This window comes from Moschus berezovskii, chromosome 9, assembly GCF_049115385.1.
Source record: "Moschus berezovskii isolate FMDL1 chromosome 9, NW_MosBer_1.0, whole genome shotgun sequence".
Classification (NCBI taxonomy): Eukaryota; Metazoa; Chordata; class Mammalia; order Artiodactyla; family Moschidae; genus Moschus; species Moschus berezovskii.
In genome coordinates, this window is record NC_142468.1 from 96,047,093 (window position 1) to 96,110,880 (window position 63,788).

The following is a 63,788-nucleotide window of genomic DNA, read 5'->3' on the forward strand; positions in this document are numbered from 1 at the left end:
CAGAAGCAGAAGATATTAAGAAGAGGTGGCAAGAATACACGGAAGAATTGTACAGAAAAGATCTTCACGACGAAGATAATCACGATGGCGTGATCACTCTCCTGGAGCCAGACATCTTGGAATGTGAAGTCAAGTGGGCCTTAGAGAGCATCACTACGAACAAAGCTAGTGGAGGTGATGGAATTCCAGTTGAGCTATTTCAAATCCTGAAAGATGATGCTGTGAAAGTGCTGCACTCAATATGCCAGCAAATTTGGAAAACTCAGCAGTGGCCACAGGGCTGGAAAAGGTCAGTCTTCATTCCAATCCCAAAGAAAGGCAATGCCAAAGAATGCTCAAACTACCGCACAATTGCACTCATCTCACACGCTAGTAAAGTCATGCTCAAAATTCTCCAAGCCAGGCTTCAGCAGTATGTGAACCGTGAACTTCCAGATGTTCAAGCAGGTTTTAGAAAAGGCAGAGGCACCAGAGATCAAATTGCCAACATCCGCTGGATCATGGAGAAAGCAAAAGAGTTCCAGAAAAATATCTATTTATGCTTCATTGACTATGCCAAAGCCTTTGACTGTGTGGATCACAATAAACTGTGGAACATTCTGAAAGAGATGGGAATACCAGACGACCTGACCTGCCTCTTGAGAAACCTGTATGCAGGTCAGGAAGCAACAGTTAGAACTGGACATGGAACAACAGACTGGTTCCAAATAGGAAAAGGAGTGCGTCAAGGTTGTATATTGTCACCCTGCTTATTTAACTTATATGCAGAGTACATCATGAGGAATGCTGAACTGGAGGAAGCACAAGCTGGAATCAAGATTGCCGGGAGAAATATCAATAACCTCAGATATGCAGATGACACCACCCTTATGGCAGAGAGTGAAGAGGAACTCAAAAGCCTCTTGATGAAAGTGAAAGAGGAGAGTGAAAAGGTTGGCTTGAAGCTCAACATTCAGAAAATGAAGATCATGGCATCTGGTCCCATCACTTCATGGGAAATAGATGGGGAAACAGTGGAAACAGTGTCAGACTTTATTTTTTTGGGTTCCAAAATCACTGCAGATGCTGATTGCAGCCAGGAAATTAAAAGACGCTTACTCCTTGGAAGGAAAGTAATGACCAACCTAGGTAGCATATTAAAAAGCAGAGACATTACTTTGCCAACCAAGGTCCATATAGTCAAGGCTATGGTTTTTCCTGTGGTCATGTATGAATGTGAGAGTTGGACTGTGAAGAAAGCTGAGGGCCAAAGAATTGATGCTTTTGAACTGTGGTGCTGGAGAAGACTCTTGAGAGTCCCTTGGACTGCAAGGAGATCCAACCAGTCCATTCTAAAGGAGATCTGTTCTGGGTGTTCATTGGAAGGACTGATGCTAAAGCTGAAACTCCAATGCTTTGGCCACCTCATGCGACGAGTTGACTCACTGGAAAAGACTCTGATGCTGGGAGGGCTTGGGGGTGGGAGGAGATGAGGACGACGGAGAATGAGATGGCTGGATGGCATCACCAACTCGATAGACATGAGTTTGAGTGAACTTCGGGAGTTGGTAATGGACAGGGAGGCCTGGCGTGCTGTGACTCAAGGGGTCGCAAAGAGTCAGACACGACTGAGTGACTGAACTGAACTGAACTGAACACAGTCAAAGGCTTTGGCATAGTCAATGAAGCAGAAATAGATGTTTTTCTGGAACTCTCTTGCTTTCTCCATGATCCAGTGGATGTTGGCAATTTGATCTCTGGTGCCTCTGCCTTTTCTAAAACCTGCTTGTACATCTGGAAGTTCACAGTTCGCATATTGCTGAAGCCTGGCTTGGAGAATTTTGAGCATGAGTTTACTAGCATGTGAGATGAGTGCAATTGTGCAGTAGTTTGAGCATTCTTTGGCATTGCCTTTCTTTGGGATTGGAATGAAGACTGACCTTTTCCAGTCCTGTGGCCACTGCTGAGTTTTCCAAATTTGCTGGCATATTGAGTGCAGCACTTTCACAGCATCATCTTTCAGGATTTGAAATAGCTCAACTGGAATTCCATCACCTCCACTAGCTTTGTTCGTAGTGATGCTTTCTAAGGCCCACTTGACTTCACATTCCAAGATGTCTGGCTCTAGGTCAGTGATCACGCCATCGTGATTATCTTGGTCATGAAGATCTTTTTGTACAGTTCTTCTGTGTATTCTTGCCACCTCTTCTTAATATCTTCTGCTTCTGTTAGGTCCATACCATTTCTGTCCTTTATCTAGCCCATCTTTGCATGAAATGTTCCCTTGGAATCTCTGATTTTCTTGAAGAGATCTCTTTTTTTTTCTATTCTGTTGTTTTCCTCTATTTCTTAGCACTGATCGCTGAGGAAGGCTTTCTTATCTCTCCTTGCTATTCTTTGGAACTCTGCATTCAGATGCTTATATCTTTCCTTTTCGTCTTTGCTTTTCGCTTCTCTTCTTTTCACAGCTATTTGTCATCTGCATATCTGAGGTTATTGATATTTCTCCCAGAAACCTTGATTCCAGCTTGTGCTTCCTCCAGCCCAGGGTTTCTCATGATGTACTCTGCAGTTCAGTTCAGTTCAGTTCAGTCACTCAGTCGTGTCCAACTCTCCGCGACCCCATGAATCACAGCACGCCAGGCCTCCCTGTCCACCACCAACCCCCGGAGTACACTCAAACTCATGCCCACAGAGTCGGTGATGCCATCCAGCCATCTCATCCTCGGTCTTCCCCTTCTCCTCCCGCCCCCAACCCTTCCCAGCATCAGAGTCTTTTCCAGTGAGTCAACTCGTCGCATGAGGTGGCCAAAGTATTGCAGTTTCAGCTTTAGCATCAGTCCCTCCAATGAACATCCAGGACTGATCTCCTTTAGAATGGACTGGTTGGATCTCCTTGCAGTATAAGGGACTCTCAAGAGTCTTCTCCAACACCACAGTTCAAAAGCATCGATTCTTTGGCGATCAGCCTTCTTCACAGTCCAACTCTCACATCCATATATGACCACGGGAAAAACCATTGCCTTGACTAGACGGACCTTGGTTGGCAAAGTAATGTCTCTGCTTTTTAATATACTATCAAGGTTGGTCATAACTTTCCTTCCAAGGAGCAAGCGTCTTTTAATTTCATGGCTGCCATCAGCATCTGCAGTGATTTTGAAGCCCAAAAAAATAAAGTCTGACACTCTTTCCACTGTACTCTGCATAAAAGTTAAATAAGCAGGGTGACAATATACAGCCTTGACGTACTCCTTTTCCTATTTAGAACCAGTCTGTTGTTCTATATCCAGTTCTAACTGTTGCTTCCTGACCAGCATACAGGTTTCTCAAGAGGCAGGTCAGGTGGTTTGGTATTCCCATCTCTTTCAGAATTTTCCACAGTTTATTGTGATCCACACAGTCAAAGGCTTTGGCATAGTCAATAAAGCAGAAATAGAGTGATAAAGGGGGTGTAAACTGAGTCAACCACTTTGACAGCCTCAGTTGGGAAACTGAAAACTTTCATATCCCCTCACTGAACAATTTCCCTCCTAGAAATGTGCCCTAAAGAAATATCTGCATCATAAAGCATAAACAAGTATGCTCAAAACAACAGCTTATTTGAAAACAGCCCAAAAGACCATCAACAGTAGGAGGAAAAAGGAAGAGTGAAAAGGTTGGCTTGAAGCTCAACATTCAGAAAACAAAGATCATGGCATCTGGTCCCATCACTTCATGGGAAATAGATGGAAAAACAGTGGAAACAGTGTCAAGACTTTATTTTTTGGGGCTCCAAAATCACTGCAGATGCTGACTGCAGCCAGGAAATTAAAAGACGCTTACTCCTTGGAAGGAAAGTTATGACCAACCTTGATAATATATTAAAAAGCAGAGACATTACTTTGCCAACCAAGGGCCGTCTAGTCAAGGCTATGGTTTTTCCCATGGTCATGTATGGATGTGAGAGTTGGACTGTGAAGAAAGCTGAGGGCCAAAGAATTGATGCTTTTGAACTGTGGTGTTGGAGAAGACTCTTGAGAGTCCCTTGGACTGCAAGGAGATCCAACCAGTCCATTCTAAGGGAGATCGATCCTGGGTGTTCATTGGAAGAACTGATGCTAAAGCTGAAACTCCAATACTTTGGCCACCTCATGCGACGAGTTGACTCACTGGAAAAGACTCTGATGCTGGGAAGGGTTGGGGGCGGGAGGAGAAGGGGACGACCGAGAATGAGATGGCTGGATGGCATCACCGACTCTGTGGACATGAGTTTGAGTGAACTCCGGGAGTTGGTGATGGACAGGGAGGCCTGGCGTGCTGTGATTCATGGGGTCGCGGAGAGTCGGACACGACTGAGTAACTGAACTGAACTGAACTGAACTGAATATCACATGGGATACTACCAATAAAAATTAACCACGGGTATGTACAATAAACTGGATGAATCTCACAAACATAATGTTGAGGGGAGGAAAAGAGACATTTAAAAGAAGACCTATTGTCAGTCCATCTCTATAAAACTCAGAAACTAATAAAAGTAACCTATGGTATTAAAGTCATGCTCAAAATTCTCCAAGCCAGGCTTCAGCAGTATGTAAACCGTGAACTCCCAGATGTTCAAGCAGGTTTTAGAAAAGGCAGAGGCACCAGAGAGCAAATTGCCAACATCCGCTGGATCATGGAGAAAGCAAGAGAGTTTCAGAAAAACATCTATTTCTGCTTCATTGACTATGCCAAAGCCTTTGACTGTGTGGATCACAATAAACTGTGGAACATTCTGAAAGAGATGGGAATCCCAGACCACCTGACCTGCCTCTTGAGAAACCTGTATGCAGGTCAGGAAGCAACAGTTAGAACCGGTCATGGAACAACAGACTGGTTCCAAATAGGAAAAGGAGTGCGTCAAGGTTGTATATTGTCACCTTGCTTATTTAACTTATATGCAGAGTACATCATGAGGAACGCTGGGCTGGAAGAAGCACAAGCTGGAATCAAGATTGCTGGGAGACATATCAATAACCTCAGATATGCAGATGACACTACCCTTATGGCAGAAAGTGAAGAGGAACTCAAAAGCCTCTTGATGAAAGTGAAAGAGGAGAGTGAAAAGGTTGGCTTGAAGCTCAACATTCAGAAAACAAAGATCATGGCATCTGGTCCCATCACTTCATGGGAAATAGATGGAAAAACAGTGGAAACAGTGTCAGACTTTGTTTTTCTGGGCTCCAAAATCACTGCAGATGCTGATTGCAGCCATGAAATTAAAAGACGCTTGCTCCTTGGAAGGAAAGTTATGACCAACCTTGATAGTATATTAAAAAGCAGAGACATTACTTTGCCGACCAAGGTCCGTCTAGTCAAGGCAATGGTTTTTCCCGTGGTCATGTATGGATGTGAGAGTTGGACTGTGAAGAAAGCTGATCGCCGAAGAATCGATGCTTTTGAACTGTGGTGTTGGAGAAGACTCTTGAGAGTCCCTTATACTGCAAGGAGATCCAACCAGTCCATTCTAAAGGAGATCAATCCTGGATATTCATTGGAGGGACTGATGCTAAAGCTGAAACTCCAATACTTTGGCCACCTCATGAGACGAGTTGACTCACTGGAAAAGACTCTGATGCTGGGAAAGGTTGGGGGCGGGAGGAGAAGGGGACGACGGAGAATGAGATGGCTGGATGGCATCACCGACTCTGTGGACATGAGTTTGAGTGAACTCCGGGAGTTGGTGATGGACAGGGAGGCCTGGCGTGCTGTGATTCATGGGGTCGCAGAGAGTCGGACACGACTGAGCGACTGAACTGAACTGAACTGAACTGATGGTATTAAAAGTCAAAATAGACACCTACCTTTGGTGAAGATCAACGAGGCAGGATTCAAGACAGTGGCCGAGGCTTGAGAATAGGGGAGCTTCTGCGGGCGGGTGGGGGATTGGTGTGGATGTGCTCGTCCTGACTAGGGTAGTGGTTACATGGATGTGTTCACACTGAGTTATGTCAGTGTTAGACTGTAATTAAAGGTTTAGGAGGGTTTTTTGTTAAGTCGGTTTTGAGTCCAAGTTTTTTGGTTGCCTTATTTCCAGTTACCATCTAATTCTTACTATTCAGTGACTTCTCTTTTTCCCCAACCAGCCAATTTCACCATATTTTAAAAAGTGGTATTTTTTACCAATAGCAGCCTTTTTGACTAGGCTGGTTCAGTTCAGTTCAGTCGCTCAGTCGTGTCCGACTCTCCGCGACCCCATGAATCACAGCACACCAGGCCTCCCTGTCCATCACCAACTCCCGGAGTTCACTCAAACTCATGTCCATCGAGTTGGTGATGCCATCCAGCCATCTCATTCTCGGTCGTCCCTTTCTCCTCCCGCCCCCAATCCTTCCCAGCATCAGAGTCTTTTTTAGTGAGTCAAATCATCGCATGAGGTGGCCAAAGTATTGGAGTTTCAGCTTTAGCATCAGTCCTTCCAATGAACACCCAGGATTGATCTCCTCTAGAATGGACTGGTTGGATCTCCTTGCAGTCCAAGGGACTCTCAAGAGTCTTCTCCAACACCACAGTTCAAAAGCATCAATTCTTCCGCGATCACCTTTCTTCACAGTCCAACTCTCACATCCATACATGACCACTGGAAAAACCATTGCCTTGACTAGACGGACCTTGGTTGGCAAAGTAATGTCTCTGCTTTTTGATATACTATCTAGGTTGGTCATAACTTTCCTTCTAAGGAGTAAGCGTCTTTTAATTTCATGGCTGCAATCCGCATCCACAGTGATCTTGGAGCCCAAAAAAATAAAGTCTGACATCTATTTCCCATGAAGTGATGGGACGAGATGCCATGATCTTTGTTTTCTGAATGTTGAGCTTCAAGCCAACCTTTTCACTCTCCTCTTTCACTTTCATCAAGAGGCTTTTGAGTTCCTCTTCACTTTCTGCCATAAGGATGGTAGCATCTGCATATCTGAGGTTATTGATATTTCTCCTGTCAATCTTGACTCCAGCTTGTGCTTCTTCCAGCCCAGCGTTCCTCATGATGTACTCTGCATATAAGTTAAAAAAGCAGGGTGACAATATACAACCTTGACGTACTCCTTTTCCTATTTGGAACCAGTCTGTTGTTCCATGTACAGTTCTGACTGTTGCTTCCGGACCTGCATACAGGTTCCTCAAGAGGCAGGTCACCAAGGAAAACTTAAGTGCCTGAAAACAGTAACCCATAAATTTATTTATCAATTTGTAGGGTTCTTATGGGTTGTTGCCTTTTGATATTGTATCTTCCAACTTTTCACTAACTAACCTTCCTATTGTATCTCAGTTACCTCCCTTCTCCCACAAGGATGTTGGACTTAACTGAGTGTAAACACCATTACCTTGTCTGGTTTATATTGCAGTCTATTTCTAAAACCTAAAATCTTGTGTAAAAACATCACCTCTAATTTCCACCCTAAAAAGGCATTTTCCATCCTTTGTTTCCTCAAATAGTCCAGTCTGTATTAAATCAACAGCTTCTCTAATCTCACTTTGCACTCTCCAGTCTGGTTAGGGGACCCACAATAGAGGGGTCTGCCTCTCACCACCTCACCCACTCATTCCAGAGTTCCTAAAAAGGATGCCAAAGAGTTCTAGCAGGCCAATGAATACACAAAGTTTTATTCATCTGGCAATGATTTGTCTTCTAAAGTAACTTCTAAAACTATATTGTGTCACACAATCAGCAGACATTACAAGCAAGTGTGATTTTGAGAATCACATTAGAATGTTATTTCCTCCCACAGACATTTGGTAAGTTTTCACTTCAAGATCATCTATGCCTTCCTCACATACAGAGCCACTACACTCTTACATGCCTACCCATGTCCTTTACTCTAGAATTTTGTCCCGGTAAATCAGATAAGCCCTCTTATGCTGTTCATTTGCCACAGAGGGTTTCAAACCTCCGTTTTTAATCCGTGACCCACCCCGCAGCCCGGGCGGGGAAGCGGGGCGTTTCCTCAGGATTTGAGCTCTTGCTGCGGCTTGCTCCCACTTCGCCATGTTCCTGGCCGGCCGGGCACCTCTGGCCCGGACACCAATGAAAGGCCGCCTGCGGAGGGAGGCGTGAATGCTGCATCCCCTTTAAATACAGAAAGTGGGCTGCCTGCCCGGGCGTGCGGACTAGAGTGGCGGAGGGAGAGGACGAGGCCTTGGTGCCCAGCAAGAGCTTGGCACGCGACCAAGCACACAACGAGCAGGCCTGCTGGGCTCAGGCGTGCGCTCTGCTGGTAGCTGAGCTCGAGCTCGAGGAACACCTGCCGGGCAGTGCGCAGGCGCGGCTCTGGCCCCAGGGGCGGGGCTGCCAGGCCGCAGAGGGTGGCTTTTTGCTCGGGTTTGGTTAACCCCATCCTGTGTTCTCGCCTGGAGAATCCCAGGGATGGGGGAGCCTGGTGGGCTTCCATCTATGGGGTCACACAGAGTCGGACACGACTGAAGTGACTTAGCAGCAGCAGCAGCAGGAGTGGAGAAGGAAATGGCAACCCATTCCAGTGTTCTTGCCTGGAGAATCCCAAGGACGGGGAAGCCTGGTGGGCTGCCGTCTATGGGGTCGCACAGAGTTGGACACGACTGAAGTGACTTAGCAGCAGCAGGGATGCCCAGAATTAAGGACCATCGCCCCGAAGATTATTTACTTAGGACCATGGCGGGCAGTAGGACCCATGAAGGAACTGTGGTGCTGGAGAAGACGCCTCAGAGTCCATTGGCCAGCAAGGAGGTCAAACCAGTCAATCTTAAGGAAAATCAACCCTGAATACTCCCCTTGGAAGGACTGATGCTGAAGCTGAAACTTAAGATTTTGGTCATCTTATGGGCTTCCCTGGTGGCTCAGAGGTTAAAGTGTCTGCCTCCAATGCGGGAGACCCGGATTCGATCCCTGGGTCGGGAAGATCCCCTGGAGAAGGAAATGGTAACCCACTCCAGTATTCTTGCCTGGAGAATCCCATGGATGGAGAAGCCTGGTAGGCTACAGTCCACGGGGTCGCAAAGAGTCGGACACGACTGAGCGACTGAACGGAACGGATACGAACAGCTGACTCACTGGAAAAGTCCCTGATGCTGCGAAAGATTGAGGGCAGAAGGAGAAGGGGGCATCAGAGGATAAGATGGCTGGATGGCATCACCAATGCAATGGACACGAACTTGGGCAAATTCTGGGAGATGGTGAGGGACAGAGAGGCCTGGTGTGCTGCAGTCCATGGGGTCACAAAGAGTCAGACACGACTGGGTGACAGAACAACAACAATCGTGGTCAAGCTTTGTATTAAGTGTTTTACTCAAAAATAATTAAATAGAATGGATTTCCACTTTCTTTTGCTTATGTGGTGCCAAGCACTTAGAGATTGAATAATGCTGAAAGTACTATTCTTATTATAAACATAATGTTTATGGGTGAATGACTGTGCTAGGCATTATGATGTAACAGTTCAGTTCAGTTGCTCAGTCGTGTCCGATTCTGTGACCCCTATGGACTGCAGCACACCAAGCTTCCTTGTCCATCACCAATTCCCAGAGCTTACTCAAATTCATGTCCATCGAGTTGGTGATGCCATCCAACCATCTCCTCTGTCGTTCCCTTCTCCTGCCTTCAATCTTTCCCAGCATCTGGGTCTTTTCAAATGAGTCAGTTCTTCACATCAGTTGGCCAAAGTATTGGAGTTTCAGCTTCAGCATCAGTCCTTCCAATGAACACCCAGGACTGATCTCCTTTAGGATGGACTGGTTGGATCTTCTTGAAGTCCAAGGGACTCTCAAGAGTCTTCTCCAACACCACAGTTCAAAAGCATCAGTTCTTCGGCACTCAGCATTCCTTATAGTCCAACTCTCACATCCTGGACAAACCATAACTTTTACTAGATGGACCTTTGTTGGCAAAGTAATGTCTCTGCTTTTTAATATGCTATCTAGGTTTGTCATAACTTTCCTTCCAAGGAGAAAGCGTCTTTTAATTTCATGGCTGCAGTCACCTTCGGCAGTGATTTTGGAGCCCCCCAAAATAAAGTCTGTCACTGTTTCCATTGTTCCCCCATCTATTTGCCATGAAGTGACGGGACAGGATGCCATGATCTTAGTTTTCTGAATGTTGAGCTTTAAACCAACTTTTTCACTCTCCTCTTTCACTTTCATCAAGAGGTTCTTTAGTTCTTCTTTGCTTTCTGCCATAAGGGTGGTGTCATCTGCATATCTGAGGTTATTGACATTTCTCCCGGCAATCTTGAGTCCAGCTTGTGCTTCATCCAGCAAAATTTAGTAAATTACCTAAGAAATAAAAAGATTCAGGATCCAGCAATGAACTAGGAGGACAATATCTCTCACTTGGCTTGACTTTTCCTGCCTTTGTCTATTTGCTGTATTATTGGTCAGGGAGAAACAAAACCAGGAAAAGTCTCCCGATGGCCGTTTCACAGCCCAGAGACAGAACCCTGGAAACAATCTGCAGCCTGTAGCCTGTGGAGCCCTGTACCAAGGTCACAGATGTGGAGCTCTATACCAAGATCATTTCCAGAACTGACCAAGCCCCATAGCATGACTTGCCCCAAATCTTAACCGGCCAGCTCCCTGACTCCATAGTAGATAAAAATATCCACCCTATAGCACCCTAACCAATGACCTAATGCCACCAATGCAGCAGGAATTCTCTGTTTTGAGGCTATAAAAATTTGCTATTAACCCTTAAAAGGCTCAGTTCTCCCTTGACCCGGAGCGCTCTTCAAATGTCCTCTCCCACTCTAATAAACTCTATTCATTTCTCGCTCTTCCTCATGTCTGGAAATTCTTTTCCAACCTGTGCTCAGATCACAATATAGCCCTTCCTTTGAATGGCTAGGAAGTGGAATTTCTGGGCTACTGAGACCTCTGGTGGTGCAACAAGAGCTGCTCATGCTAAACATTTCCCTTCAGCCTGACCAAAGGTCAATCCCACACACATAAACACACACACACACTCCAGTACTCAAACACACAAGAGCATCTGGAAAGAAAAAGACAGATCTCAAGGGCACTTGGTCTTCATGGTAGATCCAGAGCAAGAGCAGAAAAACATGGGGCTGATGCCAGAGGTGAGAAAGTATCAACTCCAGAGTAAGGCCCCACTGGGAACGGATGTCTGGATAGTGGTCTAGCTGGAGAGGGTGGCATCTAGAAATCTTCTTGGAAGGAAGAGAAGAGGAGGTATGGCCCTGGGAGAAGAGTTGGCATCTGCACAGAGGCTTAGGCTCAGAGGACATTGTTTCTATCACCACAAACTCTGGGGTCTGAGACTGTGTCAAGAAGGGAGACCAGAGGGGTTCTAAGGTCCTTTATCTGTTGGGTCTCCAGGTAAGGATTTTGGTTGATTGGATCTATCATATTTTAATCAGAAACTACGTGAAATGATGGTGTGAGCAGCATTAGCAAGTCACATCCCAGAGCCTGAGAGAAAGTGCAGACTTTAAAAAAAAAAAAGTGATGATGTGAATAGAATTTAACAAGTCATATCCCAGAGCCTGAGAGAAGTTGCCCAAACAAAATGAAGAGGACATTCACACAGTTAAAGCTTGCACGGGGGAAGGTGCAGAGTCACCAGCAAACACCCCATCTTGTCCTGCCTCAGCCCCTGCTAAAGGAAAGATACCTCCCCGAGTCCTGGCTTCCTGTTCTGCCCCCACAGTGATGTCCTGACCACCCAGAGGGACTGTGCTCAGCTCCTTTTGCTGTTTCAGGAAGCAACTGTGAGGGAAACAGTTCCATTTCAATGAATGAAGTCCTTATGATTACAACAGACTCAGGCGAGACCCTTGTCTTCCTGAAGGGCACCAGCTGCACTTGCCCTTCCATCCAGATGTGCAGATGGAAATTTCTCATGTCTTGTTATCTGGCTCAGATTTGAACATTTTAACTGCCAATGTGTCAGACAGACTGTGAGATCTGCGAACCGTTTAACCTAACTACATCAGTTGTCAAAGCAGAGGCTGAAGAGGAAGGAGAAGCTGACCCACCAATCCCCAGAACCCCAAACAAAAACATCTTTAAGGCATTAAGAGTCTGCTCTCCATCAGCCTCCCAGGGGAGCAGTGATTGCTGGGATCAGAGTGCTGTCCCACTCTGTATGTATATCCCCTCTTACAAGGGGCACAAAGCTCTAGAAGAGATTTCCACCTCACCTCAAAGAGGCTATTGATGGACCTCCACCCTCCTGAATCTGTGGTCTAAAGATACCTGATTTAGCAAACACTCTGCTTCTCCCCACAGCTCCTCACCCTTGCCCCTTCCCAGGCACTGTCTGTCAACCAAGCCTTTGGGTTACAAAGACAGTCTGGCGACCCACAAGGTAGCCTCAGTCCCAAAGCACACTTTGTTTTTGACCTCTGGAGATTTATTTTCTAGCTAACTCAACAATGTATTAAAGTGAAGATGTGTTCAAGTCTATCCAGCACATTCAGGAACTTTGTAACAGGAATTTATGCTGCACAGTGTTCCTCCCACATATTTTTAAAAACTCATTCAGCTTTTCAGTGTGTGGAACAGTTTGGAGAGAAAAAAAACATGCAAAAACACAGACCTATTAAAGAAACTTGCAGAAAATAGATCAAAGAGGATAATATTAATAACTTGAAGGTGAGTAATGGTGGCATAGATAGAAATAGATGGATCTAGAAGATATTTAGTAAGTTAAGCCTCTTTAAGAAAATTAAAGATACCAAGGGAACATTGCATGCAAAGATGGGCTCAATAAAGGATAGAAATGGTATGGATTTAACAGAAGCAGAAGATATTAAGAAGAGCTGGCAAGAATACACACAAGAACTGTACAAAAAAGATCTTCATGACCCAGATAATCACGATGGTGTGATCACTCACCTAGAGCCAGACATCATGGAATGTGAAGTCAAGTGGGCCTTAGAAAGCATCACTATGAACAAAGCTAGCGGAGGTGATGGAATTCCAGTTGAGCTATTCCAAATCCTGAAAGATGATGCTGTGAAAGTGCTGCACTCAATATGCCAGCAAATTTGGAAAATTCAGCAGTGGCCACAGGACTGGAAAAGGTTAGTTTTGATTCCAATCCCAAAGAAAGGGAATGCCAAAGAATGCTCAAACTACCCCACAATTGCATTCATCTCACACGCTAGTAAAGTAATGCTCAAAATTCTCCAAGCCAGACTTCAGCAATCCATGAACCGTGAACTTCCAGATGTTCAAGCTGGTTTTAGAAAAGGCAGAAGAAACAGAGATCAAATTGACAACATTCACTGGATTATCGAAAAAGCAGGAGAATTCCAGAAAAACATCTACTTCTGCTTTATTGACTATATCAAAGCCTTTGACTGTGTGGATCACAATAAACTGTGGAAAATTCTGAAAGAGATGGGAATACCAGAACACCTGACCTGCCTCTTGAGGAACCTGTATGCAGGTCAGGAAGCAACAGTTAGAACTGGACATGGAACAACAGACTGGTTGCAAATAGGAAAAGGAGTACGTCAAGGCTGTATATTGTCACCCTGCTTATTTAACTTATATACAGAGTACATCATGAGGAACCCTGGGCTGGGTGAAGCACAAGCTGGAATCAAGATTGCTGGGAGAAATATCAATAACCTCAGATATGCAGATAACACCACCCTTATGGCAGAAAGTGGAGAGGAACTAAAGAGCCTCTTGATGAAAGTGAAAGTGGAGAGTGAAAAAGTTGGTTTAAAGCTCAACATTCAGAAAACTAAGATCATGGCATCTGGTCCCATCACTTCATGGCAAACAGATGGGGAAACAGTGGAAATAGTGAGAGACTTTATTTTCTTGGGCTCCAAAATCACTGCAGATGCTGATTACAGCCATGAAATTAAAAGACACTTACTCTTTGGAAGGAAAGTTATGACCAACCTAAATAGTATATTAAAAAGCAGAGACATTACTTTGCCAACCAAGGTCCATCCAGTCAGGGCTATGGTTTTTCCCATGGTCGTGTATGGATGTGAGAGTTGGACTGTGAAGAGAGCTGATCGCCGAAGAATTGATGCTTTTGAACTGTGGTGTTGGAGAAGACTCTTGAGAGTCCCTTGGACTGCAAGGAGATCCAGCCAGTCCATTCTAAAGAAGATCAGTCCTGGGTGTTCATTGGAAGGACTGATGCTAAAGCTGAAACTCCAATACTTTGGCCACCTCATGCGACAAGTTGACTCACTGGAAAATACTCTGATGCTGGGAGAGAATGGGGGCAGGAGGAGAAAGGGACGACCGAGAATGAGATGGCTGGATGGCAACACCGACTCAATGGACGTGAGTTTGAGTGAACTCCGGGAGTTGGTGATGGACAGGGAGGCCTGGCGTGCTGTGATTCATGGGGTCGCAAAGAGTCAGACACAACTGAGCGACTGAACTGAACTGAAAATCACTGCAGAGAGTGACTGCAGCCATGAAATTAAAAGATGCTTGCTCCTTGGAAAGAAAGTTATGATCAACCTAGATAGCATATTAAAAAGCAGAGACATTACTTTGCCAACAAAAGTCTGTCTAGTCAAGGCTATGGTTTTTCCCGTGGTCATGCATGGATGTGAGAGTTGGACTGCGAAGAAAGCTGAGCGCCAAAGAATTGATGCTTTTGAACTGTGGTGCTGGAGAAGACTCTTGAGAGTTCCTTGGACTGCAAGGAGATCCAACCAGTCCATCTTAAAGGAGATCAGTCCTGGGTGTTCATTGGAAGGACTGATGCTGAGGCTGAAACTCCAATACTTTGGCTACCTGATGTGAAGAACTGACTCATTTGAAAAGACCCTGACGCCGGGAAAGATTGAGGGCAGGAGAAGGGGACGACAGAGTATGAGATGGCTGGATGGCATCACCGACTCCATGGACATGGGTTTGAGTAGACTCCAGGAGTTGGTGATGGATAGGGAGGCCTGACGTGCTGCAGTCCATCGAGTTGCAGAGTCGGATACGACTGAGACTGAACTGACCTGAAAGTCAACAGAGTTTTACATATCCAAGAAGAGATATCTAATGGGAAGTTTTTATAGAATTCAGTAGCTCTCAGGCTCTCCTATCGTTCGCAGGAGATTTGGGAAGTCAAATTTTTTAAGATTGGTAACTGAGTTCCCCAAGATACAAACTTGGGAGAAAGTGCAGAATGGGAAGAGATGAAGATCCTAGGACCCAGGTTCGAGGAATACCAACATTTTAAGACCTGGAGGTAGAGCAAGCAACAGAGACTGAATAAAGCTAAGCAAAAGACCCAAACCAGAATGAGGCTTTTCTTGAGGCTGAGAAACAAGCATTTCCAATGGGAGGGACGAGTCAGCAAGTGTCCAGCGATACAGAGGTCAAGAAAAACGAAAAGTAGGCATTAGTTGTGGTGACACATTGTAATTTGGTGATCTTGGCGAGAGGCGCAGAGAATGATAAAGGCAAAGCCAGCGGATGTGAAGTAGAAGTAGAAAATGGACCCCACTTTTTAAAGAAGTTTGATTATTAAGACATTCAGTTCAGTCGCGTCCGACTCTTTGCGACCCCATGAATCACAACGCCAGGCCTCCCTGTCCATCACCAACTCCCGGAGTTCACTCAAACTCATGTCCATCGAGTCGGTGATGCCATCCAGCCATCTCATTCTCTGTCGTCCCCGTCTCCTCCCACCCCCAATCCCTCCCAGCATCAGACTCTTTTCCAGTGAGTCAACTCGTCGCATGAGGTGGCATTAGCAGAGGAAAAACACTGCTGGAGAAGGGTTATTTTAAGTAGAAGAGAACTTGAGGACATTTAAACGCCGACAGCAAGGAGCTGGAACACGCAGAAAAAAAGGTAAAAAAATAGGCTAGGTAGAAAGAAATCCATTGTACCACTGGACAGATTCTCTTGGACTACTGATCCATCTAACTGAACAGACATTCAGAATTCGGCGGTTTAAGAAGCTTCGTGCTTTAGGTCAAAGGTTTTTTCTACACTAAAATCTTCCCCACTCCGCCTCCTCTCCTCTTTGGCTCGTCCTCTCAGTCTACTCCCCGTCCCCGCCTCCTTGCCTGGTCCCAGCCACGCCTTGCAATGAAAAGTACCGCCTTCTCTACGAATTCTTCCGGGTCGCCAGGCAGGACCACGCCCAGCCTCAACCCGGCCCGCCCCACAACTGGAGCGCGCGTCCCGGAAAGACGCATGCGCAAAAGGCTATAGCGGCGTCCTAGAGGAGGCACGCTCTAAACCTGGCGCAGGCGCGTTAGGTCGTGGTCGCGATGCGAGTTCTTGTGGGTGAGGAAGGGCCGGAAGGGGCTGGGGGCGGGAGGCGGCAGGCTTATAAAAAGAAACTATAGCCAGAAATTGAGAGCTTAGGAGACTGTTTCTAATGTTTCTATGAGAGGGCACCGTCTCGTGCACAGGCTGCCTGGCCTTTGCCTCCAAGCCCTAGGGGCCGAATCTCCCTAAACCCCGAGACGTGTGTTTCACCCTGCACGCATCGCGGGGAGGGGGCAAGAAGCAGGGGAGAAGGCTGAAGTCAGAGGGGAGGGCACCAGAGAAGGGGCCACATGCGAGGACGGAAGGCCCCCCGGGGGGATAAACACCTCCCATTTTCTCATCAGGTGGCGGGACGGGCTTCATTGGGACAGCCCTAACCCAGCTGCTGAAGGGCAGAGGCCACGAAGTGACGTTGATCTCCCGAAAGCCAGGGCCAGATCGGATCACGTGGGTATGTCCATTTTCTGGAGGCATGGAAAGAAGGCTTAGTTGGGTGGCGCCGAGTGAGGCCTCGAGGCCACTGTGTGCCTTCTCCCACAGGAAGAACTCACGACGTCGGGGTTGCCCCGCTGCGATGCTGCAGTCAACCTGGCGGGAGAGAACATCCTCAACCCTCTCCGCAGGTCAGCCGGTCCCTGAAGCTGACATTCTTCAGAGCAGAGGGCCGATGCTGATGGGAACCTGTGAGCTGTGGAGACTGGGGCTGGCAGATGGAGAACTCAACCCATATTCCGAACAGTTCGTCCCCTCACCCTCTCTCCTCCACACCCACTTGCCCTTCTTCCCAGCCAGTGGGCCTTACTTCCCATTCAGGATGCCCCAGGTACCTGTGCCTTTTCCCTCTACAGGAGAGAGGGACCATTTCTCTAAGCCGCAGTGAGGGCTTTACTAGGATATAACCTTTGTCCCATCTAGGACACAGACGGGCTCCAGGGAGAGGGAAGGAAGGGTATGTGCATGTATTTAGTGGTATTTTATTCCCCTTTGTTTCTCCTATGACTGAGCATGCATGCACGCATGTTTCTCTTGCAGGTGGAGTGCAGCCTTTCAGAAAGAAGTTCTCAGCAGCCGCCTGGAGACCACCCAAACGCTGGCTAGAGCCATAGCCAAGGCCCCACAACCCCCCCAGGCCTGGGTCTTAGTCACAGGTGTAGGTATGCCCCCCACGCCATCAGCCCTTAGACTAGCCAGGGAAAGGAGGGAGTACAGTGAGGGGTAGCTCAGGCTCCAGAGTGCTGGTCTTTTCCAGGCACAGGAACTACCTAGGCCCTCATTCCACACATATTTCTCCTGACTTTTGTGTATTTTCACTGAGAAATGGGGACCTCAGAGAAAGTGAGAGGAGTGGCTCTGCTCCCAGTGCCTGAGAAAGCCCCACCTACTCCCAGGTCCCTTATTTCTCATAGCACAGAGCTTTAGGAACAGAATTGTCAGTTTTTGTATTTTGCCTTTGGGACCAAATTATACACATACACACACATTTAGTCGCCTAGTTGTGTCCCACTCCTTGTAACCCCACAGACTGTAGCCTGCCAGGTTCCTCTATCCATGGGATTCTCCAGGCAAGAATACTGGAGTGGCCATTCCCTTCTCCAGGGTATCTTCCCGATCCAGGGATTGAACCCACATCTCTTGTATTACAGGCAGATTCTTTACCACTGAGCCACCAGGGTAGATATATATATCTACACACACACACACACACACACACACGGTAGATATATATATCTACACACACACACACACACACACACACTATATACACTACACATACATATACACTAGTCACTATTCTAAGTGCTTTGCACATATTCCATATAATCCTCACAAGAAACCTATGTGATAGGTATTATTCCGATGTAAAGATTCTGCACAGAGAGGTTATGTAATTTACCTAAAGTGACAAAATCAATAATTTCGGAGCTGAGATTAAAACTCAGGCAGCCTGGCACCGAAGTCTTTGTTCTTAGCTTCTGCACTCTAGCAGTCTCAGCTTAGCTCTCTAATGAAAGATAAGAATGACTCCAAGGCAGGAACAGGTCAGCTCATGGAAAAGTTGTAGGGGAAAATATCCATGGCTCTGACTACCCATGGAGAGATTCCCAAGGTGCCAAGGAGGGTGAGGTAAGGGGAGCCTTGACTGCAAAGGGCCAGATGGGACAAAGGACACCCAGGGCAAACCAGTGCTGTTCCACCGGCAGCTTACTACCAGCCCAGCCCGACTGCGGAGTATGACGAGGACAGCCCAGGAGGGGATTTCGACTTTTTTTCCAACCTCGTAACCAAATGGGAAGCTGCAGCCAGACTTCCTGGAGATTCTACACGCCAAGTGGTGGTGCGCTCTGGTGAGAACAAGGGGCCTGGGCATCAGACGGGGTTGGAATGTCTTCTCTGGACCAGGATGGGGTGGGGATAAGGGAAGCTGAGCTCACAGGAGATGCTACCACTTCTGGCTGACCTGCAGGTGGGAGGATGGACCTCCCAGAGAGCCACAGCTCTCACCTGCCACAGAGCAGAGTCAGTATAGGTAAAGGGTGATGAAGGGAAAGCGGAGAGGAACAGTGGGGGTGCCTGGAGGTCGAGGGGCCTCCCTGTACCATCCTTTTTACCTGCTCTAGGGGTTGTGCTGGGCCGTGGAGGCGGTGCAATTGGTCATATGCTGTTGCCTTTCCGCCTGGGCCTGGGGGGCCCCATTGGCTCAGGCCACCAGTTCTTCCCCTGGATTCACATCAGAGACTTGGCGGGAATCCTGGCCCATGCCCTTGAAACAAGCCATGTGCAGGGGATCCTGAACGGAGTAGCTCCTGCCTCCTCCACTACCAATGCCGAGTTTGCCCGGGCCTTGGGCGCAGCCCTGGGCCGCCCGGCCTTCATCCCTCTCCCCAGTGCCGTGGTACAAGCTGTCTTTGGGCAAGAACGTGCTGTCATGCTTCTGGAGGGCCAGAAGGTGGTCCCTCGGCGGACACTGGCTGCTGGCTACGAGTATTCTTTCCCAGAGCTGGGGGCCGCCTTGAAGGAAGTCATAGCCTAAATGGAGAGGCTCAAGGCAGGGCCTGAGGCCTGTTCCTCAGCGGGGGCTTGCTGGTGAGAGACTGCATAAGCTCGGGTTCTCCTCTAGAGACTGAAAACCATCTGGTTCTTAAGCCCTCTTTTTTGCTCACTGTCCCATTGCCCCACCTTATTTAACTGAGAGATTCCCGCTATTTCAGGGTTACAATCGCATCGAGTTGGGACCTTAACTTCAACTCCTCATAGATAAATATCTAAGTTTTGGCTCCTTGTGTGTTCTGTTCCCGCCCCATTTCTCCTTCTTGGTATTTAGAGAATGTTTTGCAGTTTAGGCAATAAAGACAAATTAACTGACTAGCTTCAGCTCATCTCTTTGTTCTAGATTCTCCTGAAATTTATTTCAAGGAATGTCATCCGAGATGACCCTTTCCTTTACGTGGAGTTTTGAAAATGGTAACAGGCAACATCTCCCTTCTTGGTCCCTTGGTTGCCAAAAGAGCTGGCAACAAATTTGAGGCACAAGGTTGTAACAAAGGTAGAGGCGAGAAGACGAGAGGAACAGTGATGCATTCATTTCCAGTGGGCTCTGTGGTCACCCTGAATACTTACTTGTTCCCTCAATGATACCAGCAGAGGAAGAAACAAGGCCAGAGTCTAGGACAGCCTCTGATCTGTCACTGGACAGCAGTGAATTAATAAACAATCACACACTGGCCTGTTCATCAAGCTGAACACAGCAGGACAAAGCTGTGCAAAGCTTAGGACTGTCGGTAGCTAAGGACCTGCCTCTCATCTCAGTCCACCTCAGTCAACCAGAGTCCCTAGCACAAAAGGGCAGACGTTACCTCAAGCCCACTGCACATCCACCAGCATTAAAAGTGAAAGGTACAAGGAACCTATCAAAAACTACAAACTCGAACATTTTGGGGGGAAGTATTCATTGAGGACCATCTCCATCAACCCTGATTTCTGCCACAGTTTGACTAGAAGTAATTCCCCTAGCCCCCAATTCAGACCATGTTAACCAATTTCTTTTCTTCTGAGGGGACTGTGGGTTGTCTTTGAATCACTGTCACTGCTCCAACTAGGCTCTCCCCAACACGACTGCCCCAGCCCTGCTCAGTGGGGTGCGCCTCACCCGTGGGGAGGGTGGCAACACTGGGAGCCAAGGGCCTCCTCCATCATTCACCTCCACATGCTTGCTGCTGGTACGAGGCTCTCTGGTGATTTCAACTCCCTGTATCACTCAGGCACCTGAAGTCAGAGCCTAAAAAGGGGGCCTTGTCCAGGGACCTGCTGCAGGGCTCAGACAGCACTGAACCCAGAGGCACCTGTCCTACTTCTTTATCTGGTCTTGGACTCTAGGAAGTTGCCTGGCTCTGTACTGTTCCTGAGGGAATGACTGGCCTCAAAGGTGGAAGTAACAGAAGCATTTTTAGGGCTGCAGTAAAGGAAGGACTGACTAGTACTGTCTATAGATGAATGTGCTGCCTCGGAGGTCGGAGATTCCCTGGCATGGGAGGACTTCAAGCAGATACAGGACAATGACATGTAGGAACCATGGTGGACAGAAAAAGTCCTGAGGTGACAGCAGTTGGTCCGACTGATTCTTCCATTTTCATTTTCCAGATTAGGATTTCATTTTCCTCTAGGTACAACCTCTGTAAACCCTTCCCATCCGCATACACGCACACACAGAGCAGAAGTGGGATTCACTTTATGCGACATATCTGTTCTGTAGAGAAAAATGCTAGGGTCAGGCCACATGATCGTTGTCCTCACAGAACATGGCTTCATCGGTTTGGTGACTGCTCAGTGCTCGAGCAAGTGCGTTAACCAGAGACTGGGGCTATCCAACACATTCGTTCATCTGTAAACAAACACCTGGATGCGACAGGAGAGCTGCCATTGAGAGGAACAAACCCTGAGAGTTTACCGGTAATGCAGTCACCCTAATTACCTGTTCTGTAAATGTGAATTGGGGGGAGGGTTGCCCAAAAGGGACGCAGCCATTATAGGGCACATTATACTGAGGATGCAGTGTTAAAATCCAGGGCACAGGCCCTGGGGACAGAGGACCCTCAGCTCTCTGAAAGTGAGGTTCTGGTTAAGAAGCCTGTGCAACCACAGACAGACACACCTGAGACTTGGTCCAAGTACCTTTCGTCCAAAGGGTTTTCCTCCACGTTCTCATCTCCTCCCAACAGGCGTTTTTACCCCCGACTTGTAGGCAGAAGTAAAGACCAAGATCAGTCAAGGTCATAGGCAGGCACAGCTGAAACCAGAAGCCAAGTCTCTCTCTGCCATCTCCACCAGCTCGCTGCTGCCCCACTGTGACCCAGACCCCAGAACACTAGCCTTTCTAGGGGCCAGCATTCCCTTTGGTGTGCCCAGGAGCCCAGCCAGGCCTGGGAAGCATCCCTGTCCTCTGGCCTTCAGAACAGCAGCCACGAGGAGGAAAGGCTTAGCTTCCCGGCCACCTGTTCTCCATTCCCCTTCCACCTACCCTAGCCTCCACCCCCAGCTCGGCATGGAGGAGGGGCCGGCAGTCCCAATCTCCGGAACCCACCCCTTGCAGCAGCCCCCACTCCCTAAGAAACCCTGCGTAAGGCAAGGTTGAGAACTTAAGGCTGAGAAGAACCTCCTGAGAGCTGGTCAAGGTCCTGACTCAAGATGAGATCAGGTCACGTCATGGACCTGTCCCCAAAGTGCTCCACACAAGAGCATTCCTCACATACGAATGCTCTTCCTCAGAACTTCCCTGACACAAAGCACCAACTCAGGGGGAGACTGGGGCAGGGTGTGAGCAGCAGAGGGACCCTCACAGGATGAGCTGAACTGGGTGAGACGAGCTGAGCAGGGGGACAGCCACTCAGACAGGTGAGGCTCAAAAGTTGAGACTAAGCAGGGCCTCGGAGAGCTGGTTGATGTCCCGGCAGTACGGCTCACGCTGCAGGATGAAGTCCACCTTGTGATCCTGGCCCCAAAACACCTCCAGCAGTTGGCGCCGGAGCCGCTCTGTCTCCCGCGTCTTCCGAATGCCACCATTGCCTTTTTCCTCTTCTTTCCTCCCCTGCTGCTGATTACTGTGTTCTGTGATGCCCTTGGCAGAATGCTGAGGCTTAGAAGACCCCGGTGCCCTGGGAAGAAGCAGAGAGAACAGTGAGCCGATATGCATCCTAGAGTGAGCCAGCATGAAGTTCTAGAAACTGACCACCGGGTGGCAATATCAACCCACTTCTGAAGGGAAGATGGACGGTTCCTTAGGAACCGGATGGTGAATCTAGCTTTAGTCGAATAATTTACTTTCTGTCCAGCAGAGGGCGTACTCAATGCAACCAGCTATGAGTAAAAGCAACCATTTACCAAATAACTCCGTCCAACACACTGATCAGGGAAAACAGGAAGCAGGAGCTTCCTTCCCAGCCAGAAGGGTCTGCGTCAGGATTCCTTGGGTCAGAGCCCAGGCAACCTGAACTACTACAGAATCAAGCTGGCCTGGATTGAGTCATTTTTCACCCAACTCTCCAGGCCTGCTAGGCCCCTGCAGAGCAAGAGCAGGGCTGCCTAGGAGAGTATAGGACATTACCTGACCGGTTTCTTCAGGAACTCATCCAGGGTGGGGCCATTTCGCCCCAGGGGGTCATCCGGCACCATGAAGAGGTTTCCCACAAAGGTGAAGGGCAGCAGGCTGGATGGGCACAGAAAATGTGTGGTCACAGAGAGGACCCGGACAGCTAAGACCAATACCATCAGAAGCCGCTGGCTACCATCCTTCGCAAAGCAGTGTCAGCCCCTTCCCAGAGTCCTCACCCGGTGGCAGAGCAGAGCTGGTTTTACAGAAAGGTCTGAGTCTGTGCCCTGTTCTCAGGGGAGGGCTCCCTCACCGCTCTCTGATGATTGCCATCCACTTCTCAGACTCCTCTGCCAGGTCCCGGAACTGGTCATTGGAGACAATGATCCCATCAGTCTCTTCAGCCAGCTTCACCATGAACCTGTCTCAAAAGCCACAGCAGCCATATTGGGATTCTCCAAGGCCCCACCCCCAGAGCGCGATACCGACTCCCGCGACGCACTTCTAGTGATGGAGATCTGGCTCCTCACCTTGAACCAGCCACCAGATGACTGACTGGATACAGGCGCCACGGGTAAGAAAGGAAACAAAGATGAACCCTTTCTTGGTCTCCCAAGAGCAACCCCTCCAGTCACACAACCCTCAACAACACTTTGTGTCTTATCAGTATGAGACAGAAAGACCTGGCTCTGGCTCTGACCTCCCCGCTGCCCCTTGAATCAGTCACAGATCCCTCACGCACCCCCGTGAAAGGCCTTCCACTCTGCTTCCTTCATTTCCAGTCCTGCCATTACCACCTGAGCTACTTGGACAATCCAACTGAGGTACAACTGCATAGCCTCCTGGTAAGGGAGTCTCCTGCCCCCAGCCATTTACTACCCTCCAGCCTCTCCTCCCCTGAGAGAACATGCTCTTCCCCTACACGAAAGTCTTCCAAACTTGCCCTTTATCTACCAAATGTTTCCACATCCCAGGCTTGGCAGCTAAGGCCTAGCAACCAGCTCCAAGCCATTCTTACTGCCTTCTCTCTCCCCATCCTCCCTATTGCACTCATAGATCCTGCCAAAAAATCAATGATCAGATTTCACCCTGTCTTTCAAACATGCCCTGCGCTGTCCGACTTTCATGTTTCTCAAACTGTTCCCTTTATTCCCTCCATCTGGAAGGAAACCAGACCTCGCTGATGAGAGGAATCACAAGGGGAACGTCGAAAAAACAGATGCCTGGGCCCCATTTTAATAATTCTGATTCCACAGGACTGGGGTAGAACTCATGAGAGATAAGTCCTTAACAGGTTTAGAAACCAAGAGATCCAGTGCATCCAATATCATTGTCAATCAACAAAAAAGTCTCAAATCCTTGCCTTCCTACAAGACCGCAGCCAGAAGGGAGATCCCCTTCCTCTCAATTCTGTAGTGTTTGATTTACAGTTTCTCTGGGCTTTTTGAAGTCATGAATCCAGTCTTCCCTGATTCCTGCCTCCTTCAGCAGGCCAGACACCTAGTACCACGCTGGCAGTCAGTATCTGAAAAACAGTGTGCTATAACCTTGGTCGTTCAGTTGTGTCCAACTCTGTGACCCCATGGACTGTAGCCCACCACACTCCTCTGTCAATGGGATTCTCCCATCAAGAATACTAGAGTGGGTAGCCATTCTCTTCTCCAGGGGATCTTCCTGACCCAGGAATGGAACTCGGGTCTCCTGCATTTCAGGCGGATTCTTTACTGTCTGAGCCACCAGGGAAGCCCTAGTGTGGTATAGAGGGGACCATTAATCAGGATTCAGTATGACAGATGTCTGGTTCTGAGCTTCTGTCTGGGAAACAAAGGGATGACATTAGAAATATATATGGTATCATATAATATACAAAAGGTATTTTCAAATTAAGGATAATTGTACTATTATCACACTAGATCATTTGTTGTTCCACAGTATTCAGTAGGTCTGTGCTACATGCCACTGTGCTTTTCACTGTAACTAGGCAAAATACAAAATTTATACTGTACCTCTGCCTATCAGGACCTACACAATTGTACAGATGTGCCTTCAAAATTTATTACAAGTGACAACCTTCAGTTTTAATTCTGTGTCAATACTAGCATGTAAAGAAGGTTCTGTATTTTGGATAACCTGTGAAATCTAGGCATAAAACAGAACTGCATTGGGAGAACGTGAACTGTCTTTTTTGTAGAACACCATTTACCTGTTAGGGAGTAAAAGCTAAGTATTTGAAAAAACAAAATATATAATCAGTACAGCTTGGGAACTCTTTTTAAATTTAAAACTGAGAATCCTAGAGAATAAAGAACTTATCACTGTAATTTTTTCAAATTGGTTAGTTAGCTTTTAAAATCCACCCATGGGACTTCCCTGGTGGTCCAGTGGTTAATACACCATCCAATGCAGGGAATGAGGGTTCAGTCCCTGGGTTGGGGAACTAAGACCCCACATGACACAACAAAGACCCAAAGCAGCCAAAGGGAGGGAAAAAAAGCCTATTAAAAATAATAATAATAAGATCCACCTGCCTCCCACACTGTACACCAGGGAGGAAATGTGTCCTGTGTTCTTCAAGTAAACCATCTAGCAGCTTTAAGTTCTCTTTCTTCCTTTGCCACGTCATAGCCTTTGCCAAGAGAATTAACTACTCCTGCCCTCTGTCTCCATTTCTGTACAATGGAGATAAGACGCACTGCCGCACTTGATTGAGTCTGTGAAAAACTAACCAATATCAATGTCCTCCAGCAGAGCACCTTGAGTGAGGCAAGAACGTACCTTAGCTTCTTTTGACATTCACAAGGAGGATGAATGAATGGAAGAGGAACTTGAGACAAAGAGGTTAATCCACCAAGAGAATCCACAGTGACTATGCAACTTGAGACTCAAATTCAAGACCTTCAAATTCTAAGACCATTGATCTTTCTCTATCTTTTTTTAAGTACCATGTTTTGTACAGTCGTATTATGCACAGAATCCATTCTTTATTTATCATTATTTGGATCATTTACTCTGGTTTTCCCAGAAGGCTGGAGAATTTCTCTGTGTGTTTGTACATCTAGGTTGTAAGAGGCATTTGTCAGCTAGCTATTCGTATCACCGGCTTTCCCATGTTTCCATTAAACCAGTGTTTTCTATATGGTAAGGCACTATTAAGAGTTGACTCACTGGAAAAGACTCTGATGCTGGGAGGGATTGGGGGCAGGAGGAGAAGGGGACAAGAGAGAATAAGATGGCTGGATGGCATCACCAACTCAATGGACATGAGTTTGAGTGAACTCTGAGAGCTGGTGACGGACAGGGAGGCCTGGCGTGCTATAATTCATGGGGTCGCAAAGAGTCAGACACGACTGAGCGACTGAACTGAACTGAAGGCACTATTAATATAAATACGAAGCATCCTTTGATAAGTGAAAAAGTCAAAGATGAAACAGAGTAGTCCACCACCCATCTCATCCTGTCTGCAGGGCAGGTTTACCTCCCCAATCATAGGGGCACATGGAGAAGTGGCCCTGTTCCCATGACTCAGGTCTTACAGTGTGAAGGGGCCAGAGCTTCTGTCTCCCCCTCAGTCTCCCACCAGGCTCCCTGAATGTCGAGTCTGTGGACAAGAGAGAAGCAAGTACCTGTCATCATAGGAGGAGATCCTCTTGCCATCCAAGACCCGGGAGGGTGTGAGGGAGAGCAGGCTGAGGGAGTACAGCTTATGCAGAAAGTGACCCTCTAGAGAAACAGAGGAGCACAGTGGGGTTACCCCCGAGGTGAACGCGGGGCCCATCCCCAGACACAAGAGACCAGGCCCAACTCACCTCTGACCTTGGAGTCCTTACTGAAACGCCACTGAGGCACAAAGACAGTTATGTCGCGGTGGCCTCGGTCCCAGAAATACTGCACGGCAATGGCAATGCCCCGGCTGGAGAAGTAGTGCTGGAGGCCGTGCCTGCAGCGGGAAGGGGTCAGCACTCAAGGGCCCTAGAGCAGAGGCCCGGCAGCCTGGCTGGACTGCCCTCCGCTCGGCACATGTCCCCAAGGTGAACACAACTGCCCATCTCTACCTCATCCCCCTCCCTGGGACCCTCAGCCCCACCAGGTACTCACACCATGGCCACGTTGCTGCCATCGATGACAATATGGCGGAGGTCTGGCTTGCCCGGCACGTTAGCAAGGCACAGGGTAAAAGGGTCTTGGAGAGCCTCCTGGAAACGCTGTGTGCCAGTCACCAAGTTGCCCCCACGGGTGCCTCGTTTCCATGGAGACCCCCGGCCTCGAGCCACAACCAGCTGCTTGTCTGCTCGGTCTCCCCTGTCCCCTCGGTCTCCACAGTGCCACGGGGGTTCAGGCGCAGGTGGGGGGCTGGGCACTCTTGGAGGTGAGGCTTCCCCATTATGGAGCCGCTGGAGGAGGGAGGCTCCCCGGAGCTGAGATGCCCTCTGATAGGGGCCCTGGGTACCAGGAGGCTGGCCCTGGACCCCGAGCCTTCCTCTTTCCTGGGGCACTCCCTCCTTCCCCAGGGCCTTCCCTTTCGGAGGCCCTGCCTGCCCGGCCTCTCCTCCTCCCGACTGTGGCCTGAAGGCCACTTGTCTCTCCCAGGCCTCTGCCCCGGGCCACTCCTTCCACCCCAAATCCATCTCCCTGCCACCGCCCTGCTTTGTTCCCTCCTTCTCCACGGCATGTCTCTCTCCCCTTGACTCTTGCCACCCTGTAGGTCCCATGTCCGGAGGCACTCCACCGTCACCCAGGGGAGTCCTGACTCCCTGCTGCTGAGCGCCCAGCGGACCTGGGCTCCCCCACCCCCAGGATGGGAACGCTTGGGGCCCCTGCCCCCGGGATGCCTCCTGCACCAGGCTCAGCAGCTCCTCCTGGATGGCCTGGGGCAGTTGCAGCAGGGCCTCTGTGTGGGCATCCCCCCGGGCCTGCAGCAGGGCAGAGAACTCTCTCAGCACTCCAGCACACTGAGAGGCTCCAGGGGATGGCCCCAGACGAAAGTCCCAGCTCAGCCGCTCCACCAGCTCCTCCACTCGACTCTGGACCATGACGAAGGCCTCAGTCAGGCCACTGACCATCAGCGAGCCGGGCACTCCAGGCACCAAGTGGGCAGATGTGCTCCAAGTCAGGCAATCGAGGAAGAAGCCCTGGGCTCCCAGAAAGATGCAGTGCAGTTTGGGTGGGTAGTGGATTTCATTCTGTAGCTCCGGGCTACAGAGACCCTTCAGGTACTCCTGGGGGAAAAGGGAGGGAAGGGAGGTAGGAAGAAGAAGGAGATTGCTGGAATCTTAACTTAAGTGGTCCAATAGCCCCTTCGGGCCCACTGCTGTCTCCTGAGCTCCAGGATGCCTGGGCAGAGAAATGAAGCCCTATAGATCCTGAAAAAGGTAGGGCTTTAAAAGAGGATGGAGAAACTCACTTCTTTCCCTTCTCAGTTGACAACCTGTGGCTGAATTTCCATTTAGAACGCGACTCAACTTAAGATATTGTTATAAGCAGTTGGTTAAAAGGCTGTCTTTTCTAAACATTTATGTGTGTGTATATGTATGTTGCACATTTCCATCATAATGATCATCAACACTAACTTTTACAGAGCTCATGCATTATGCCTTACGTGCTTTATCTCATTCACTGTAAGTTCAGTGAGGTGGATACTGTTATTATTCATACTTTAAAGATAAGGAAACTGAAACTAGGACTACAAGGATAGTATTCAGTGGCGGTGTCTTACTGGAAGCCCTGACTAACTCCAGAGGAAGCAATGTGGCCTCCCACCACACAGTGAATTCCTTGGTGGGGCCTGCTTGCCAACCAGATTATCTCTGCTCTCCCAAAGAGTACAAACTGATTTGACCTGAATCACTTATTTCCAAACCCTGGCAGAACCTGGGTCATTACAGCAGAAATGAAACCAAAACTCTAGACAGAGAATGTGCAAGTTCGTCAAAGCTCAGGGCCAGTGAGACAAGCAAGAAGTGAAGATCCTCCCCAGACCCTCCTCTCTCCTGCCTCCACAGGGGAGGGAGTCATTGTTTCCCCAGAAGGGTCAAGGAGAGGCATTCACCTTGGCTCTGCCGGCGTTCTCTTTGGGGCCCTCCAGCTGCAGCCAGATGTGAGGGTTCTCCGGACAGTCCTTCGGAAGGACGCTCATCCCCACCCTGAAGATGCGCTCCACGTGGGGCAGCTGCTCCCGCACCTTGTCCTCGGCCTCCGCAGACACCGCAAAGCGGTCAGGGGACGGAGAGCCGGCCCCCCAGGTAGGCATGGCTGCTTGGCTGCCCAACCCTGGGAAGAGGGAAAGCAGCTCAGAGCCTTGATGTCCCCTCAGCCCAAATCTTGGTCTCCTAGCCTAACCAGCTATCAACAGGTCGCACCTCGTTATCAAACCTGTAAACAACCCAGGAGGTAACCAGCACTTCAATCCAGCTGGAATAGGGAGGGCATGTCAGATTATCTGGACACGGGGGCCTTCTCCCCGGAGACGAAGTCACGGATAAACAAGGCTGTCTATCTGGCATGGCCGTGTGGCCTTTGGAAAATGACGACCACAGCCCTGAGCAGGAACGGGGGGGAGGATCCAGCTGGGTCTGGAGGCCAGAAGGAGTGGACAGGTGACCAAAGAGTCCCTCTCCTCCGGGTCTCTGCAACCTCCGAGTCCAAGACGGCCTCTTGGAGATGAACCCTCACCAGGGCTTGAACTGGGTTCTCCTCTGGGGTCCCTCGTCGGCCATTTCCAAGGCTCTGGCCACTCCCACCCCTCCCCTTCCCTCTGCTGCCCCCCTCGGTCGCGCCACGCGCCCCACGCTGGGCCGAGGGGCCGAGCCGGGCGCCGCCCACAGCCGCCGGCGGCTGCCGCCCCCCGCCTGCGCTCGGCACTGCGCCCTCCGGCTCCCGCAGCCCGGGCGCGGGGGGGAGCGCGCCTACCCGCCTCGCCGCCCGCTGCGGCCTCGGTCCCGCCGGCGCCGCTCGGTGCCCGCCGGCCCCAGCTTCGCCCGCGCCCCCGGCCCAGGGAAGAAGGGCGGGGGGCCCGATCGGGGCGGGCCTTTCCGATTCCTCACCCAACGGGGACCTCTCTTCCCCACATCACAAACAGTTTTTTGAGTCACTTCCTGGCCGGGGGCGGAGTCAGCCGGGCCCCTCCCGGGGCTGGGCCAGCACCGAGCCCCGAAGCGCGCCCCCGCCCCCGCCAGCCGCCAGCTGCTCCCCGCCCCCGGCCCGAGCCCCGGCCGCGGCCCAGGCCCCGGCCCCCATCGGGGCCCGCCCGGCCCCGCCCCGGCCCCGCCCCCGGCCGGCCGGCCCCGCCCACTCGCCCGCTCTGGCTCCAAGCCTGCCGGGTCAGGTCTGCCCGCTCCTCGGAGTTTTCAGTCGCACCGCGCAGTTGTTTCTTAGGAATGAGGAACTACTTCATGGAGAGATGGAGGTGAAGAGGGCCTTAAAGGGACTAATCCAGTCCCTTCGGATGGTGATACAGAAGACCAAGAAAAGAAAAAGCCTGGCCCAGGGTCACAGGATAGTGACACCCTTGGCCCAAGCACTTTCCACCAAAACAATTGTGGGGAAAACACAAGAACATTCCCTTTCTTCCAACAGTGGGAAAGATACTGCTGAGAGGGCTGCAGACTTGTGACGGATTTTTGAAGAGGGGAGAAGAGGAAGAGGCCGTCACACATCTGCACACACTCACATACGTGCCCTCGCAATCTCACACAGACACCCAGTGGTCCCAGTTCCAGGCTTCAGCGCTCTCCGAAGGGGCTGCCCTGGGATTCTGGTTGTAGCCCTCCTGTCTGGCTGTCTCATTTCTCCTCTCGCTCCCAAAGCCCAACTGCTGTCATTTTGTGCCCTGCCAAGGAGGAGGGAACTGCAGTGACAGCAGGAGTGAGGCCGGACAGAGTCGTGGGGCATGGAGAGGGATGGGGAGAGACGCCAAGACCAGGTGACCAGGAGTCCCAGAGAGAGAGCCGAGAAGCAGGTTGAGGGGTGGTGAGAGCCTGGGGGAGAGGCGGGAAGAACCAAGGAGCAGAAAGAGAAGGTTTGTGGGTCACAGAGCCACTCAGCCATGCTGGGAACAAAGCGACACTGGCCGCCAGGTCCCTCACTCAGCATGGGGTTGCCTTTGGCCCTCACACTTCTGGTCCTGAGGGCCGGGTGGGCCCAAGAGGGGACAGAGCCAGTCCTCCTGGAAGGCGAGTGCCTGGTGGTCTGTGAGCCCGGCAGAGCTGCTGCAGGAGGGCCAGGGGGAGCAGCCCTGGGAGAGGCGCCCCCTGGAAGAGTGGCGTTTGCTGCAGTCCGCAGCCACCACCATGAGCCATCAGGGGAGAGCGGCAATGGCACCAGTGGAGCCATCTACTTTGACCAGGTAATCCCCTACCCTGCAGAGATCTGGAATCCCTGTCCAAACCCCCTCTGCTGCTCAGGAAATGGCCCTGCTGTGGGGCCCGCTGCCCGTCTCCTTTCCCTTCACTCCCACCATACCTTCCTTCCCTGTCTCCTCATTTCTTTTAAATCCGTCCATTCTTCCTGCTTAGTCTACCTGCCACCCCTTCCTTTCCTTACTCACTGCCCCTTCCCCCAATGCCATGGCTTCTCAGCGCCCCAGGCATCCCCGAGCCCCACTCAGCAGGGTCTGCTTCCCACAGGTCCTGGTGAATGAGGGAGGTGGCTTTGACCGCACCTCTGGCTCCTTCGTGGCCCCTGTACGGGGCGTCTACAGCTTCCGGTTCCATGTGGTGAAGGTGTACAACCGCCAAACTGTCCAGGTGACCTGAACCCTAGGCCCTGTCCCGTCCCTGGCTAAGGAGGGGAAGGGAGGAGGGGAACGCAGGGGACCCCCAGGCAGACCTCCATTAACCTACATCCTGGAGGGCCAGGAGCAAGGTGGGGGGGAAGGGCCTGCTTAGCAGAGATTGGGAAGGAGGCACAGAGCCCAGTGCTGGCCACCTCTCAGTCATCCAGGAGGGCACACTGAGCCCCAGGTTCCCAGGTTCCAGAGTGTCTCTCTGGGGCTGGAGGAAAGGAGGGAAGTGGGCTTCCTGGGACAAGGGCCAGGGAGAGGTGCTAACTGGATTCCCCTCCCCAGGTGAGCCTGATGCTGAACACATGGCCTGTCGTCTCGGCCTTTGCCAATGATCCAGATGTGACCCGGGAGGCGGCCACCAGCTCTGTGCTACTGCCCCTGGACCCCGGAGACCGGGTATCTCTGCGCCTGCGTCGAGGGAACCTGCTGGGTGGTTGGAAATATTCAAGCTTCTCTGGCTTCCTCATTTTCCCACTCTGAGGACTCAAGACTTTCAAGGATAGAAACCTAGCCCCTGACCTTTGCCCTCTGCCCTCTGCCCCAGAAGTATTGTCTTTAAGGCAGGAGAGAGATGCCCTCTGGCTGCATTTTTATTCCACTTGCTTGCATGGGACCCTGTGCCAGACATCCAAGGTGGAAGAGTAGAGCTCTGGTGTCTCAGGACCTGCCCTTCTTTCTCCACCCTCGCAATTGCCCCCCCAGCCTCCCACTGCGCCTCCTGCCTGCAGTCCTCAGATCAGGGCAGGGTTTGGCAGGTAGGGAGACCTGTGCTACTTTGCAGACTCTGCTCTTTCTGTTCCCCACCCCCCCAACCCTGCTTCCTGCTCGGTGCTATTTGGGAACAGGTGGTTCAGGTGAGCCTGACAGGCTCCTGCATGGGACCAGATGGACCAGCCTCAGCATACCCAGCAGGCTCCTTCCTGTGAGGAGTGCCAGCATCACACATCTCAGCCATTGCAGTCAGAAGCTGAGCCAGCACTGTGCGGGCCAGGGCAGGAGGGAGGCTTACTTAGCCTCTAGCAGAAGTGTAGGGAGGACTGCAGAGCAGCTGAGATCCTGTGACTGGTGCAACAGGAAGGGGCCATGCACCCAGCCTGAACACAGTACACACTTTCCGTGTACACTGGGGAAGCCAGCAGACAGTGACCCCAGGCATCTATTTGTGGCAGATCCCAGATGGACTCTGGCCCTCACCTCTCCACCCAAGACATGGGGTGTGTATGTTTGCTTTGGCTGAGAGCAGGTATACAGAGCTTCTTTTGGCAGCTGGAGATAGAGGTAGGTCACACGCAGGCCACGGTAGGTCTCCAGGCATGGAATGCATTGGTGACTGGCTGCCTGCTAGAACTGCTCCGCCTTTATAGTCTGAAGTTCGATCACTTCATGCTCTGACCACCACCTCCTTCCTCCCAGCTTTCTCATTGACCTTCACTGTACCTATTTCACACATCCCACAACGTCTCGTATTTCTCCTGATTTATGGCATCTTATCCTCCTTCTCAGACTTCATATTACCTTGGATTCCATGGTGCGTCCCTTCAACCACTCTCCTGCCAGTATGATAAACTTTGTCTCACCTCTCTGTCCCATTGGCCCAGCATGGATGACTCTATCAGTAAAGTAATTAGAGAATGATAGTCAGTGAGACGCTATAGGATCACTAAAGGGAGAAGATGCTGTTACAGCTAGGTTCAGGGATTACAGGATACAAGGAGATATGTTGTAGAGACAATAAATGTAAAATTGTATGTTGCTGCTGCTGCTGCTGCTAAGTCACTTCAGTCGTGTCCGACTCTGTGTGACCCCATAGACGGCCCCCTACCAGGCTCCCCCATCCCTGGGATTCTCCAGGCAAGAAAGAGTCACATAAAAAAGGATTTGGTAGTGCTTGAGTTAAACAGGAAATACCAATGTGAATTTGTGGTTTTCTAAAGAAATTACTTTTTCAAACTTTGTCACTAAAGTAGCATAAAACAACATCAGGGAAAAATCTGATGTGCATTCTTAGCACCTGGATCTTTGCCTCAAATATTATTCACCTTTAAAGGGATTCAGGCTCCCTCAGAGAATAGTTCCATGCCATGAATAACTCTAGGCCTCAAACATATTGGTGAAGACAAAAAGCAAAGATTTTTTTTTTAAATGTATAGGGTAGATCTACGAAGGCAAAGGAGCTACTTTTAATAGGCTTCCACAAAGTGACCTTTCTGGAATTTGTGACAATTTGATAATCAAAACGAAAATAATATAGTTAATTGGAACAAGGTGAATATTTTAAATCCACAACTCTGTTGTGATTTTCAAAAAGAAAGAAGCACCTAAAAAATGTAGTTAATATACTGAGTGAAGGAGTATGACCATAATAGGATATTTTTAGTTAACTTTGATAAGTAGAAGAGTATAAACATAGCAGATATTATATTTGTTCATAAGGCACATTTATTTTTCTTATCTGCATAAGTAGGGATGGGTGGATCAAGAGAGCTCTGAGTAATTCCAGAAAAAATTGGAACTGCACCAAAAATGAAAGAGATTGATTGGCACCATCTGGCCATGTATTACAACCAGGAAGGAAGAAATTCCAGCAGTGTGTTACATGATGATGAATTAGTCAAACATCCAAAAGATAACTGCTCACTGCTCAAACATGATCCTTCATTTCTTGGGAAAGAAAGCCTCTATACTACCCTACTAATTATAATCAGATTACAGTAACAATAAAACCCAAAATAATACTGGCTTAAACAAAATGGTAGATTATTTCTGTCTCACATAGAAGAATCTGCAAATAAAGATTCCAGGAGTGGATGGCAGTTTTATGAGCATCACAGCCCAGCTTCCTTTCTTGCTGTTCTACCACCTTTAGCATATCACCTTCTGACCCAAGATGGCTCCTTGAGCTCCAGCCATGGCCTCAGCCTTACAGTCCCCAGGAAGGAGGAAGGAAGGACACACCTATTTCCTTTAAATGAAGCCTTCTGAGCGGTACATCCAACAATTCTGATTGCATCTCATTGGCTAGAATTTTGTCATATGTGTCCATGGGTAGGGGTGGAAAGGCTAGAAAATAAGTCCTTATTCCAGGCAGCCATGTCCAGCTAAATGTCAGGAGTTATATAAGAAAGAAGGGGAAATTGGGTATTGGGGAAAACAACAATATTGGGGGTATTGGGGGAATTTTTAAAAATGTAAATGAGCTAAATAAATTTGTAAATGATGTCAGTAAAGTTATTGTATTAGTTTCCTATTGCCCTGTAACAACTACCACAAAGTTAGTGTCTTAACACAACTTTGACTGATTTAGTATCTCACAGTTTCTATAGGTCAGAAGTCCATCTAAGCATGACTGGATTCTCTGCTTGGGGTTTCATTAGGTCATGTAGGCAGGGCTGCCATCTTTACTGAACTGAAAGAATCCATTCCCAAACTCATTTAGAATTCAGTTCCTCATAGTTGTAGGATTGAGTTTCCTACCCATCAATCTTTGGGCCAACAAGGTCAGGCCAAGTACTTCTCTGACCTACCCTTAGGTTATGTCTCTGACTTTAAAATTTCTCTAAGTTTAATGGCTCATATGATTAGACTGGGCCCACACAGATAATCCAGGAAATCTCTCTATTTTAAGACCTTTAACTTTAATTACATAGAAAAAATAATTAAATGCAGGAGGTTTGGGTATGGACATCTTTGGGACATCTGCATGTTACAGTCATTAAACTTAAAGATGAAATAATTTAAAGAGAAAGTATCCAGTTGCTGCTGCTGCTAAGTCAAAAATACACTAATTCATGGGAATAGTGTGGACTCGAAAAGTTCCAGTGATATATAACGTAAACACTGGCTCATATTTTCATCATCTTAGAAGGTCAAGTAGTTTCCAGGTCCCAACCAAGAATTCATAATTAATGATAATAATAATTTGATTAATTCAAAACATCATCTCACTGAGATAATATTCTTCTACTAGATATCTAAATTCAATAATTGGTCTGAATTGAGATAATGTCCTTCTCTTGGGTTTACAAATTCATTTTTATAATGAGTGTAACAAAAGTTTATAATCCTTATAAGATACATGTGCTTTACCAAAATATTTGAAACATGTAGAGAAGCTGACACATTATAATGATGATTCTATTGAAATATGTAGGAAAATTTAAATTTGCGATCAATGTTTAGATAATTTGATTTGCAAAATGTGTAGATTTTGACTTGGTTATATAAATAGTGTTTAAATATATAGACAATTTTTGCATAAGTAGTTTTGTGAAGTAAATAAATTAGACAACAAATAAAGCACAGATGGCGGCTAGTGTTCCTCTCCAGGCACGAAAATCTCCTAGGATTTTAAGGAACCTAAGAATAGAATCCAACTGTCCACCTTCTCTACACCCACGCCCTGGCAGCTGATTGCTATAAAGAAAAGTCCTGCTGAAGGATATGCTGTGCTTCTAAATCCATGCTCTCTAGCTGCCCCTGGTCCTCTGTCCTCCCAGCACTTCTGTGGTTTTCTTTGCCAGATTCTTTTCTCATCCTCCCCAGAATTCAGCTGAAGACTTCTGTTCTCTCCTTAAACCTCTTACTCCTCCAGCTCTGCCCCCACCGCCGCAGGAGAGACCCTTCCACCAACATATCCAGAAACTCACCGTCCTCCTCATCTCTCCTTCCTATCTGGCTCAGGAGAAGTCGTGTCCTTCTCTCTGTCAAGGCGGCTATCTTCATCCACCAGTCGTGGATTCCGTTTCCTGCAAACATAGCCTTTTCTTTTCCTTTCCTCCCTCCTGTAGGTTCGATGTCTCCCTCCCCACTCCCTCCTGTTTAGCTGTTAAATAGCCTCAAGTCTCTTAAATCTAGAACAGAAAGAGATGGCTGTGGAAGCGGTGGTAGACATGTAGTTACCCTCAGCTTTATATGCTAGTGAGCGTCACCTCTCCTTCCCTTTAGAGCCAGGTATCTATGCGCACAGGTTGCTCACCCCTTAAGTCAACTGTGGCCTCTGCTGCTCTATCTGAACTGCCCTCAGCTGGTCACGCAGGACTCACGTGTCCCTAATGTCACTATCGTCTAGTCCTCTGTCGCTCAGGCTCTCCCTAACATTTGACCCTGTTGGCCACCCGCTCCTTCGAGAACCACTCCCTGACCCCACTTCCCTGACTGGACACACTCTGGGCTCTCCCTCCAACTCTCTGCTGAGGCCTTTTGCAGGCTCCTGTACCCCGGCCCATCTCCTTAATGTCAGTTTCCCTCGAGGTTCTGTCTCAGAATTCCTTTTGTCCTGACACACTCTCAAAAGTACGAGTCTCCATCCATGTGCTGACAACTTCCACATTTTTAAATCTCTGACTAGAACCTCCCTCCTAAATCTCAGACTTGTACATTGCCTATCCCACCTTAAAGGAAACCTGCTAAAATTAGTCTTTCATCCCTGAATCTGTTTCCTCCTTTATTCTCTATGTCTAAAAATAGACCATCCCTGTTGCCCCAAGGAAACACCAGCCACAATCCGACCTCCCTCTCCCACGACCCCCATCCAGTCACTCACATCCATCAGTCCCATCCATTGTTTCCCACCCATCCTGGCTCAAACTACCGATATTGCAGATAGAGTTCTATGAAAGCTTCCTAACTGGCCCCTTGGCCTTTGGTGAGCCCGGTTCTTCACAATGGGGTTGCCATAGTGATCTAGTTAAAAGAGCTTCACTGCCTTAAAGCCCTTTAGGGGGTTGTGGGAGAAGGGAGAGGGTCTAGGATTAAATCCATGTTCCTTAATGAAACTTTTTAGGTCCTTTGCAATCCAGATGCTGCAATCACCTTTGATTCATTTTTCGCCATCTACAGGAGTGTAGGAACTTACAAAACAGCACTATTTATTAGCTGAGGGAAAATGGCACCCCTTAAGTGTTGGGGGACATGTAGCTGGTGTATTAAATTAAGGATATGCAGATTATGATCTGCTAAATGAGGAGTCACAAGCCACCACATGGGATCAGCAAGTAACTTAATGTATATTAAGAAATCTTAATATACATTATAGTAATGTATATTAATAGAATACATTAACAAAAGATGGAGAGGCCATAGATTAGTGGGGCGAAAGTAACTCTAGCAACCAAATGAATATACTTGTGTGACAAACAGTGAACATGGTGGTTAAGGTGGTGGGCGTTGGAGCCTCTCAGTAGTTGCACATGACCTTCAGCAAATAGTTCAACCTCCCCTTGCCTTACTATCTTCCTCTACAAAAGAGAGGAAACATTGTATCTGTGCCACAGGATTGGAAAGCACAGACCAAGTATCTAATATATGTGAGTTACTGTTACCATAGAAACTAAGAAACAAGTCAAAACTAATGCATGTCCCAAGGATTCTTGGACAATCTTTTTAAAGTGGGTAGGATTTTTGTATTGTTTTATTGTAGCCATTTACCTGTTATAATGCTTCTTTCTTTTAGATGTGTTCACTTCTACCCAGAAACACAAGGCTATCATCAAGAGTCCCTAGGAAAACATGGTATAGCAAGGCTTAGGGGGTACCCATTTCACCAGATAGTTAGGTACTTAAAAAAAAAACTTTTTTTATTGAAGTTTAGTTGATTTACAATGTTATGTTAGTAATTTAAGTACTTTTTAATATGATACAGTATAGAATGTTCTCTATATTTTGTGTCTGGGACTGTCTGATGACTTTGTAATTTCTCTGGTTGAGACTTGGGAAACTCATCTGCCAGTGCCCAAAATGAGAAAAGGAAATTGTGATGGTAGTGAACTCCCGGAGTTGGTGATGGACAGGGAGGCCTGGCGTGCTGTGATTCATGGGGTGGCAAAGAGTCGGACACGACTGAGCGACTGAGCTGAAAGGAGAGAAGCAGTGACTAGTGGTCTGCAGTGCCCACAGTGCTCAACTGTGGAACCATCTTCTTTATTTGCCCCTCTGAAAATAGGGGGAATCTCAAATCAGATTCTTGTGAATTGTTCAACAGCGAAGAAGAGAAATCTCACCAACAGGAGGCTCATAAGCCAATGTGTGTAAAATAGGAGTAGTGCTTAAAGTTTTCTTGAATAGAAAGTAGTGATTTTGCCAAGCCCCTTCTGGATCAACTTCCTCTTAGTAGTTATGAACCTTTCACTTGCTGCCCCATCCTAAGAGCACACGCATTATTTTCAGTGAAGGGTGTCAGGGAAGACAAGACCCCTCTCTGGATCATGTGTGAGTGGAGGCTTCAGGCTCCTGTGCTGTGGGCTCCTATGCCATGCTCCTTCCCTTACCTCTCTGCACTGTATTTGCTTGTTGAAATGCCTCCTTTACCTGGCAGTGGGCCCCAAAGGGGCAGAGACCATGCCACTCCCATTACCTCCACCCACTCCGCACTAGACAGGGCCTGGCACACAGTAGATGCTCTATAAAGTACTGAGTGACCATGACCACATGAGTCGGGTAGTTCTCAGGAAGGAGGGGTCCTTCCTGCCCCTCCATCCCCCGACCAGTGCTGAATGGACAAGTGAGAAGAGCAGCAAGAGGCGGACACCTGAAGTGTGGAGGCTTGGCCAGGGTTAGGAAGGTCTCTGAGCCTGAGAGGCAACAACAGCCAGTGTTCTAGGACAGGAAGAAGAGAAATATGAGCTCTGTGTGATTGCCTTTGTCTGTTGTGGCTGCTATAACAAAAACAACAGAAATTCAGTTTTCACAGCTCTGGAAGCTAGATGTTCAAGATCAAGATGCTGGCAAATCAGGTGTCTAATAAGAGCCCACTTCCTCACTTGCAGATGACCATCTGCTCATTGTATCCTCAAGTGGTGGACAGAGGAGCTCTAATTTCTCTCTCTTCTTACAAGGACACTAATCTCATCTTGGGGGCTCCACCCTCACTACCTTATCTAAACCTTATTACCTCCCCAAAGCCCCACACCCTAATACCATCCCACTAAGGGTTGAGATTTCAACCTATAAATCTGAGGGGACACAAACATGCAGTCCATCCCGGTGATAAAGGCTTACTCCATACCCCACACCACAGGAGCCTCTCTGCATGGATTATTTCATAAGATCCTTGCACCATCCGAAATTTAGGAATTGTTAGCCTGCACTAGACAGATGGGGAGGCCAAGACTTCAGGAGAAGACCACAGAGGTCGCAGCCATGGGTCAGAATTCAAACCTAGTTCTGTCGTGTTTCCGACACGGCCAAGTTGGTTCAGCATGGATGCCATGCTTACACCAGCCTTCATTCACCTTCATTCCCACCTTCTCAGTTGTGTCCGACTCTTTGTGACCCCATGGACTGTAGCCCACTAGGCTCCTCTGTCTGTGGAATTTTCCAGGCAAGAACACTGGAGTGGGTTGCCATTTCCTTCTCCAGAGGATCTTCTCCACCCAAGGTCTCCTGCGCTGCAAGTGGATTCTTTACCATCTGAGCCACCAGGAAGCCCTTAATTGAGTCTAAAGTTAAAACAAACAAAAAACCTGGACATTAGCTCCATTTTGATCCATTTATTGACAAATCAGATGGAAAAAAAAAAAGGTCACAAACAGGTATAGTATCATAAATGTGGTTAACGGGAATGGATACAGCACTGGGGAGGGAGAATGAGGTTGAACAGACCATCAGAGGGAGTACGGGGACGGGAAGAAGAGGGGAACATGCAGGGGGAGGAGGGGGGGAGAAGAGGTATCTGCTAAAAACCCCACAGCTCACCTTTCAGTATCTTAGCTGTCACCCAATCATTCTTTCCTGGACAGAATTAACAGCTAGAAATGGTTTAAGGGCAACACCTAAGTAGTTTGTCTACAAGATTTGGGAGGTGGGGAGCTGGAGGGAAGATGGGTACAGGATTCTAAGAGCTTCTCTCACTTGAACCCCCATCTACGGTGAACACAGAACTAAGAAGCTTAATCCTGGTCCTAGCTCAGCCTCCGACTCCATGAGACTGGGAAAGTCGCTTCCCCTTTCTGGGCCTCTTTCTTTGGCTGTAAAACAAGCAAATTGGACTTGATGGCAAGTTCTACTCTGGCTCTAGCAATATGAAGTGTTTTGGCAACAAGAGCTAGGCAAGGAGACCGGCTCAGCTTCAGAGAAATGAAACTATAGAGGCTCAGCCAGAGTGACACGGTGCTGGCCTCCACCTCGAACCCTCTCTGTTGGCGACAGCAGCAATTCAGAGGGTGAGTGAAGGCACACACACCTGTGGGAAACGCACTCTCCCGGTGAGTGATCTTTGCAAAGAGTGGCTAGGGGGTCAGGGGAGGGCCAGGATTGTCTCTACACAGAAGGCAAATCCAGGGGACTGGGGCGGGATGGGAGAACCCAGAAAAGCAGCAATACTCTGTAGGGTCTGGGGATGCAGCGCACAGGGGCGGTGGGAGGAGGAGGCTGTGGGTTTCGGGGTGGGGCTGGAATGAAGAGCCACGCCAGCACCACACTGTGCCAGACTGCTCATTTCAGTGACCCCCACCAACCCAAAACAGAGGCCTGGGCCCCTTGGTCTAGTCAAAGCAGCTCTTCAGGTAGAGATGCCACACTTGGCATCGAGATCCTTGACTCCTGTAGGGTCCATGTCCTTAAAGCCAGGGTCAGGGAGTGTCTCCATTGGCTGGAGTCAAATGAGGTAGGCTGACTCTCTCCCCCTTGCCCTTCCAGAGCCGACAGGCAGGATGAGCCCACCTAGCTGGCCAACCTCCCACCCCAGCTCTAAGCCTCAGGGCCCAGGACCGCCAGTCCTTCCTTGATCAATGGACAGGCCTAGCCTGGCCTGAGAAAGTGGTCCATGAGACCGAGGATGGGTGCCTTTCCTTAGCCTGCATGGATTTGTCTCAGCTGTTACAGCTTCAAGGGCAAAGGTTCCCCAAATGGACAGACGGGGGAGGAGCCCGTATCTGGGGTTTCTGTCTGACAGTGGAATGTGGTTTCAATTCTGAGGTCCAGAGCCACACCATTTCATGGTAAGGACAGCCAGGAGTAAGATTCTGGGCTGTGCGTGTGTGTGTGTGTGTACATTCTCACTCGGGGAGAGACACTGAACCCGGCCTACCTTGGGAAAGGAACTCTCTGCTCCCCAGGGCAGAACTGCCAGAGGCCCACACCTGACAGCCTTCAGCAGATTCTCCCAGTACCCCATACTGGGGATGTTTCATAGGGACACTGGTCCCCAGTTCAAGGCAGTTCAGCAAAGCTTTGTGAAGTAACTTCTCTACAAAAGGCACAGTGAAGTCCCGGGGGTAGGGGTGGGGAGGCTGTGACAGCATGCCTGGGGGCAGGGGGAGACCTAGCAGCAGCAGCCCAGGACCCTGGGAGGGGGCTCCCCCACTGCTCCAGCTCATTGCTCCAAGACCTTGAAGGACAGCGGGGTGACGCTCTTGGCAAAGGGCTTCATCAGACTGCAAGGATAGATGCATCCAAGCTTCTCCGGGGTAGGGAAGCCCCAGACCCTGTAGAGGGACGGGCTTAGCCGGTCCCCGATATAGAAGGGACCCACCCACTTGGCACTGCTGCCATTCCTGGGGAGGGACAACACGAGGACCTGGTCCCCCACGTTCCACTCCTTCTCCTGCCTCTCACGCTTGAAACGCCTATTCTCAGCCTTTTCGCTTGTCTTCTCAGCCAGCCTCCAGTGGAGCTCCAGCAGCTCCCTCGTGAGCTGTAGCAGGAATAAATCCATCTTGAGCCCTTCAATGTTTGCACTGCTCATCTCCCACCACAGGGGTTCGGTCAGCCTCTCCTCGGCCCCAGTCAGGATATGGAAGGGCGAGGCCTGGCTGGAGGAGGCCCTGAAGGCCAGGTGCAGCAAGGGCAGGGAAGCCGCCCACTTCTTGCCATGCAAGAAGATGAACTCCTTGAGGGCCCTTTTGAATTCCCAGTAGGCCCCAGAACTCGTCAGGCAGGGGAACTGGAGGTCCCTGCTCGGGGAGGCCACATGAACTCCCAGGGCCAGCCCACAGCTTACCAGGACGTGGCGGGCAAATTGGGGGCCCTGGGCAGCCTCCAGCCTCACGGGAATGCCCCACCTGGCGAATACATGCTGAAGCAGCAGCTGGGCCACAGCCGTGTGCGTGTAAGGCTTCAGCGGGAACGCCTCCACCCACCTGGTGTTGGGGTCGGCCACGATCAGCACATGCTTGTGGCCCTCCTCGCTGACGGTGATGGGGCCCACCACCTCAATCTGCAGGTTGGACCAGGGGGCGGTGGACCTGAGGGGCCACAGAGACTCAATGACCTTCACCTCACTGCCTAGGAGACTCCGAGGGATGCAGAACAAGCAGCTCCTGCAATAATGTCGCACGTGCTCCTGCATCCCTGGCCACCATCCCAGCAACCGCAGCTTCCTATAGGTCTCCTCGGGCCTCTGGTGGGCCCCCATGGGGCCATCATGCACAGCGAAAATCAGGTCCCTCCGGAGCTGCCGCGGGACCACCCAGACCCTGGGCCTCTTGTCTCCCTTGAACATAAGCAGGCCACTCTCCTTGTCGAGGCTGAGGGAGCTAAACGCAGAACTGAAGGGTGAGGAATTGGATACCTTCTGCCCAGCCTGCAGCTTGGCCATGGTATCAGCCAGGGTGCTGTCACTCCGCTGCAATGCCAGCAAGTCAGGCCTCTTGCACATGGTACGGGGAGTCACTACGGGGGCTGGCACATCATTTGGCAAATTCCAACACTGATCGCCCCCCTGGGCACCCTCCTTGGCTAGGGTGTCCACCGTCACAGCAAACAGGGAGCCCCGGTAGGAGGTTCGATAGATGAACGGGAGGGACGAGAGGCCAGAGGTGAGGTCTATGATGTAGGAGAGCAGGCTTGGGTGAGGTAGTGGGGTCCCGTCAGAGGAGAGGAAGCCCCGAACCCTCCAAAGGGGCAGGAGCTCCCAGAGGAGGCTGAAGATCCAGTTGCAGTGCGTGAGGAAAACCACGGGCATGTGGGACTGGCCAAAACGCTCCAGGCCACAGGCCACGGCCGCCAGGTGGGCATAGGTCGGGGTGTAAGGGGAGCAAGAGAAGGAGAGGGAGACAGGGGGGCTGGTGGGAGACAGCACATAGAGACCGAAGCCAGCACACCACTCATCCTCCCGATAAAAGCAATACCCCGACATGTGGATGCAGACAAAAGTGGACAGGTCGGAAAAAGGAGGCAGAACCTGGAAAAACCGAGGCATGGAAGCCATGGGAGTCAGCAGCCGGTTTTTCCCCAGCAGGCCCTGCAGAAGGGTCAGTTCCAGCGCTCTCTTGCCCTTGTCCTGTACCAGGAGGGCCCATCTGATCAGCCACGCTTTGGCAACCCTGCGGCCGTCCCATGCCTCAGGGTCCACAGAGGTCCGGGAGGCGTAGAAAAGGTCCAGGACCACAGGGGTGTCCCCAATGTAGCGGGAGAAATGCTTGAGGGCCCAGGCCACGGCGTAGGGGCTGTCTCCCCCTGACTGCGGGCCCTCACTGTCCTCGTCGGGGAGGAGGGGTTTTGAGGTATAGGCTACAGGGTGCTTCCTCCCCGAGTGCTCCTGGTACACAACGGCCGTCAGGGCCACTTGGCTCACCGTCACCTCCAGGTGGAAGGGCAGCTGGGGGTTGGGGATCGACAGACAGAGGGCGGACACCAGGGCTCGCTTCAGGGCCAGGAAGGCCTTCTCATGCTCCAGCTCCCACCGCCAGTCCGGCTTCTGCTTGAGGAGGCTGTGCAAGGGCGCCACAAGGGCTTCATAGTCAGGGATGACGTCCTGGTGGGAGTCCGTGAACCCCATGAAGAAGGAGAGGGCGGTGAAGTTGCTGGGGATGGTCAGCTGGGCCAGCTGGGCAAGGACCTGCTGGCAGGGAGCCTTTCCATCCCAGGGGATGCCCAGTGAGGGAGAGGCCACCGCCGGCTGGAGATCGATGTCCAGGGCCTCGTCCTGGGGGTCGTGGAGGCTGAGGCACCGGAGGATTTCCTCCGAGAGGGAAGGGCACTCAGCCCTGAACACGGACATCAGCGAGGAGTCCAGGTCCAACTCCTCCTCCTCCTCAGCCGGCTTCTGCATCTCCTTCTCCTCTCTCTGCTGCTCGGCCTGTCTCTCCGCCTCCTGCTCCTCCCTGACTTCTTCCACATGCTGCAGACTCTCTGGGGGGCCATGGTCCGTGTCATCCCTCAGCTCAGAGATGCTGGCCGAGCTAGGAGGAAGGGTCTTCCACACCTTCAGGAAGTTGCCGATGTCGGTGTCCAACCTACACCGCAACAGCAGGGCAGAAGGCTCTGATGGAGGAGGCCGGGGACCGCCTGCCTGAGAGGCCACCTGAGGCGAAACTAAATGGCTGAGTGCCCCTGAGGCCAGGTCAGCCTCCCACACAGCACAACCTGCCCACAGACACTCCCTCCAGCCCCAGCATCCACTAAACCGCAACGTCAGATATTCATCTGGGCTTTGAAGGCTTATTTAATCAAAACCTCATTGACCAAGTGACATTTCCAAGCAGTTTTAAGCCAATGGTTTGATAAGAATTAGATGACGGGTCCTTCCAACCAGGCTCTAGGGTGAGCAAGCCAGGGGAGCTCAAGAGAAGGAAGGAAGCCTGACACGGGGCTTAGGAGGGCACGGCACACAAACCTTGGCCACAGCACTTTTCTTCAAAATGGAGAAACGGGCCTGGGGGACCTGACCCAGGAAGCAGTGCCCTGCCCAGAAGGTGCTAACCACAGTCCCCTGCTGGGCCCAGGGAACTGGGAGGTTCAGAGGAACTGAGTTACTGCAAATCAGTTCTGCCGGCACCAGCACAGTAACCTGGGGAAAGTGCTTGAGTCTCAGATTCCTCGTCTGTAAAACAAGGATAGCGGTCACATGTGTCTAACTCAAGCTGTGAGGGTCAAAGGGGGAAAGACACGTGGAAAAAATTCCTCTTGATATATACTCCAGACATAGCTCCCCCTGCACGCAGTGAAACAAGAATGAGGCGGTTCACCGCAGCACGGAGCCCACAGCATAACATGGCCTCCCATCAGAGACCCCGTGACCCTGTGGGGCACTCATGCGATGGAATAGAGAATGAACGTTGAAGCCAGCCACGTGAACTAACACGGCACGCACCTGGGAAAAGCAATCAAACATGGGGACAGATGCCAGCTGTGGAAGGATACGCACAGTACTAAAGCATGCGTGCAAGACTGTGAAACTGTAAAACCATACTGTAATTAGTTTATGGGTGTGCAGATGTGGGTGGAAGCACAAAGACCTGAAAAAGTCAAATCACTCTGCTCACTGTTAAGCACTAAACAAATGTTGGCTAGCACCAAGGGGAAGCTTCTGGTCCGTCCCAGGAGGAGCTGGGAGGTGGCAGGGGGTTCGGGGGGGTCCAGCCCATTACCTGTTTGGCTTCTTCAGAAACTCATCCAGGGTGGGCCCATCACGGCCCAGGGGGTCATCGGGCACCATGAAGAGATTCCCCGCAAAGGTGAAGGGCAGCAGGCTGGGCCCGGGACAGAGGAAGAAAGGTCACTACGGAGCCCTTGACCCACACACACCCTGTTGCCAGCTGGCCTCGCCACAGGAACTGAGACCAATAGATCCTCCCAGCAGGTGCTGGTGAGCACTGCTCCAAGGCCCCTCTCCCTGCCTCCAACCCCCCACCCCAGGGGCTGTCTGGCACCCACGGGGAAGGAACAGCCCAATCCCAGGGAAGCCGCCTCACCGATCTTTGACCATCAGCTTCTTGGAATTATTCATCAGGACGTGGAGCTGCTCATTGGTGACGATGACGCCATCTGTCTCTTCCGCCAGCTTGACCATGAACCTGCGGGGAGAGGGGGAGTCACTATGGACCCAGTCCCCAGCCTCTCACCTCCCCGGTCCTCTGAGACACTGAACTTGTAGCTTCCTGTTGAGAAGTGTAGGGCAAAAACACTGCCCTTGATAGTCAGGGAGCCCAGGCGTGAGAGCCCTTTCTTGCCTATGCAGCTAATTGGAGCTAATTTCCACGAGCCCCTGGAAAGGCAACCTGAGATGCACATCCCCCAACTGTCTATGCAAACAAAGACCCCTGTTTTACACATAGGCATTCACATACACATGCTCAGACACACACACAGAAACCCACGCCTTGTCCACATCCACACACACCTCTTTAGTGCTTCGGTTTCCATACCTGTCGATCAAACATAAGATACCTACCCTTGATTGCTGTGAGAATTAAACTGAATGAGACAATACACTTAAGTGTCTAGCTCAGTGCCTGCTACACAGCAGATATTAATATCCAATACTCCATGATTATTCTTCACCAATTGACAACATTCATGTACGTGCCAAGCCACACTTACATACATATGTATGCATCTACACACATGTAAAAAGACCTACCTGAGTAAACAAATCCATTTTTCCAAGGATCACTTCTCCTTGAAAGAGAGCTGTGACCAGGAAAGAAAGCAAAGGCTACCTACTTCTCAGCATTTGCAGCAGCGAGCAATTCCAGCAGCCCCGACCATGCAATTCCACAAGTGCCCAGCAGAGGGCCCTTCTGCAGAAAAGCCGTGAGTGCTAAGTCGCTTGTCTTGTCCGATACTGTGCAACCCTATGGACTCGGGCCAGCCAGGCTCCTCTGTCCATGGGATCTCCCAGGCAAGAATACTGGAGTGGATTGTCATGCTCTCCTCCAGGGGCTCTTCCTGACCCAGGGATCAAACCCGTGTCTCTTAAGTCTCCTGCATTGGCAGGCAGGTTCCTTACCACTAGCGCCACTTGGGAAGCCTAACAGAAAAGCCGTCTTCCCTCAAACCCAGGCCTGAATTAAAAGGCACTTAAAGACCTTATGCAGAGGACCAGCCATTGGAGGAAGGATGCTTGAGCTGCCCCACCCAAACCTGAAGGCTGAGTGGATACCATGTCTTAGGGAGGAACCCTGCCTGGCATGGGAGGTGTCTAAGTGAAGCCAAGACCTGTGCCTGCTGGGCATCAACTCCAGCCCAGGGTCAGTGAGTGGGGAGGGCCTTCTCTGCCCCCAACAGAGGCAGCATCACAGGATCCCCTGTGCACATTGGACCTACAGTCACGTTGAGTGTGTGCTGAGAATTGACAAATAGGGAGTCATTTGGCCTTTAGCTAGGAGGCAGGGGCAGTCTGACTCCATTTTCAGAGCCAGGGCTCCAGCCACACACACACCTCCTCCCAGAGTCAAGGCAGTGGGAGGAAAAGACTGCAGCATTTCCTTGAGAAAACCTGAGCTTCAATCCAAACTGGCACCCAAATCAGCTGCTGGGGGAAGCAGCTTGCTTGAAACACCAGGAGTCATCTGGGCTAGTCCCATCCAAAGACAGTAGAGGGTTTCAGCCCATAGTTGATGAGGGAGGAAAGCCTATTAACTTAGAGAAATGGGACTGCAGAGTCCCAAATTCAGGAACAGTCCCTGGACTTGGAGAGAACCATCTTGGAGCCCTTTCCTCTCTGTGTTCCTCCCTCTGGCTGCAGAGGGCCAGTGCGTCACACTTCCCTTTCTGACATGACTCTCTGACATGTTGCCTCCATCTCCCCGGAGCAGATGAAGCAAGACTCTGCCTCACACATCAGCGCAGCCCAAGCCCAGGGCCCCACAAGAGAAGGCCTGCAAAGCCACACACCTGTAGTCGTAGGTGGTGATCTTCTTGCCATTCTCGAGCTGGGAGGGGGTGATTGAAAGCATCTTGAGGGAGTGTAGCTTTGTCAGAAAGTGGCTCTCTGGAGATGAAAGGCAGAAGACAGTGACGGTCAGAGGAAGCACTAAGAGGAAAAGGCTAATGGGACCAGAAAGGCAAGGAAAAGGAAAGCGTGGTGACACCGGAGGGGCTGGGGGGGACAGCTCACCTCTCACCCTCCGGTTCTTCTTCAGCTGCCAGGTGGGTACAAACACAGTGACCTCTCGGTGTCCCCGGTTCCAGAAATACTGCACCGCCATGGCAATGCCCCGGCAGGAGAAGAAATGCTGGAGACCGTGCCTGGAGGTGGGGATAGGGGCTAGGAGTACCAGTGAGGGAGCAATTTGCTGCCCTAGGAATGGCCCTGCCTCTCCACCCCTCTCTCAGAGCCAGCCTGGGACAGCACAGGGCATCAGAAATGCCAGGGCACCAGCATCAGCACCAACAGTGCCCTCTCCCTTCCCTCCCTCATCAAATAGTGAGCACCTGCTGGGTCCACTCGCCTGCTGTGTGTGCGCATGTGTGCGCGCGTGTGCATGTGTGCCTGTGTAGGGGCCTCCAGGGCAAAAGGAAGAGGGCAACCTCTACGACCAAAGAGCTCAGTTTAGGGCTGGGAGCAAACAAACATTTGCTGACCACAACCGTGTGCTGACAGTGTTCTCAGCAGAGATTCTATGACGCAGGCAAATGAAGACACCTTGCACGTATTTATGCTGACATATATATAAACAGGAAGTGCTGTGCAGGGAGCTGGTCTCTATAGGTTGGCACGGTGAGGAAAATCTTCACTGAGATCAGTGCTGGGCCTTATGGGTTGGGCTGAACATTTGAAAACTGGGGTTTACAGGCCCCCTGCTATGTGAGGCAGGCTGAAAGGGAAAGATTGTGGGGCTGGGCAGATCTGAACCCAAAGGCCGGCAGGGCCCCTTACTGGCTCTGGGAGCTTGGGCAAGATACATCCCTTCTCTGAGCCTGTTTCTGCCTCTGTCAAGGAAGGAGAACAGAAATCCACCTCGGAAGGCTGCTGTGCAATTCCGCGAGCACCACCCAGCATGCGGTAGCCGCTCAACATGTGCCTTTCTCTCCCCTCTTTCCCCCACTTGAACCCCATGTCACCCATATACAGAGATCGAGAAAGGAAGTCCCAGGGACACCCTGCCTGAGCTCCCTGGCAGTCCCAGTCCACCCCAGGCCCATGGCTACTCACACCATGGCCACGCTGCTGCCATCAATGACCACCCGCCGCAACTCCGGGTTCCCGGGTTCTTCTGACAGGTCCAGGTCAAAGGGTGTATTCAGGGCCTCGTGGTACCTCTGGAAGCTGGTCACTGTGTTGCTTGCCTGTGGATGGCGAGTCGGCTGCCTTGGGGTCCCCTCCCAAGCCCCCAGGAGCCCCTCCACCTGAGGCTGGCGCTTGCTGCTGGGAGCCAAGGTGCCACTGCACTGTGGCCCCTGACTTCCAGCCTGCCCCTGGCCCTTCAGGAAGGAAGCACTGCCCCTTGACGGAGGCTGGCCCTCACTTAGGAGTTTGCCTGCATCCAGGGTGGACCCCGGACCTGTGGGCGCCTTCTGAGCCGCTGGCGTTTTCGGAGTTCTGGAAGTCTGGGGGGTGGCAGGGGCTTTGGGAGCTGTAGGTCCGATTTTAGGGGTGGGCCCAGTCTGGGCTCTGGATGTCTGGGGACCTGCAGGCGACGTTTTTGCTGCCTGCCTTTTCTGAGCTGTGGGAGTATGGGGAGCTGCGGGCACTGGTTCACCCACAGCTGCCTTTTGTGCTGTGGGCACCACTGGAGCTGCTGGCTTTGCTGGAACTGAAGGCACTTTGGAGGCTGCACGTTCTTCATGGACTGCCGCCATCATCTGGGTTTCAGGCACTTTGGGGGCTGCAGGCAGCACTGGACTTGTGGGTGGGGTTTGAGCTGTGGGCATTGCGGCAGTCATGGGCACTTTGAGAGTTTCAGGCACTGTCTTAGAGTCAGATCCCGATGGAGCTGTCAGCCCCCCTTGAGCAGCAGGCACACCTTGCCCAGTGGGCAGCACTGGAACGGGCCCCTCTTCTGGCCCCTTACAATCCCACTGCACACTTCCTTGATCCCCCAGCTCACTTCTGGCTTGGAGCTGGGGTGTAGAGGGCAATGGTGGCCCTATCTGTGGAAGTCCTGGGACAGACTTATCCTTTACCCCTGAGCCTCCCGAGACCACCAGTAAACTCATGACTTTTTTCGGGGTCTCTGGCCTCGGGCAGTTCTGTAGGGCTGCCTCTCCTCCAGGCCCGCCATCTGGTGTACAGTCTGGGCTTTCCACACTGGGCAGGGGAACCAGCTCCTTCTGTTTCCATCCCAGATTTAAGGGCAAAGGATTCTGCCCTGGCAGCTTGAACTGAATGGGGCCCAGTGGCCTCTGCCAGAAAGGGAAACTGAAGCATGCCTGGGACAGGAGCCAGGCCAGGTGAAGAGAATGCAGTTCATTGATCCTCCAGAAGGTAGCAGCAATAGCCCCTGGCCACAGGGGTGCAAAGGTTGGCCCTGGGGTCCAGGCCTTCCAGGGTGAGCACACACTCAGAGTTGATACTGGAGGCTGGAGGGGGAGCTTGTCTTCCCCTCTCCGGACCTGCCTCTGCTGGGACGAGGCTTGGGTGTGATCCACGGGGTCCTGGCTGCTCCCGACTTGCACGGACCCTTCCTCGCGAGCACAGTCCATACCACCTTGGTTGTTGGAAGTGACCCTGGAGGAAACCCAAGTTTGTTGGAAAGGTGGGAAGGTGAGTTAGGTCCCAAACTTTTTCCCTGGGGTTGGGGCGCAGAAACAGGAGAGAAGCCAAACTGATTCTCCAGAACTTACCGGACCAGCTGGTTTGCTGTCTCCTGCTGGGTGTTTGGGCCTGGGTTACCCGAGATTAGGGTCCCTGTGGCTCCCAGGCTGGTTACTCTCTTTGAACTTTCTGGGCTCCCCATCTCCAGAAAGGGGCCAGGACCGTCTCCCACGGCCACTGTGGTTTGACCTTCCTTTTGCTGGTGGGTTGGGCAGATCAGGAGCTCAGGGTCTGAGCGGGAGTCGGAGGTGCCGATGCGGCTGAGCCACTGGATGATGTCCTCCTTGCCAGCGGCATCCCGCACCAGGCTCAGCAGCAGCTCCTGGACCGCCGGGGGCAGCTGCAGCAGGTCCCCGGCATACTGGTCACCACGGATCCAGACCAGGGCCCCAAAGGCCCGGGTCACCTCGGCTTCCCAGATGCCGCGGGGAGTGAGCAAAGGGGCCGGGCCCCAGCGCAGCCGCCCCACCAGCTCCTCCAGCCAGTTCTGGGTCATGATGAAAGACTCGGTCAGCCCACCCACCATCAGGGAGCCCGGGGGGCCGGGCACCAGGTAGGCCAGGGTGCTCCAGCACAGGCAGTCCAGGAAGAGGCCCTGGGCCCCGAGGAAGGCGCAGTGCAGAGCCGCCGGGTAGCGGACCTCCTTCCATAGCTCCGGGTTGCACAGGCCCTTCAGATACTCCTGCAGCCAGTGGGAAGAACATGAAGGAAGCCAGCCTTTAGGGACCCGCCACTGGACCTCACTCCCCTCTCTAAGCACATGCACTCCCCCTGCTCACCATAAGCCGAATTACCCATTTCCCCACCCCAACTCCTGCCCAGGGCCCAGCCAGCTCTCCCTGGCCCTGCCTCCTCACACTCTCCTCTCTTTCCAGGGAGCTCTGACAGATGGGGGAGGGGAGTACCTGCGCTTGGAGTCAAGGGTCCTGGTTCTAGTTCCAGCCTGACCTCAATATGTTAGGGGTACTGTGAAAAATTTATCACCTTCTCAGGGGTTCGGTCTCCTCACCTGCAAAAAGCTGGACTAACGGAGACACTCCCAAGGGCCAGTCCTACCCTGGCATTCTAGAATTGTGAAATAGCTGAGGGGAGGGAGATGGCACATTACTGAGTACCCTCCAAGTTATTAACTCTCCCTGTGCCTAGGTTTCCTCATCTGTAAAATGGGGATAATGGTTTCCCCCTCATTAGGCTATCATGAAGTTTCAGTGAGTTAACACAAAGGAAGTGCTTAGCTTGAGCCTGGCACAGTCTATTCCCATTTTTCAGGCTCAGAAAGGCCATATGGCTGACCCGGGGACACACAGTCAGCGGGTGACTGGGTGAAGACCACAGCTGTGTTCTGTCTGACTCTGAAACCAGAGCTCTTTCCACCTCCTCGGGTTGACTACACAGTGACTACGGGGTAATCCTGTGAGATTCTGGTTAATCCCCCTGCAGAAGGTCTCTGGCACAACCTGTAACTGTAACCATGGTAACTCTGTTGCCCAGAGGGGACAGAGGAGAAGATAAGTCCCTGGTCTGGTATCCAAGGGATTCCCACAGATACATACAATGGTTGAGCCGGAAGGGAGGCCTCTGGCTGTCTGGGCACCAGCTCCTCATGTTTCCAGGGCTCACACACTCAGACTTCAGAGGGCATTGGGATGGAAGAGGTTGGGTTCTTCCACTCTCTGACTGAGTTCCGCCAGCATGAGCCCATGAGCTCCAAGGAACCATGGGAATTCCCTCTTAATCAGTCAACCCTGATGACTGCATTCATCCTCAATCCCCTTCTCACCCCTGTAGCAGTGATAGTCATCCCTCTTCCTGCCTCCCCCTGACAGATCCATAAGGAATAAATGCTCCATTTTGGATCTCCAACAGCCATCCCCAAGACCATATGGGGTTCATGGTATTCAGACTTATAAGAGTTATTCCACCTGGTCAGATTCACCCTTGCCAAGTGGTGGGTGAGCGAGGTTGCTCAGGGCTGAGCTTACCTCTTCCACCCGGCCCAGGTCATGGGAAGATCCCACGTGCCATGGATCAACTAAGCCCATGCGCCACGACTATTGAGCTCTAGAGCCCAGGAGCCGTAACTAACGGTGACTGCCGAAGCCGGCACACCTAGAGCCTGTGTGAGCAAAGAAGGGAAGCGACTGCAACCAGAAGCCGTGCACTGCAAACGGAGACTAGCCCCCACTCACCGCAGCCAGAGAACAGCCTGCACAGAGCACAGCCAATAAAGAAAGAAAGCAAATGTAAATACATACTGGAAATGAGGTGATTTTCAAGATGGTGAATCTGAACTGATATTTACTGAGTACTTGCTAGGTGCCAGGCTCTTTACCTACATAACTCGTTGATTCCTCTCTCAGGCCTACACGGAAATTACTATCCTCCTCATTTTAGGTGAGCAGGGACGGACACATGTCTGAGGTCACACAGACAGAGGCCGGGACCCTCAGGCACTCCGACGCCACAGTCTGAGGTCTTAACCATGACGCTGTCTGTATGTGAGTGTGTGTGTTCTCAGTCGTTCAGTCATGTCCAGCTCTTTGCGACCCCATGGACTGCAGCCCATCAGGCTCCTCTGTCCATGGAATTTTCCAGGCAAGAATACTAGAATGGGTTGTGATTTCCTACTCCAGGGGATCTCCCTGACCCAGGGATAGAACCCGAGTCTCTTGCATCTCTTGCATTAGCAGGCGGATTCTTTACCACGGAGCCACTAAGGAAGCCAATGGCGCATTAGAGAAAAAACAGATAAGGAAAAAGGCGTTTACATCCAGAAAATATCTGGAGAAAATTTCCTGCTTTAAGCCTACCCAGATCTTTACATCCAGAAAATATCTGGAGCAATTTTCCTGCTTTAAGCCTACCCAGACCTTTATACCCAGAAAAATCAGGAGCAATTTTCCTGCTTTAAGCCTACCCAGACCTTTACATCCAGAAAATATCTGGAGTAATTTTCCAGCTTTAAGCCTACCCAGACCTTTTTCTCCAAGAGGAGAAGAAGTAGAGAAGATGCAGGGACAAAGTACACACAGAAAAATGTTGTGTATTTGTTAAAATATATTGCCCAGTGTCCTGTGAGTCATCAGTTAATGTGTAAGTTAAATAAAAATAATACCACCAGACAGCTTACTACTGCTGCATACTTTATACAATCTTGACTTAGGATTCTTCTTTCTAATAAGTCAGTTACCATTCATCGTCTACTTTCCAGAAGCACACCAAATTACACTGCAGAATACTCAAAGTTTAAAAAAAAAAAAGCAGCACCAAAAAAATCCAGAATTAGAACTGAAGGAGAATCCAAAACACTCCAGAATTAGGAGTGAAGGAGAACACTTTTTAAAGAGTGGATTCAGGGGACTTTCCTGGTGGTCTAGTGGCTAAGACTCCATGCTCCCAATGCAGGGGACCCGGGTTCAATCCCTGGTCAGGGAACTAGATCCCACAAGCTGCAACTAAGAACCAGTGCAGCCTAGTAAATAAAAAAAAAAAAAAAAAAAATTAAAAGGTGGACTAAGATAAAGTTATTTGAGGAGTAGTTAGATCTGGGAGCCTACCTACCCCACTACACAAAGGCTGAGCAAGTATCACCCTACCCACTGAAGTTTGTTCTGCAGAAGTTGATCAGTGTACTTGAGAGTACACTGTGGGTACCACACAAAACCATGGAGGAAGAGAGGACGGCCAACAGTGAGGTCTACGGTGAGCACTGGGTGCGGAGCACCTCACTCTACTCATTCAGATTCAGCCATAGTAACCAACAATGGGTGAAGACAGATGCCCACACAAAAGGATCTCTCTGGGGCATCTCAGAGCAGTGGGGGAAACTACAAACTTCCAGAGAGGAAAAACACTTCACATCAAAGGACCAGGGACCAAGAATAGCTTCAGATGTCCCCAAAGCAAGAAGTCAATAGATTAATGCCTTCTCACTTCTGAAGGAAAATAATCGTCCATGTACAATTCAATACCAGCCAAACTGTCAATCAAGTGACCTTCAGATATGCAATGGAGATACACAGATATGCAACCTCAAGAATTTACCTCCTCTAAAGCCTGTCTCAGGAAGCTACTGCAGAGCATTTTCCAGCAAAGCAAGAAAGGAAAAAACCAAGAAAGGAGACCCAATTCAGAAAAAAAGCAAAGACAATCTTCAGAATGACTGTGGAGAGAAATTTCAGAATGTATTCAACCATTCAAGAAATCATTACTGAGCATCCACTCTGTATCAAGCATTGTTCTGGGAGGCATAGAGGACAACTAGTTCAGGTTGAAGAGTGGAATTCAAGAAACAGGAAGGTTGACCTAAGTTATCAGCATGATCTTCAGCACAGCACCATCTTTCTAACTTAACGATGCTACTGACAGACGTGCTCCACCAACCCAAGACAAAGACACAGCGTTCAGGAAACCAGGCGTTTAACAAAGGAAAAGGGCAAGAGGATGCCAAGAAGGACAGCAAACAGGAATCTCAGGATGATAGCCACGCAAGCCTGACCTGACAGAAAGGACGCCCCCAGGAAAAAATCTGTAACAGGCCACCTTGAATCAAAACCCTATCCTCGCAGAAAATTGTAGTGAGAAGCGACTGAAAGTAACAAGAATTAGCAATGGGTACAAAGGAAAACAAACAAACAGGAAAGGTGTTGAGCTCTTTACCTCAGAAAAATTGAAAAGTGAGATCGAAAACCTAATCATAGTGCACGTCAATGTTTAGATGTGAGTGATATTTGCATGGGCATAATGTTGCGAATAATAAATACAGATTTAACAGAAAATGCAATGTAGCTATACTGGGAAGAAAAAAGGGATGGCAATATGAAGGAGCTAAATCCTCACCTATAATGAAAGTGAAAGTCACTCAGTCGTATCTGACTCTTTGCGATCCACGGACTATACAGTCCACGGAATTCTCCAGGTCAGAATACTGGAGTGGGTAACTTTTCCCTTCTCCAGGGGATCTTCCCAACCCAGGAATCAAACCAGGGTCTCTGCATTGCAGGCAGATTCTTTACCAACTGAGCTATCAGGGAAGCCCTCACCTATAATAATAGGAAGTAAAAAGGTATGTAAAATTAATCCAAAGATACAGGATCTACATATTTTTTAGGAATGTAGAGATATATAAATTCCAGAACAGATAGTTTCTACAAGAGCACAGAAGAGGGAGTTGGCAGGACAAGGGAGGGAATCACTGCATTATACTGTGGACTTCTAAAAAATTACTGGATTTTTAAATTATGTATTATTTTGATAAAGAAAAATTAAGTTCAAAATAAAGGAGGGACTTCCCTGGCATTTCAGTGGTTAAGAATCCTTGCTTCCATTACAGGAGACACGGGTTCAATCCCTGGCCAGGGAACTAAGATCCTGCATGCCGCAAAGCCAAAAACTAAATAAAAATAAATGTAAACAAGCATCTTTTAAAAATTGGAGTATAACTGCTTTACAGTGTCATTTCTGCTATACAACAACATGAACCCACTACACATATGCAGGGTGGGAGGAATTGAGAGTATATTGATATATTTACACTGCCACGTGTAAAATAAAGAGTTAGTGGGAAGTTACTGTACAGCACAGGGAGCTTAGCTCTGTGCTCTGTGATGACCCAGACGGGTTGAACGGGACGGCCGTGGGAGGGAAGCTCAAGAGGGAGACAGATAAATACCTGTGCAAGAATCTTTTTAAAAAATGAAATAAAAACAAATAATTAAAGGAGAGGGATCAGGTGCTCACAACACAATTATGTGTGCTGGTAAGTTGTGGGGCTCCAGTTGTGGGGAGGGCAGTCCTGATCTGTAGCATTTTCCAACTTCCATGGTGTAACTACTCCCATCCTGGCTGATTTCAAACTACGACTAGGACTCCACTGGCTCAAAAACTACCAAGACTTTTTAACAATGGGTCAGCAGGAGCCAGTTTCAGCACACCCCTGGCCACTACCAGCTTTCATGGTACTGCTTGCAGTCAGTGTGGGGCAGGGACAGACCAGCTTGCACCTGAGAGCCAAGCCCAGAGTCAGCAGACCACACCCTGTCTCACGGCTCCCCATCTCACAATCTCCCCATCTCAATCTCGAGCTCCCCATCACCTCATTCCAACGCCTCCAAAAAGAGTAGAATCGAACTGTCACCTGTCCTCTTAGCACCCAACCCTTCTTCACACCATTGTCAAGGAGGACAGAAAAGCTGAGCAGGGCTTGTCTCTGAGAGACTCTGATCATTAACTAAAAACTCTCCTTTCTACTTGCTGATTTCACCTCAGAAAGGCCACGCTTCCCCAGGGCTTGTTTTTGCTGCCTAGGAATGTGATTTCCAGCAATGCCTTCATTATTTTTTTAAATCCCACCACAAGAAAACTACTTAAAGGTACTTTCGAGTTCTACAGAGATTTCCTAGAAAACCAGTGCATATGATAGAAAAACACACGTGAGCTCTTCTCCAAAGAAGCCCGTACCCTTCTTGACCCCTTCTTCCCTCACAGTCAGGACATCCATCACCCCTTCTCCATCCCACAAGCTTCAGTCTCACTGAGCTCTCTCTGCCAGCTGGCTGTGTATATCAACTCACTATCAAAGTGCAAGTTCTGTTTCCTTACAGCTGGGATTGGAGTCAGCCACAGCACCTCTACCTGGAAACCGTGAGACATCCTTCTTCTTGTGTGCTCAGGCATGTCCAACTCTTTGCGACTCCATGGACTGTAACCCGCCAGGTTCCTCTGTCCATGTAATTTTCCAGGCAAGAATACTTGGGTGGATTGCCATTTCCTCCTCCAGGGGATCTTCCCAACCCAGGGACTGAACCCAGGTCTTCCCAATTGCAAGCAGATGCTTTACCACTGAGCCACCAGTCAGCTGCTCAAGACATCCTTATATGTAGGAAATTTTCCTGCATCAGATCGCGGAACCTTAGAAAGCATTTCTCATCCAAGCTTCACAAACAAGGAGATACACTCAGAGAGGGAAAAGAACTCACTCAAAGTTATGCAGCTAGTCAACCACAACACTTACTGACATCTCTACCCTCTAACTCTCCACATTTGCAAAAGTAAGCATGCATTATTTCAGCTGACTCTTAACAACTCTTCCATGAAGTGAGTATTACTACATTGTTTTCTAGATGAGAAAATAAGTTTAAGAGAAGGTCAGTGATTTGACCCAGGTCAGCCAGTTAGAAAGGAGCAAACCGCAATCTCCAGCTCTTTCCACCACACCCGTCTGTCCCAGCAGTTAACTTGGTGACAGCAAATTGAGCCCAGATCTCCTACTTCTAAAACAAAACCTCCCCCTCCCCGTGTTCCCTGCCCTCCTGCTCCAAAGGTCTACTCATCTCTTCTTTCTGCTCGTTCTTTACCATAAGAGAGGGAGTTACCCAAAACCCCTCATGTTGTTTCCATCTTAAACTGTGCTTTTCTACAGAAGAAAACTGGTGGGAAAGAGGTAGAAGGATGGGGGCAGGGTGGGGGGATTGGAGAAAGCCACTGGCTACATTCGCAGGACCTGGGGTGTGAGTGAAAGTCAGCGGCCCCAGGAACCCTAAGGCAGCAGTGGGAGCAGGAGAATCTGAGCCTGGAGAAGCTGATGAAGGATGTAAGCAGGGGTCAGGGCAGCTAGACACCCCCAGTCTCACAAAAGGGTGAGCGGGTGTCTTTCAAATTAACAAAAAGATTAAGACCCCCAAACAACCCAAAGATTCCTCGTGCTAAGCCGCCTATCCCAGCTGCTGAAAAGTCTGCATCTCCAGGGCTCCTGCACATCTGCTGTGTGGGCAGGCACCCCTCCCTTCCCCCAGCACCTCTGTCAGAACTAGACAAACTGCTGACGAAGCAGCTCAGCGGAGGGGCTGAGGCAGGAACTTTCTAGCCTGCCTGTCCACTGGCCAGCGTGTTCTGGGCCTCCCCCACCCATGGCCTTGACCAATTAGGATACTGGCAGAGACCTAGCTGGGGTAGGGGAGTGTACTGGGGTGGGGTGGGAGAAGGGTGGTCTGGGGCTGAGGGAGGCTGTAGTATTCCTACCAGGAAAAGATAAGATAAGGGAATCTGGGGAAGAGGGAGACCTTGGCCATGACTGGGGGTCAGAAGGAACCTGAGAGACCCAAGTGGAGAAGAAGCGGGTGAGAGAAGCTAGAGCAAACGCGAGAGAGGCACACGGTGACCTGGCCTGCCCAGCATCCAGCCCCACACAGCAGGCCCTTTCATCTGAAGCCCACAGCCCTCCTCCCAGAGGATTCCCACCCATCCCCAAAGCCTGCTGCTTCCAGAGCAGCTGCACCCCTGCCCCTGAGCCCCTGCAAGAGGCCGCCTCAGGCATCAAGAGTGTGGGGCGCTGAGCCCAGAGCCCCGGCCACCCCCACTTACGCGACCCTAAGAGTTCCAGGAGGCCCCTGGCGCTCTCCAGTCCCCAATACCTCATCTGTAAAATGCCAACATTTCTCTAGCGGAGTCCCTAATGGCCCCGCCAGTCCCAGCACTCAGGCTCCGAGGCACAGCCCAGGATTTAAGGAGACTTACAAGAAGGCAGAAAGACCTGGGCCTTAAAGCCTCTGGGTGGAGAACAAAGAGGTATACTGCACAGACTACAGAAATACCAGACCTTAAGCTGCTCCCCCGATGGAGGAATAGGCTGTAAATGCGGGACCCTGGCCAGGGAAGGTTCCTGGGGGGACACACAACGCAGAGCCTTTCTCAACACACTTGAGGGACTGAAGTGACACGCAAGAGAGGGGTGGGGCAGAGAAGGAAGAAGGAACCAGAGGGAAGGACCCAAGGCTGCAGATGTGGAGAGGCAGGGAATGGCCCAGTACCTGCCCGCCATACTGCCCAGTCCAGGTCGGGGGGCCTCTGGGGACCCTTGCCTCCCCGAGCTGGCGGGGTTGGGGGGAGGGAAGGGGGGCGAAGGGCGGGAGAAAGGTCTGGCTGGAAGTGATAGGAGGCCAGACGCTGTTTACCTTGGCTTTGCCCGTGTTCTCCCTGGGTCCCTCGAGCTGCAGCCAGAAGTAGGGGGTGTCCGGGCGGCTCTGGAAAGCGTTCAGCTTGACCCTGAAGATGCGCTGCACTTGCTGCCGCTGCCGCTGCACCCGGGGCTTCGACTTGGTCTGCACCATGAACCATTCCTGCGCCGGAGGGTCGCCCCCGGACAGGAGCATGGCTGCCCCGCCCGCCCCTGGAAGAAGGGAGCCGACAGTGTCACCGGCGGCCCCGGGCCGCGGGCGCCTAGCCACGCCCCCTCCTCCGGGCGGCGCGCCCCCGCCGCGGCCTGGGTCCCCCCGACACGCGCACCCCACCCCGGCTCGCGCACCCACCCGCAGCGCCGCGGGCGCCCTTCCCCCGGAGCTCCGAGCCTCTCGGCGGCGGCTCCCGCGACAGTCTCTTCCTGCCAGGGGTTGCAGCGGGGGTGGGACCGCTCGGGCTCCCGCCGCCCTTCCCTCCGCCCCCAGCCTCCCCCGCTTCTCCGCCGCGCCAGCCCCTCCGGGATGAACTTTATCTGCGTCTGCCCGGGAGCTTAAAGGGGCGCGGAGGGAGGCGGCGGGGCGGGGGAAGGGGGAGGGGGGGCGGGGGCGAGGGTCCTGAAAACCTCTGCCTTCCACTCAAGTCTTGGGCCCAGAGCCAGAATCCGGGGGTCAAAGTTAATTTCCTTCCACATTCCCCTTTCCCCAGGGGGAGGGAGAGGAAGGAAGGGCACCCCGGTGGGGGAGAGGGGGCTTGGTTTCGGGCACCCGGCCTTTCTCTCCGTTCCTCCGGCCAGCCCTGCCGCCTCCTAGGCCTCCCTAGAGAACCGAGAGCCGCGCCCCCCCTTCCCTCGCAGGAAAGGGTTAAAGGAGAGCAGGGTGGGGAGCCTGGGAGGCTGGGGCCTGAGGAAAACTCCGGGCCGGAGACCCAGCAGGAAGGAAAGGGTAAAAGCACCGCCTCCGCACCCCCCCACCCCTAAGTCTGGGGACTGCCTGGGGCTGGCAGGCAGCCCAGACCTTCCTGAAGCCCCCAGGGCTGGAGGGGCGGGGAGAGCGCCCGAGTTTTCGGGAGTTTTCAGACTTGCGCTGTTTATGAAAGCCTTTCTGAGCAAGTTTGAGCTAAGCCGAGAGGGGAAGCTTTAGGATGGGAGTGAGGGTCTGGTTGCTGACAACCTCTGAGGGTTCCCTCAACCCCTGACCTGCAGCCAGTCAGCTGCTAGGCCTCGGTGGTCAGGGACCAGCCCTGGACTGGGGGGCTGCCGCCAACATCCTTCTCAGGAGGCATCGGGGCACAAAGAACACCTTATGCAGCCCTGTGGCCTGAACAGAACCCGGCTCTGTGGAGGGCAGAGTCTGTGTCCTGGGCCTCCGGGAACTTCCTTTTCCAACCCCAAACCCAGAGTCTCTGTCTGACAGCCGTGAGTGTACCTATGAGGACAAAGGGCAGTGAACTTTAGGCTGCCCTGGGACATCTGGGCTGCGGGGGCCATGGCACATTTCTGTGCAGGCAAGGAGCCAGTGGCACCCCACTGCGAGGAAGGGGCAGGGGAGAGGGGCCCACACCCAGTCCTCTGGTCTGAATTCAGCCCCTCCTGTGCCACACCTCCACTCCTACTTACCCTAGGTTGGAATCCAGAAAAGGGGAGCTATGTCATCTCTGGCTCCAAGGCCTTCTGCTCTGCCAGGTCTGCTGTCCCTGGGCTGCCCCTCCAGAGCGCCCTGCAGCAGAAGACCCTCCGGTGGAGCTTCCATCTCTCTCCACTCTTCCCACTTCTAACTGCTCTCCCTTTATCAGAAGAAGCCCCAGCTTTATTGTGCCTCAGTTTCTCCTGCGAAGCAAATGACAGCCTCATATCCATGCCCCACCCCCTCCTTCCCTGAATAAACACTTATTTCTTGCTGCCCTCTTCCAACCGACTGAACCGCAGGCACAGTGACGTCCTGAAGGAAAACGCTCAGGTTTGATCTTATGTTCAACGGGGCCACGCAGAGGGCGGGGCAAAGTCAAACAGGCATCAGTACTTGATAAGTGGGTAAAAAGAGGGTAATTTATTTGAACTCTTGCATCTCCATTTTCCATAAAATAGGGATAACGATACCTATTAAATATTCGTTAGAAGGACTGATGCTGAAGCTAAAACTCCCAATACTTTGGTCACCTGATGCAAAGGGCCAACTCATTGGAAAAGACCCTAATCCAGGTAAAGACGGAGGGCAGAAGGAGAAGGGGGCAGCAGAGAAAGAGATGGTTAGATAACATCACTGACTTAGTGGAAATGAGTATGAGCAAATTCCAGGAGATAGTGAAGGACAGGAAGGCCTGGGTCGCAAAGAGTCGGACACAAGTTAGCGACTGAGCAACAACCATGATACCTATGCCACGGACTGTAAATTAGATCACATGGGTACCGCACCTGGTACTTCGCCTGGCACCAAGTAGACACCCAGTTCATTTTCATTTTCCCTACCTTGATCTTGTCTCTTCTTCCACCTCACTTCTGGCCAGTACATCATAATACCTTCCCAGAGATCCCCTCCTTCCCAGCCTTTTTTTTTTTGCCGCCTGCCCTTCATGGCCTATGAGACCTTAGCTCCCCAGCCAAGGATTGAATCTGTGCCCCCTTCAGCGGAGTGCAGAGTCTTAACCACTGAACTGCCAGGGAACTCCCATTCTATCCTTTTACAGCTCACTGTCACCAGCCCATCGCCTAGATCAGGCTCTCCCCATCCTTCCTGCAAACCCACCCCCCACTCCTGTCTCTCCCATAGATATAGCACATTTAGTCATATAGCCTGGTTCTAGTCCCAACATGATGTGCCCTTAGCAGGTAACCAAGTCCCTTGATCACTCCAGTCTTCCCTCATCTAAATTCATTCATTGGGTCAAACACATTTACTCACTCAACAAATTCAACACACACTGATTGTCTGCTATTAGCCGGGCCCTGGGAGTATAGCATTGACTAAGAAAGATAGCTCCCTGCCCTCATGGAATGGGTGAAAAAAAGAAGAAAACAGCTGTGATTTCAGAGAATAAGAAATGCTCTGCTGAGAATAAAACAAGGTGTGATGGTGGAGAGTTCCCAAAGGGGTCCTTTCAGGCGAGATGATATTTCAGCAAGAGGGAGCACAAGAGCACGGACGCTGAGATGACAACACACTAAACTCTTCCCAATTTTCGACCTAAATCTCTCTCCAGCGCAGATACATTTAGTGGTTTCTTGCCTAGAATATTGGGTTAAACCTTGTTGCTTTGGAAACCTTCCCCCCCTAAGCCCAAATCTACTTTCTCAACCTTCTACACAAGGATCCCAGCTCAAGTGTAAGTAGAATTAGATCTGTCTAGGCATGTCTGACAACAGGCTAGCACACCCTGCCAGGAGGCCTCAGAAGAGAAAGCTGTCTTGGTTAAAGGAGGGGCCTGCTCTGTGAGACTGACAGAGTAATAGAATCTTTCTTATCCCTCCAAGGCTCTAGTGGGAAAAGAGGCTTGTCTCTCAGATACCTCCCTGCCCAGCCCAGACCTATACCTAGCCCATTTCCTGGGGATGGAGGGTGGGGAGCCCTGAGACCCAGTCAGCTTGCCTGGGACCTTTGTGAGGGAGTGACAAACAGGGGAGACAAGATTCTCTTTAACTTTGCCAAAGTGCCCGAGCGGCTTGCACTCCTGGAAGGCTTCCATCAGAGCAGAAATGACCTCCCAAAGGCACATGGAAGATCAGCACTTAAAGTGGTTCCAAATGAGCAGGTGGAGACAAGAGCTGAGGAAACTGGGGTTAAGCAGGGGGTCCCCACGTTGGTCAGGATCTGGATAGGAAACACATGATCCCCTCAAAAGGGGAGGCTGAAGGAAGTTTTAAGAATGGGTCTTTT

At 50.7% G+C, this 63,788-nt stretch overlaps 4 protein-coding genes across 11 annotated transcripts; 2 read left to right on the plus strand and 2 right to left on the minus strand.

The window, feature by feature from the left end:
- Positions 1–16,085: 16,085 nt before the first annotated feature.
- On the plus strand, positions 16,086–19,548 carry SDR39U1 (short chain dehydrogenase/reductase family 39U member 1). Of its 3 annotated transcripts, XM_055436119.2 has the most exons (6): positions 16,086–16,200; positions 16,530–16,636; positions 16,726–16,808; positions 17,218–17,339; positions 18,387–18,530; positions 18,804–19,548. In XM_055436119.2, exons 1-6 carry the CDS (start codon positions 16,185–16,187, stop codon positions 19,214–19,216), a joined length of 885 nt encoding a protein of 294 aa, XP_055292094.1. In that variant the 5' UTR covers positions 16,086–16,184; the 3' UTR covers positions 19,217–19,548. The 3 variants fall into 3 exon arrangements, with proteins under 3 accessions (XP_055292094.1, XP_088696097.1, XP_055292095.1); XM_055436120.2 differs by lacking the exons at positions 16,086–16,200; positions 16,530–16,636; positions 16,726–16,808 and adding an exon at positions 16,877–17,008; XM_088839971.1 differs by lacking the exons at positions 16,086–16,200; positions 16,530–16,636; positions 17,218–17,339 and having other exon boundaries at positions 16,748–16,808.
- Positions 19,549–19,644: 96 nt separating this feature from the next.
- Positions 19,645–29,933, minus strand: KHNYN (KH and NYN domain containing). Of its 3 annotated transcripts, none has more exons than XM_055436117.2 (8): positions 29,675–29,928; positions 28,815–29,035; positions 26,864–27,984; positions 26,575–26,705; positions 26,392–26,488; positions 23,082–23,189; positions 22,784–22,885; positions 19,645–22,334 (listed from the first exon to the last, which is right to left on the minus strand). In XM_055436117.2, exons 2-8 carry the CDS (start codon positions 29,013–29,015, stop codon positions 22,082–22,084), a joined length of 2,013 nt encoding a protein of 670 aa, XP_055292092.1. In that variant the 5' UTR covers positions 29,016–29,035; positions 29,675–29,928; the 3' UTR covers positions 19,645–22,081. The 3 variants fall into 3 exon arrangements, 2 of the variants coding, with proteins under 2 accessions (XP_055292092.1, XP_055292093.1); XM_055436118.2 differs by lacking the exon at positions 29,675–29,928 and adding an exon at positions 29,125–29,570; XR_008687252.2 differs by lacking the exon at positions 19,645–22,334 and having other exon boundaries at positions 23,008–23,189; positions 29,675–29,933.
- Positions 28,873–35,218, plus strand: CBLN3 (cerebellin 3 precursor). Of its 3 annotated transcripts, none has more exons than XM_088839972.1 (5): positions 28,873–29,007; positions 30,341–31,109; positions 31,390–31,509; positions 31,830–31,943; positions 33,051–35,218. In XM_088839972.1, the coding sequence occupies exons 2-5, from the start codon at positions 30,810–30,812 to the stop codon at positions 33,180–33,182; spliced, it is 666 nt and encodes a 221-aa protein (XP_088696098.1). In that variant the 5' UTR covers positions 28,873–29,007; positions 30,341–30,809; the 3' UTR covers positions 33,183–35,218. The 3 variants fall into 3 exon arrangements, with proteins under 3 accessions (XP_088696098.1, XP_055292101.1, XP_055292100.1); XM_055436126.2 differs by having other exon boundaries at positions 34,414–35,211; XM_055436125.2 differs by lacking the exon at positions 33,051–35,218 and having other exon boundaries at positions 31,830–33,017.
- A 4,822-nt stretch (positions 35,219–40,040) lies between these two features.
- NYNRIN (NYN domain and retroviral integrase containing) lies at positions 40,041–60,727 on the minus strand. Of its 2 annotated transcripts, XM_055436455.2 has the most exons (9): positions 60,270–60,727; positions 59,916–60,130; positions 50,994–51,646; positions 49,363–50,877; positions 48,325–48,455; positions 48,102–48,198; positions 46,178–46,279; positions 45,854–45,955; positions 40,041–44,719 (listed from the first exon to the last, which is right to left on the minus strand). In XM_055436455.2, exons 2-9 carry the CDS (start codon positions 60,111–60,113, stop codon positions 41,857–41,859), a joined length of 5,661 nt encoding a protein of 1,886 aa, XP_055292430.2. In that variant the 5' UTR covers positions 60,114–60,130; positions 60,270–60,727; the 3' UTR covers positions 40,041–41,856. The 2 variants fall into 2 exon arrangements, with proteins under 2 accessions (XP_055292430.2, XP_055292431.2); XM_055436456.2 differs by lacking the exon at positions 60,270–60,727 and having other exon boundaries at positions 59,916–60,220.
- Between the last annotated feature and the right edge of the window lie 3,061 nt (positions 60,728–63,788).

Excerpts from the sequence above, each read along its gene's own strand:
- KHNYN (XM_055436117.2), bottom strand. The coding sequence starts at position 29,015 with ATGCCTACCTGGGGGGCCGGCTCTCCGTCCCCTGACCGCTTTGCGGTG. Across the intron at positions 27,985-28,814 it reads AGAACGCCGGCAGAGCCAAG|GAGTACCTGAAGGGTCTCTG; the intron begins GTGAATGCCTCT and ends CTTTTCCCCCAG. Across the intron at positions 22,886-23,081 it reads ATGGCAATCATCAGAGAGCG|CCTGCTGCCCTTCACCTTTG; the intron begins GTGAGGGAGCCC and ends GTGCCCATCCAG.
- SDR39U1 (XM_055436119.2), top strand. Across the intron at positions 16,809-17,217 it reads ATCCTCAACCCTCTCCGCAG|GTGGAGTGCAGCCTTTCAGA; the intron begins GTCAGCCGGTCC and ends TTTCTCTTGCAG. Across the intron at positions 18,531-18,803 it reads CCAAGTGGTGGTGCGCTCTG|GGGTTGTGCTGGGCCGTGGA; the intron begins GTGAGAACAAGG and ends TACCTGCTCTAG.
- CBLN3 (XM_088839972.1), top strand. The coding sequence starts at position 30,810 with ATGCTGGGAACAAAGCGACACTGGCCGCCAGGTCCCTCACTCAGCATG. Across the intron at positions 31,110-31,389 it reads GAGCCATCTACTTTGACCAG|GTCCTGGTGAATGAGGGAGG; the intron begins GTAATCCCCTAC and ends TGCTTCCCACAG. Across the intron at positions 31,510-31,829 it reads ACAACCGCCAAACTGTCCAG|GTGAGCCTGATGCTGAACAC; the intron begins GTGACCTGAACC and ends TCCCCTCCCCAG.
- NYNRIN (XM_055436455.2), bottom strand. The coding sequence starts at position 60,113 with ATGCTCCTGTCCGGGGGCGACCCTCCGGCGCAGGAATGGTTCATGGTG. Across the intron at positions 46,280-48,101 it reads ATCACCACCTACGACTACAG|GTTCATGGTCAAGCTGGCGG; the intron begins GTGTGTGGCTTT and ends CTCTCCCCGCAG. Across the intron at positions 45,956-46,177 it reads AAGCTGATGGTCAAAGATCG|CCTGCTGCCCTTCACCTTTG; the intron begins GTGAGGCGGCTT and ends TCCCGGGCCCAG.